This window comes from Drosophila takahashii, chromosome X (assembly GCF_030179915.1).
Source record: "Drosophila takahashii strain IR98-3 E-12201 chromosome X, DtakHiC1v2, whole genome shotgun sequence".
NCBI classification, from domain to species: Eukaryota; Metazoa; Arthropoda; class Insecta; order Diptera; family Drosophilidae; genus Drosophila; species Drosophila takahashii.
The window spans coordinates 8446071-8515228 of record NC_091683.1 but is presented as its reverse complement, the minus strand read 5'-3'; the positions used below and the strand labels follow the sequence as shown (position 1 = coordinate 8515228).

Here is a 69158-nt window from a genome sequence, read left to right as displayed (position 1 = left end):
TTTTTTATTTAGCCCATTTAAATTAATAAAATATAGAAAAATTATATAATTACACAGGATAGTAACCCATATATGAAATCAATCATTCAATATCCAAATATTTTAAATTATAAATATTCTTAATTATATAGTCTATTCATGAATCACAGAAAATCAACTTTAATTTCAGTCTGAGAAGGGAATTAAATAAAAATCAATTAGCTTTTGCAGCTGCTAATTATTTCTAGGTACTTTTCATATATCATTTAGGTAATATAATATCAGCTCTTTTTAAATATAACACGATACCCTTTTCCGCCAACTCAACGGCTTCAGTTTCAGCCACCGCAAACTGTCGCGCTTTGTTTTGTTGGTCAGCAAAGCCGCTTAGGCGGCATTTAAGACCAGGGAACAGGGCCAATTTCCCAGCCCCCCGCCCACTGATTTCCCACCCACTCCCACTGATTTTCCACAGCTCTGTTAGTTAGTTAATTTTGCTTTAAGCTCATGTACGGTCAATGTTTGGCCAACACCTTGTAATATCCGTTTAAGCTGCCCGCCGCCGTCTGACTGACAGTTGGACATTTTCAGCAGGACAGGGCCAATTTAGCTACAGTTCATTTGAGTTTGGGATGGGTGGAAAATGGGGGGGATGGAAAAGCAGAAGGGGGAGCAGCAGCAGTCAGTGCTCTAAACATGACTTATGACCAGTACGTGATGCAACATAAAAATGCCATTACATTGTGCGTGTTTCGTTGCTGCTCCGTTGAGTTGCCCCCCGTTTTTCCCCGCCGTTTTCCATCTCTATCTATACTATCCCCCTCTCGCTTTCACTCACTCTCGTCTCAGTCTCGTCCAACATGACGTATGAGTGTTGCACGTTTGCCTCGCCATTTCAGGCGACTGCCACTGACAGAAGAAGAAGAGGAGACTCCTCCTAACAATTTCTCATCTGCCGTTCACCTAAGGCCCCCGCCCCCCTTCTCACTGCCCCTCGACTACGCCCCTGAATGCCACGCATTGTTTGCTTTATTAGTGAAATTTAATGTGAAGTCTATTGGCAAAAGGAAAACAGTGGCAGCAATCGAAGCAGCAGAAGGAAAATGAATGAAAGAACGCACTTGAAAAATTGGAAATTATTTAAATCTATTTATAAAATTATTTAATAAAATATATTTAATTTTTAATTCGTATAATTAAAAAAAAAATTATTTCTTAACATTAACAGACAAATGATTGAAATGGTTTATACAATTTTACTGGATTTTTAAAAATTATTTTAAATTATCTACAAAATAAATAAATTATTAAATTACATTTAAAGCTTATATTAAGCAAAAATATAAATAGTATTTAATACTATATTTTATCCCAGTGCAACGACAGACAATGCTGGGCAATCCAATCGGCTGCCTGAGAAGAGTGAAGTGGAAAGAAGCCCCCATATCATTCGGCATTTCATTAAAAAAGTTCGTTTTTCTAGCGTTTTCGATTCGGCAAACTTCGAAGCATCGATAGGTGCAAATTACACAACAATCGGAGGAAAAAGACCATGGGGTTGTGGCGAAATAGGGAAAAAAGAGGGATGGCTCCACTGGAAGAGCAGTAAAGTTTGTTTTGTTTTTCCAAACGGGGCGAAAAACGGGTGAAGAGTAAGGAAAGGGAAAAAAATCCAGGGGGAAGAAAAAATGGGAAGAGCTTGGGAACTTGTTGTTATTGCTATTGTTGTTGATTTGGTTCGGCAAAACGTTAGTTTTTGTTGTCTACACCTTTAAGAGGGGTGCTAGAATATTTACCCATTTTATTGGATTTAAAAGCCAAAAAAAAGTCAAATAAAATAAATAAAATTGCTTTTAAAACGTTTCTTAATTTAATAAAAAATAGTACAAAATCGAATGATTTTATTTAAATATTTAGAAACCTTTGAAACTGCCCTCGGCGTGTTGGTTACCTGCTGAAAACTTTGACGTTGCGGCAGAGTCAACGCTTAATGAGTTGCAATTGCTTGTTTAGAGTGGCCCGCCCCCTTTTCCCCTCCCATTTTCCTTCCCCTTTTCCCGCATTTGGGTAAACTTTGCCTACGCAAAAGTTTGTTAAGTGCCTAAAGACACACACACAAGCACATGGACACGGACATGGACACACACACACACACACAAACAAGCGATGAGAGGGGGTTACGCAGCATTTAGAATTTGGTTTATGCAGCTAATTTGTTGCTGCCGCAACTAAATAGCCAATAAATCATGCAGTCAATCAATCAATCAGTGCCGCAGCAATGTCTGCCATTCAAATGCAGATTCAGTTACAGATACGTAGATACGCAGATACAGATGCGAAGATACACAGATACATTTGCAAATACGTAGACTCAGATGCACACAAAGAATTTTATTCTGATTATTTGTTAAAAAATATAGAATATATTTTGTTTTTCATATTTTATATAGAAATATTTTTTATTACTTTTAATATTATTATTTTAATATTCTTAAAGTTAAAATTCGTTTTCTAAATTTGGGACAATATAGATTTTCTGTATTTTTAAAAAAACCTTTTTAGCTTCATATTTGATATTAAAATATTATTTATTTATCTTAAATTATTATTTTGATATGAGGAAAGGTAAAATTCCTATCATAAATACATTTTTCAGGTATTTTATCATTTTTTCTAAGTGCCCAAAAACCGAGAACAGGATACAGGATTTCAGGAATCCACAGAGTCCTTTTTTAAATGCCTGTCAATGGCGTTTGACGATATAATGGAAGACGGGGTGCCGGTGGCCAATGGCAAATGGCAAATAGCGTTGGCAAGTGGGTGGAAAATTGTGGGTGGCGGCGGGAAACAGGCCTGCATTGTTGGCCCTGCGACTTGCGTTTCGGTATGCCAATGTCGCCCCAAAGCGTCAATTGCAGAGTGACAAGAAAGGGTCAATTGGTCAATTGAGTGGTGAGGGTCGGGGGTCTCTGCTCGATTGTCGCTGAATGGCAGCCAAGGACTCCGGGACTAAATGGCAGCTAATTGCTCGCTTGTCGACGCGACAATAACATAAACAACAACAACAGCGGCCAAAACTGAAAAAGAAAGGGACAGCAAATGGGCAGAAAAAGAGAGCTAAATAAAACTAGTCCTAAAAGAAGGCTACACTTTGTCTTTATTTGTGTTGAAAAATATGTAGAAAAATTTAATACATCATATATTGAATTTTAATCATGCTAGAAACGTGTGAAATAAATTTCTTATAATTTTCATATTTCAGCTAAATTAGTTAAGCATATTCGTATTTAGTTAATTGATTTATTTACTTTGCTAACAATTTTAATACGAATTTAGGAAATTATTATTAAGTTATTTTATTTAAAAAAGACCCAATAAAAATACCAAAAAATAAACATAAATAGCCCAAATAAATAAAAGTTCACATTTAAGTTTCCCCCTTTCACGTTCACACATAAAAGGGGCAAAAAGAAAGCAGTTTCCATGACAGTTTACCGGATGAAAGGAAACCCGATGCCACCTTAAAGACCTGCGAACTGCGCCTTTGTAGGTGCAAAACTAGGGAAATTATCAGATGTGGAGACAAAGTGACCATACTCACTCTTGGGAAAACTCGAATAGATACAGAATATAGAATACAGAATACTGCAGCCCACACATCAGACGGCTCGTTAGACTTTTGGCCTGCGGTGTGGCTTTGGGCTTTGGGCCATCAATGCGTCCGTAAAATTACACCCAATTAAAATAATTCCGCAACTAAGCAATGCAAATTGTATCAAATTACCAATTAATGTGCCACCCCGTTCGTTCGTTCGGTCCATGCCAATCCAATCTTCTGGCCTCCTCGTCCAGGCGCCAAAATGTGACAAATTAAATGCCAAAACATCAAAAGGCAAACAGAACAGAGAGGCATGTGTGTGCTATGTGCTTTTGTCTGCCTGATTTATAAGCCTTATTATTAGGGACAACACGAGGAGCAGAGAAGTCGGCAGTCTGAAGGCTAATTTAAGTGATTTCGAGTGCCATTATGTATTGATAGAAACACAGAAACAGAAGCAGAAACACTGAAACCTGCCTACATAAATCGGTATTCACAGGCGTGTTTGCCTAATGCGTTCGCACATCTGTTTGTTTGCATTCGAGTGACTTTCGAATGAAATGGGTGGCAAAACAGGCCAAATGAGACAACAAAAGGCCAGGGGAAATTCCTAAATCGAAATCTACTTAAGAAAATTCCACAATTACCCATTAAAACGTGATTATAAACGTATTAAATCGGATAATTAAGCAAAAAAAGTCACTTAATCTGCCGCCTTTATTTACTTTTGTTAGTGATTTTAGCTCTCTGTTGGCTTTTATATTTTAATATTATTATTTATTAGGAATAAATATTTTGGTTGACTACCAAAAATGGTTGCACTTCTTTTTTGGTTGCCCCTTTTTATGGTCGGTTTGTTTGCCTGTTTTTCTGTTGATTTTTCAAATTTCCTAAAATTTACCAAAGGTTGCTTTTGCTTTGGCAGGTATTAAAATTTACTAACATGCTAAATATTTTGTTAAGAGCTGTCCAACATTGTCCGCCTGCATTAGTGTGTGTGTGTGCTTTGTATGCGTGTGTGTGTGTTTGCGTTTGTTTGGGTGTTTTGCGTGTGTCGCGTGTGAAATGCTTGGCAAACAACTACTAAACTAACAATAAGGACCTGCAGTAATTTCTGGCGACGCCTTTTTCACATACCCTGTAAATTGTTGAGCTCGAAAGAGTAGGTAAAGTCGACTCTATGGTTGGCTATGTTATTTTTTTTAATCTAAAAATTTACAGAATACATTTTAAATATTATTATAATAAATAAATGATAAGGTTTGCTACTTTTAAATACTTATAACAACTTAAAATTATATTTAAAAATATTTTCTAAATTTTCTATTATTATTTTAGGAATGAAAAGTTCCGGGAATATTTTAAATGTTTTTCTTTTTTAATAAGATACTTTAGCTGTGACAAAAGTATTTGAAATATTTTAAACATATTCCATGAAAATTATAAGGTCTTTTATATATATTGTAAATAATCTAAAAACTTCTTACTTGTAAAATAATAAAAATATCTGATGATATTTTATAAACTTTGTTAGTTGAAGATCTTTAATGTTTCGATTGATCAAAGGGTATATCCTTTCTCCTTTTCTTCTTGGCAGTCGTCTGCAAATTGCTTTGTTGCCTCCGATGCTGTCCTTTAACTGCACTTGTGTGCGTGTGTTAGTGCTGGTGCGCTTGTGTGTGTGAGGAAAATCCTTGCGTTAGCAGTAATCAGCACGTAGCGTTTAGTTCATTGTATGTGCGTGCTCATTCGCGTGCCGCTGTATGAGTGATTGTGCTTGTGTGTGTGTGTGTATAGGTGTTGGCTGCTTTTTGTGCATATGTAGGTGTGTGTGGGTGTGTAGGTGTGAGTTTGTTTAAACCAAACCCCAAAGCAGAAGTTGCCTTCTACTTCGGTTTGGGTTTTCTGCTTTTTTTTTGTGTTTTTCCCAACCGCTGATACTCACTCCTCCCTTCTTTTTCAGCTTGTAATTTTCAGCCACCCCCTCCCCTGCTTTATTCCCCTTCCCATTTTCCCACCGCATTTTCCCTCGCTTTTTGCCCAGGATTTTTTGGCCTCGGGCAGGTCGAGAGAGCTACTTTTACATAAACACCAACTAGCGTCCAAATAACTTTTAAATGACGTTTGTTTGGGCGTGTATGTGTGTGTGGGTGTCTGTGTGTGGGGGGCGGGGGGCGTGGCTCACGCCTTTGCGTGTGAACTTTGCGGTTGTTCGCCGGCTCCTTGCTGCTTCTTCTTCTTCATTCGCACTTTATTTTAAACTTTATTTATGCGATAGAAAGCTGCAAATTTTTGTTTGCGTTTTTAGCGCTTTTGCCACTGCGACCCGCGAGTGAATTTATTTGGCCAAAAGCCCCCCTCCCCCCTTTTGGCTTACATAAGGGTGGGAAAGAGGCGGGTGGCAGGGGGCGGGGCATTGTTAACTTTATACCATTGTAATCTATTTTTAAGCATGTTATGTGTGTGCTTGTGCGCCGGAGTTTGTTTGTTATTTTGTGCAAATTATGCGAGCTTAGCGCGTGAGCTGCTTACTCGTTGTTGTTAATTTTTATTTGTACATTTGTGCATGTAGTTGTTATTTGTATTTGTATTTGTATTTGTGTTCGCCCCGACAAGCGGATTTGTCGCTAAGCTGCCACCAATCCCCGAAATCCCCTTTTCGAATTCGCCCATTCCTACGTGCAAAATACTCTTTATGATGTAAGCGATCATAATTTTTGGCCACTTGGGCGAAAAGAAAGTATTTCAATATTTTTGCTAGCTTTAAAAATGAAATGTAAAAAAATATATAGAGGGGGCATGCTGAGACAAACTTCAATCAAGCACATAACGGGCAACGTGAAACGTGCGCATAAAAACAAATGCCAGCCGAAAAGTATGCAACACTCTCCTGCGTCAGCGTAAAAAGGAAAAAAGGAGCGGGGAGGATAAAGGACCTCTGGCAATTCAGACAATTCAGCGAAGGGAGCCGTCGTGGCAATAACACCCAGCTCACAAAATGGCCAGCCATTGTATACCCTTTGAATAAATAAATACATTTATTCCTAGGCAATTCAATTAAACTTGAGGGGATTTTAGGTATTGTAAATAAGATAAGGTGGGGATAAAATATAAAGGGGTTATGTAAATGTCTGTATTGGGATTTAACTGGAAGAAGTTCTGTACTTTGCATGAGATAATGACACAGTATTATTATATATAATATTAAAAATAATATTCTGACATTTAATATGTATTATATTTAAATATACCGAAATTAAAAATATTCAAACTTGAATAATGCCCCCTTTTAGAGTACAAAAACTGATTTAACGTAATTCGTTGTTTTAGTTTTGTCTCCGAGTGCATGCCAGTCTGCATGTGTGTGTGAGGTGAATGGGCGAACATGGCGGAACTGAACAGAATGAACTGTGGGGAGGGGAGGGCGATAAAGGAGGGAAGCAGGGGAACTAGAGCCGAGTCAAGTATCAAGGCATCAGGCGTGGAAAATCGCAACACAGCAGCGGAATTTGACAACAGGCGAATAAAATGGTGGAAAAGTATTTGACATTTAATGGAAAATATTTAAAGAAAAATTTAAAAATTAAATATAAATATGTAAAACTTTAAAATTACAAAAAAAAAACTTATTTTCATATATCAACAAAATATGGTATACTTTTTAAGGACTTTTGCCCTATAAACAGACTAGTTTTGTCGCCTGAACTTTAACGAATTGTGATTACCGTACCGCTACGTTGTCTCTCATGTGTGTGTGTGTTTATGTGTGTGACAGTGTCGTTGGTGCCAACGGTAAAAATGGGAAGGTGGGAAGGGGAACTGCTGCGACTGGTGACTGTTGAATTGGTGACCCCGACACTACTTGTCCTCCAAGCCGCCGCCACTCCAGCAATTCAACAAACGCCAGCGACATGGCAACACAGCGACAACAACAATTACACTGAGGAAAAATGAGAAAATGTGGGTTTCCAGTAAAGATTTAAGTGTCCACATTTATATTCCAATCGATTGTGTTTGATTGCGATTTCAGAAAGTTTCATATATGGATCAATATTTCAATTTTCTCCTTCAAAAAACGAATTACTTTTTTGTGAAAAATTGGGATCTCATTTTTTGGTAAAAATTTGATTTTTTTCTGTTTGTTTTTTTGCTATAACTTGGCCAAAAATGGTCCTACACCAAAAATGAATACTGTTTTGAACAGATAACTAAATGATAAAAAAATCCATAACACTTACCGGGTGATCCTGCAAAAATAAAATTTTCGCCAATTTTCAATTTTTTTGATTTTTTACGAAAAATGGCAAAAAGATAAAATATCCAGATTTAAATGCCAACCGATAGAAAATTTAATAACGAGTTCAGAAAGGTATGACAATCCATATTTGGATCAATATTTCTTTTGTTACGGTCAAAAAAGTAATTATTTTTTTGAGAAAAATTGGAATCTGGGTTTTTGGTAAAAATTTGAATTTTTGTCTGTTTGTTTTTTTGCTATAACTTGGCCAAAAATGGTCCTACACTAAAAATGAATACTGTTTTGAACAGATAACTAAATAATAAAAAAATTCATAACACTTCCCGGGTGATCCTGCAAAAATAAAATTTTCGCCAATTTTCAATTTTTTTGTAAGGGGGTACCTCATGATTTTTTACGAAAAATGGCAAAAAAATAAAATGCCCAGGTTTAAATGCCAATCGATAGGAAATTTAATAACGAGTTCAGAAAGGTATGACAATCCATATTTGGATCAATATTTCCTTAGTTACGGCAAAAAAACTAATAAATTTTTTGTGAAAAATCGAGAAAAATTTTGTAAAATTCGTTAAATTTGTGAAAAACTAGGAAAAATCGAAAAAAAAAATTAGTACTGTTTTGTTGGTCCAAAATTGTTCTTTTAAATAGTAATAATTAAAGTGACTTATAATCTAAAAGAATCCTTTTTTTTCTTGTTGTGTTTATAACGACAACTGTAAAAAAACGAGAGGAGATGGGGAACAAGAACTACAGCAACATGCTCACGTCGCTGACGACGTGTCTCAAGTGTGTCCCATTCCCTCCTCCCCTTCCCTCTCTTTCCCACCCACTAGTCCCGTCTCTCTTACGCCTTATACACCCCTCTCTTTCGCTCGGCCGTAGTGTTTGTCTGTTGTAATTCACGAAATTGCCAGCAATCGATATAAACATCAACTCTCGATGCGTTTCGTATCGCCCCCTCTCTTTCTCTCTGCCGCCTGCCGTCTCTTTCTTTCGGGGCTTCATTGTTGTTGCTGTCGGCTTCTGCCAATGATCCTGTTGACGTTCTTGTTGTTGCCTTTGCCGCTGCCAGCTAGTCAAGTATCGAGTATCGAGTACTTGGGAGGAAAACAAAAATTGTTTGCCTGGCTTGTTTTTATTTTCATTTTAGTGCTGGCGAAACTGACATTGATGATGATTATTGGGAGTAAATAGAATTGAAAATGCCACCAGTATCCTTTGGCTCCTCCTCGTCCTCGATTTCCTCCTCCCCCTCTTCGTTTTCAAGGCCCGGGACACGTGTGAGTATCAACATCCATCCAGTCGGAGTTTATATATAGTAGACCGTGGCACCATCCCCATTCCAACCTCCTTCGCATAATGCGCGCAAATAAATTGCAAAATCAATTGAGCGGTAAAATAGTTTCCCTTCGCTGGGAGATAACAACAACAAATCGAAAGTCAATGCTGCTGCCACGCCCACCGCCCCCCGCCCCGAACGGACTGAAAATTGAAGCCGGGAAAATAGGAGTCAAACTCCTTTTCTGCACTCGCTTTATTTTAAGCCAGAAAAGGCGGAAAAGGGGGCGTGGCACTACGAAAGTGGAACAGCGAACTCTTGGTAGTTATAAAGAAGACTTTAGGATCTCTTTAAAAACTTTAAATATATTTCAATTTCAATTTCTGAAGTTCTAAATACGAAATAGCAATATCAAATGAATTATAATTACAAATTCTGTTGATATACATTTTCTAATACTTTTTTAATATCCTTTACACCTTTCCAAACTCATTTATTTTTAATAACTTAATTTCGATATTATTATTTTTGTAAAATCATAACTCTTAAATAAAATACAACGTATTAAATTCTTAAATATTAAACGGTAACTTTCAACCCAGTCTGCTGTGCCTTACATTTTGTAATCTAATTAAAATCCCGGTAAATACCCCTTAATTATCCCCACTCGTCGGCGACTTGTTGCATACTTTAAGGAGCCTTTAAGCTGTCGCCTCGCTGTGAGTTGGTCGCATTACGCATACGCCGCATTGTGCGGCTGTGGATTCATTAAATGTTATAAACTCATTACGCGTTTTGTCTGCCCGAATGAGTATTGGATGTGTGTTTGTATGGGTGTGTGTGATATAGAGGGGGTTTTCTGGGGTGTTGTTGGTTTGCTGTAATAACCACAAAACATCTGCGAGGGCCGCACACACAAATACAGTTGCAAATGAAAATCTTTGTGCAGAATTAATTAAGTAAACAATACGAAAATTGTGGAAATTGCTTTGAATGCGTCCCCAAACACTCACACACTCTCACACTCACACTCACGAACAAGTAAATACACATATATGCATGCAAAAGTTATTGCCAACAGCTGTTGTTGTTGCTCTTGTTGTTACACATTATTATTATGATGCTGCTTAATAGGCAACGCCACTGTGGACCAAGGGGGGCTATTGGGGGGCAGCCCAGCCCCCTCATCCCCTCTCCCCACCCCTTGAACAATCCAGCCATTGTCTGCGGCAACAATTAAGCCGCACTCTGCCTTAATGATAGAGACACATGAAGAAAATGGCCAACACAAAGGGGAGAGCCAAACTCCGGAGTGCAAGAAAGGAAATTCGAAGAAAATGGCTGGGAAAACTCGGCGAGGGGGGGTGGAAAAAACTTTTGATCATTCATGAATATTAAATCGGAATAAGCGATTGTCCCACTTTGCCAAGAATCAAATTAAATTCAAGGGTCTTAATATAATCGAAAAAAATGGGGATTTTATAAATTAAGATATTTTAAATATATTCTGTTTAATCATTTATTTTTATACAGTAAATTTGGGTAAATTTAATTAGTTTTTTTCTGATTTTTAAAATATATGTTAATCTAAATAGTATTATAAATAATAAATAATATTTAAATACTTGATAAATAATACAAATCTTAGAATTATTTATTAAATATTTGTGGCCCTAGAAAAATTATCATTCGTATCAAACAAATCTTTTCAACATTTTTAACCAGTGTTCTCTATTTCTTGAATACATTCTACCATCGAGCTTCCATTCCAAGCATTTATCATCCCATCCAGTTTCAACAACAAACTCCGAGATACATTCCGATCTGCACGTCTGTGAATCTTCTTCTTTCCACCGGATTGATAGTGTCGAACATAAAGTTGACATTGAGGCCAGATAAACAGAAGTGGACAGTGGACAGCCGCAGAAAGAAGCTACAGATGGATATGTAAATTGATCGACCGAATGGCAGAAGCAGAAATCGCCAAAAACAAAGCCAGAAGAAAGACGGGAAATGGAATTTGAGACAGAAACAGAAGTAGAAACAGAAATAGAAGACGATCCGAAGACGAAGCTTTGTTTCTCTCCCAAATAAATGTAAACTATATGTGGAAAACAATGGGGCGAAGACAACGAAATTCGTTTGGCACTTTACTTGCGCATCATTAGCGTTCTTCTCTCTTTGCTTTCGTTTAACACATATTGGTTAGAAAGCTCGGCCAAAAAAAGAATAATATGCGGGAAGCACATGGGCGAGGGGCGACGGGGGGCGGGGGATTATTTTATGGTTTATCTCTTGTAAGCCGAACATATTTTATGAGCGCGACATAAAAAGAAGCAGCGTTTTGGGTCAAAGTTTGTAAGTTCTGCGCCATTTGGGCGGCCCCAAAAAGCACTGGCAAAAACTGTAGGGCTATTTTTTGGAATTTATATTTAATAAAATTAAAATGTATTTAAAAGTTTTAAATTATTAAATTCTTATGTTTTTTTAAATACTGTCTTTAAATTAATCCAAAAGAATGGATTTAAAAAAGCTTAGAGAAGAACTGAACTTGAATAATATTCTTTTAACTTTATAAATAAAGTATTGTCATTAATTACTGCACAAAAAGAAACCAATTTATTAAAATTTACTATGTTCTAAAAATTGTTTGTCTTTTTGGAACTTATAAAAGAACTTAATATGAATAAATATATATTTTAATACATAAAAAAAATACTGTCAATTGATACTCCAAAAACATTTAATTTTTAGATTTTACAAAACAATTTCATGTGAAAATTTACGTTTTTGTAGACTCTATTTGCAGTTCACCTCTGGCCTTGGTTATTGAACCTCAACCCTTTCGCTCAGTGCATCGAGAAAGCGTGTCCCCAGATCGTCTCCCTCCGAAGTTTATGGCTGCACTAAAACTAACCTATTCGATCCGTGATGAGGCCTGAATGCTCCGCCTTGTCTTTCGGTTTTATTATCGATTTCCGTTCGCTGCGGCGGTTTACTCAGCTGCCAAAGTAAACTATAAGCCATGAGCTATGAGCCATGACAAGTCAGAAATTCGTGGCTACCGTTTGCCTCTGTGGCTTCTATGTCAAGATCAGTGGAGTGCCTAGTGCAGAGTACCGAATACCAAATACCGAAATACCGAAAACCCAAAAACCGAATTCCCCGGCCGACAGAAATCGAAATCGAAGTCAAAAAGTCGTTACAAGCGCTTTTTGTACTTTCACTTGTGCAAACACGCGGCCAAGAACGCCGGAGATGTTGAGAGCTAACGGAGAGCAGGGTCATCAGCAGCCCATGCACAGTGAGAAAATCTTGGACAAAGTATACTATATTTTTGTAGGATTTTTTACATAATTATGTTACAAATTACTAAGAGTTTAGCGATAAAAATTTTAGTCTATATACATTTTTTGGTTATTTAAATATTATTTATCATGCCATTTATGATACCTCATATTTTAGTTGATCTTAGGACATTAGAATATAATTAAGTATTGTGAATTATTTATTCCTGTAAGTTTTATATAGATTTTTAATAAATTCTAATACATAATTTCTCCACAGAATTCTAAAATTTCCCTCCGATTCTCCCCAGTGTACTTCTTCATCAGCGGCGTGATGATCATCGTCTTCACGGGTCTGCTGGAGTTACAAGCGAGTCGGGTTCTTCAGTAGCCAGCCACGGGGCAAGCCAAGCGGTCCAGAAAAGCGAGTCATCAGTCTTCAGATCTCGGATCTCTCACATCACTCCCCCACTTCTTCCCCTGCTCGCGATTTCGCGGGGTCTTCGAGACTATACTTTTTTTCTGGTGGTGTTTTTTTGATCAGTGCTTATCCGCTTTCGGTGGTAGATGACCCATTGACCGCATGCCCGGTCACGTGACCCACCGCCTGCTCCTTGGCTGCCTGCTCTGCCTGCTCGGCGATGTCCCGAGAATCGAGGCCCTCCACCGCTGGAGTCCCATGATGAAGGCCTTCCGCTATCTGCAGGAGACGATGCTCCGGAACAGCCTGGAGCGGGCCCATCTGAATCATGGGATTGTCTTTGAGTGTCGCACCATGTGAGTGGGTAATTTCTAAGATACAAAACAAAACTGCTTAGTCAGTGGGATATTTCAAAAAATTCTGGGATTTAAAATATAATACAAAATATAATATAGTAATTATAGAATAATATAATATAAATATAAAATATAATATAGTATTTATAGAATAGGAAAATATTATTTATATTATTATTAGAATTTATATATATTACTTTTCAGTTCAGCCAAGGACTTTGGCAATGAAGTGCATTTCAATCTGCAACTGGGCGACCTTCGAGGCTTTCGTCGGCTGGATCCCAACAAGAAGTTGGCCCTATTTTTGCACGGATGGAATGATCAGGGCAGCAAGGACTGGGTGCAGGAACTATTGCTGAGTGAGTAAATAAATAATATACAATTTATTTGTATTTTTATTTATATTTCAAATGAATAAAATAAATTTAATTAATATTCTTTACCCCCAGCATGGACTCTTTTCGACGCAAACTACAATGTGTGCGTGGTGGACTGGGGAAATCTGTCCCAGAACGACTACAAGTCTGCCTCCATGTCCATTTTCGATGTGGGCCTAACGGTGGCGGGGATTATAATGGCGCTGGAGGAGCTGCGCCCCGCCCACTTTAATCGCAGCAACGTGACCTTGGCGGGCTACAGCCTGGGCGCCCATGCCGCCGGCTACGCGGGGGCGGTGCTGGAGGGTCGTGTGGAGCAGATCATCGGGCTGGACCCCGCCGGACCCCTCTTCTCGCTGCCCGCCGAGGTGGCCCCCAAGTACCGCCTGGATCCCGGCGACGCCCAGTTCGTCCAGGTGCTCCACACCTCCGGCGGATCCCTGGGCACGAGCCTCAAGTGCGGACACGCCGACTTCTATCCCAACGGAGGCAGGGCGCCGCAAACGAACTGCAAGATGTTCGCCAATCTGAGGGATATGCAAAATACCAGTGAGTATTGAGGAATTTAATTATAAATTAAATAAATATAATTATAAATTGTTAAATTATTTGTATTCCCAACTATACTATTTTAAGAGCATTTATTGATCTGTCTTGAACACCTTTAAAGAATTTTTTAGAGCTGAAATTAGTTTAGTTTTTCTTAAGGTTAAAATACGCCATTACTTACAAAGTTAAGATCAGAATTATAGGTATATAATAAAACCTTTTATAAGTATTATCTTTTTGTAGATCGCATCCCAAAACTTTAATGATTTTGTAAATCTATTATTGTTGGAGTTGTTTTAAAAGTTAGGAGTAAAAAATATTATATATAGACATTTTTAAAGTTAATATCACAAAATCTTAACAAAATCCATAAATATCATAGTTATTTTCAAATTCAAGATTAGAATATTTTTAAAAAAATCCATAAATATCTTAGTTATATTTAAAATTAAGATTGGAATATCTTTAAAATATTCATAAATATCATAGTTATTTTCAAAGTTAGGATTAAAATATCTTTAAAAATCCATAAATGTCATAGTTATTATGCTTTAAAAGTCAAGATCATAATAATGGCTCTATCTTTCCGTAGATCCCATCGCCTGCAGTCACTCGGCGGCGGCGATTTTCTTCCGCCAGTCGATGGACCCCGAGTACCCGTTCGTGGGCTACGAGTGCGGCAGCTACCGGGAGTTCGCCGGGGGCTATTGCGACGGGAACCGGAAGGCCCGCTTCGGGATCCATTCGCAGAGGCGTGCGCAGGGGAGCTTCTACTTCCGCACGGCCCCCCAGCAGCCGTACGTGCAGAGGCGTCCCACGAACTGGCTGAGCGGGGTGGGTCGCATGGCGGCGGATGGCGGCGGAGGGGGTGTCGCTCGGAACCCCCTTGTGCTGCGCCTCTGGACCAACAGCTGGCGGCGGCGGGAGAGAGCGAGAGAGCGGCAGCGGAGGGAGAGGGAGAGAGATCGCTGTGCGTGAATTAGTTCCTAGTGCTTTTTTTGTTAGTGTTATGTGGGCCGTCAAATAAATGCAGCCTAAATGTATGCCCTCTGTTTTTCACTGCCCACCTAAGGGTTAACAAACGGTAAAGTAGCCCAACTAACTAATAAATTAACAATAGAATAATTTAAATTATTTTATAAAAAATATTAAAAATAGTTTTTCAAAAACTATCGGGTCTCCTTTAAAACTCCAATGCCTTTATCAAAATCCCATTATCCTTGAAAGGGGATTATTATTTTTTGTATTTTAACCACCAACGTAGTAGTAAATATTTCCGTTCAATTTAATAGCCAGCCAGTTTGCCCCATGTTCTAGAAAATTGCATAAAAAATACAAGAAGAAAAGCGGGCACACATGGAAAAGTCGTTGACTTGCAGCCACAAAACGGCGAAAAGTCGGCTGCATTTAACAGTTAATCGTAAAGCAAAAATTGCGAAAAAAAAAGAACAAATGGCGAACAAGAACAAGCAGCAGAAAACAATAAACTGAAATTCAATTTTCGCATTGTAAAACATAATTTTCTACAAAACTTGACGTCAGCTTGGCCCGCTTTTTGCTAAAAGGTAGTTAATATTTTTGCAGTTCATTGCGGCCGAGCCCCACCCACTCCCTTTCGCCTCCTCTAACGCTACACATGAACAAAAACATCTATTAGATTTTACAAAAATAATTTTCTCTCAAAATTAAAATACTTCGATAGGTAAATAAAAAATATTCTAGAGAATTTAAAAATACTATTTTAAAAAATTATATCAATATTAAAAATAAATAGTTCTAAAAAAAAAATATATATATATATATATATATATATATATATATATATATATAAACAATATAGCCGTTAAGACATTTATATTTCGATTCTATGGGTCATTTTCTAGTTTATGGAAACCTAAAAAATGTTTGAAAATATTTATAAACTTTGGGAAATATTTTCCAAAGTTAAGAAGTTCTAATTTCTAGACTTCAAAATGTTTTCCTTACTTCTGAGTGCAGCTATCCCGTTGAACATTCCACTCGAGTTGGTCTTGCTTTCTCCCATTGCTCCTTGCCACTGTTGTTGTTGTTCTGGCCATTGTTGTTGTTGCTCCGCCTGCTGCTTCCTGTTTTGTAGCTGTTTTTGAAATTTATGGCGCCGTCGTCGCCTCTGCCGGCGCTCTGCCGACGTCGACTTCTTCGCATGAGTTATGCGCTTTTTATTTCCAGCTCCTGGCCACGTTAAGTGTTAAATTGTTTTATGCATGCACGTGTGTGTGAGGTGAGGCCAGGGAGCGAGCGAGAGGAGCCGACGGGGTGGGAGCGAGAGGGCGAATAGGAAGTTCGGACTTGCCATTTAATTATGAAAGTTGATTTCAAGGAAAAGCGAGGGAGATTGTGAGGGTGTGAGAAAGAGAGGGCGATTGGAATGTGAAGGGCTTTCGGTAGAATAAAACACTGTTATCTATCTAGATTCCCTGTATTGAATCATTATTTCCGGTGCCTTGGATAAAATTTTCAGAATCTGGGTTTTTCAGAAAAAAATATAATATTTCCGAGTGATTTTTTTTGCTATAACTTGGCCAAAAATGGTCCTACACCAAAAATAAATACTGTTTTGAACAGATAACTAAATAATAAAAGAATCCATAACACTTCCCGGGTGATCCTGCAAAAATAAAATTTTGGCCAATTATCAATTTTTTAAGGGTGTACCTCATGATTTTTTACGAAAAATTGCAAAAAAATAAAATGTCCAGGTTTAAATGTCAATCGATAGGAAATTTAATATCGAGTTCAGAAAGGTATGACAATCCATATTTGAGTCAGTATTTCCATTGTTACGGTCAAAAAAGTAATTATTTTTTGCTTAAAATTGGGATCTGCGTTTTTAATAAAAATATAATTCTTCTTTCTGTTTATCCAGTTGGCATTAAGTTAGAAACTTTAAAAATATTTTTTTAAAAAGGTTTCATATTTAATAGTGTTTTTCTGTTAAGCTTAATGGGTTTGAATAAAAATAAAAGTCCTAAAAGTGCTGTGTGTTTTTTGTTTAGGGCCTCGCCCGCTTTCATTAAATGTGAGTAGTCTTATTGGTTTTTATTGTGCTTCATTTCTGGCCAAGCAAACAAAGGTGAAAAAATGAGAAGGAAAAAGGAGTTGTTTTTTGTGCTCCGTTGACTCGAACCGCCAAAGTGGCAAGCGTTAATGCGAAAATCACTTACACACACACACACTCACTCACACTTACAGGAATGGAAATCCTGTAAAATCTAAAGCAAATTAACGTTTTAAACACCTCAAAAGTTTCGTGTATTCGCGTGGTCCTTAACTCTACGGCCCTCTCTTTTTTATCCAGCTCCACCTCTCTCCTTCTCTCTCTCCTCTCTATAGCTCTCTCTTTCTTCTTTTATCCTGCCCTCTCTATTCATTGCACCTGACGTCCTTGCTGATCCTGGCGCAAAGTTAAGTGTTTCTTTAGCTTAATAACGGAAACATTTTAGTTGCTGTTATGGAAAGGAGAGCCGGCGAAGGGATAATAGAAAGAGAGGGCCAGAGGGCAGGAGAAGGCGAGCGAAAGAGACGGCCGGAGGGCGGAGAGAAAGAGAGGGCAGCAGAGCAGCAGAGCAGAGCAACTTGAGCGATAGACGCTTACACATAAACACATTCAAATGCTTCCGGCAATGTGTAATAGCTGTACAAGGACGAGCTGCTCCTGCTCCTGCTCCTGCAGGGAATAAAAATACAAAAAGAAGTGGAAAACTCAGAGGAGGAAAGGAATGCCCTCCAGTGGCTGTAAATAACTCGCAGCAGGTGCCGTCCTCATCCAACGGTAAACGTCCAATGTCCAAAGTCCGACGTCCAACCTGCAAGGCAACGTAGCGTCCAACTCCCCGATTCCTGAAGACATCGTCAATGGGAAAAACCTGCGAAATACCAGGCAGAGGCGGGCGTAAAGGGGGCGGGAAGACAGAAACAAGCAGCCTTAAACACAGCTCAAAAAATAACATCAGATAAATGTGAGCTTAACTTTAAGAATTCGTCGGTTATTAATTTATACAATAATCGTATTATTTTCTCTTAATTCTTAAAGTTGAATTAAATTATTATAGCTATAAAAACTAATGTGTGTTAGTTTTCCTTCAGCTCTGCAAATAATATTTTATTTCAGTTAACACCACTAGAATTGCTTTTAAGATTTAGTTTTTTTATCTTTACTATTTTTATATTGACTTATATTTTAAGATCTTAAAATATTTAAAATTTATTTTAAGTGTGCCCAAAGAACATCGGCTAGCGGCAACATTTTCTTTTGATTACACGCCGTGTGGCCTTACCATTGTTCTACCGCCACCCCCTAGACTCCACCCCCCCTTTTCCCACCCCACCATTTCCCACAGAAAGTCCCCGCATAAGTGCAAATGAGCATGAAAGATGAAATATTATGAGTCGTCTTGGACTTTGGTTTTTTTCGGTTCCTGACTCCTTGGGGCTTCCATCCCCCCCTCCACCCCATCCTTCTCCTGCTTTTTTCTCTTTGGTCGCTCCACTCATTTGGCCAAATGCAATTTTCGCTAAGAGCGCATATCCGCCAAAACAGACAGGGACTGCTAAAAAAGGCGGCCAGCAGAAGCCAGAAAAAACTTGGTCAAGTCAGCAAGTCGGCCAGCTGAAAAGGCACTGCAATAAAAAAGGGGTACTTCTGATAAAATAATTAATAACAAATTAAAAAATGCAAAATATATAAAACATTGAGTTATATATTATTTTTTTAAGAAAATAAAAAGGCATACTATTTTTTACTTTTATTTTATGTCATTTATTATATATATTTTCATATATATTTTCAGGCGATATCTCTTAAGATTCTGTAGATAAGGGTAATGATATATCTACATAGATAAATAAATGAATTTAATGAATGAATTTAATTCAGCCCACCTAAAAGCATGCTACAATTCGGTTCGATTAAATCGATTTGCCAATTTTCCCTGTGTAGATTTTCCCCCAGTTTCCCCCACTACCCACACCCCCCTCCCCTCGGCGACAAGTATCGCTGCTGCTTCTTGCTCGCTTTGTGCATTCCCCAGCTGACCATCAGCAACATTTCTGAGTGCAACCCTCGCTGTGCGGCATGCTGCAACATGGCCGCGATGCTTGACAAAAGTTATGGGCCACCCCTCGAGGGGGGAACCCAGAGTTTTGCGGGAAGGGGGGAAGTAGGGGAACCCAGTGCCAGAGACCGTAATTGCAGAAGGGGGCCGGGCCATCGTGTGTCTTGTTTGTAGCTGCCTCAAAAACTAGGCGCTGCAAAAGGATGCCGGGATGCCTCAAGTGGCGAAGGAATGCCACTTGACACTGCCATCAGAGGATCGATTGGGCGATAAGAAGGACTGGACTAGGAATACATATTCCGGTTCTAGTGGAATTTAGAATTTATTTCTTGATGGAGGAAAATAAATAGAGAATTATAATGGTGGTGCTAATTTTTAATTAATCTGTTTTTTTTTTTACAAAAAATTAAGAACTAATCGATATAACAAATAACATTTTACTATTTACCAAAATGTATTTATTTTATTTTTTTAAATTCTTAAATGTATAAGCCAAACTTAAAAACAATAAAATTACTTATAAGTATTTCTAAATATTTTTATTTATTTAGGATTTTTATATTTATAATTACTTTTAATATTTAAATTAAAATCAAAGTAAACTAAGCACGCAACATTATTTTCCTCTGCCACTTTTAAAAAACTTTTAATAGATCTTAAGTATAATCTGGTATCCTCTTTCTCTCCCTAAATCTTTGCCTTTCTCATTAGGGACTCCTTTGTTGTGACACTAAAATATTGTGTTGCAACCTTAGCTGGATTATCATTTGCCTTTGCAGTTGCACTTTTGCGCTGACCATTTGCACACCTGACCGCCTCGCCTCCTCGTCGTCCGGTGGAAATGCCTTTTCCCAGGACTTTTCCCCTGCACTTGAGGTGATTAAATTTCCGCGAGCGGCTGGACAAAGGAAAAGTCCACTGCCCAGTCCCCTGACCCCTGACCCTCCGCCTTCTCCGCCGGCATTCAATTTCAAGCGCACACAATTTAGTTAATAACTTTTAAGCGGAGCGCATCATAACCCCTATTTTCCCCTCGTTTCCCAGCATTTTCAGTTCTCCTTGTTTTTGTTCTAACAAATGGCTAGCAATAAACTAAACGCAGCGGATTACGACTGGGAATGATTCTGGTAGAATGGCAGAGTGAGAGGTCATATCGGGCTCAACGCCTCTAAAAGGAGGCGTGACCTCGTCCCAGAGTTGTGAGTGCAACTGGGTTTTGCGTTGACGAGACAGTGATTAAATATATAAAATTAGAAATTAAATATAAAAGTGCTATAGATAATAGTGAAATATTTAAATGAATATTTTCTAACCAAAATACCAATAAAACCATATTTCGAAAAATATACTATAAATCTATAAAATACTAGAATACTGGAAAATAATTAAACTACCAGAATTCTTGTTGATTTTCTAAAATTCCCCATCCATCACGAAGCCATCTCCAATACTTGCGATTCCCGCATCCTGGCGCCCTTTGCATTGTCCTGCCAGAGGATGTGGACATGGTTTTTCTGGCTGAAGGGCCGAGGATGCTTTTAGCCAAACAGCAACAAGGCCAACACAAGCCCAACTGCTACAACTTAAGCTTAGCAATGACAGTGGCGTGAAAGTGGCCAAGAAAATGTGGAAATGGAGAGGGGATGGGAAAGGGAAAGGGGAAAACCAGGAGGAGCAGGAGGAAATGGATAAGCACAAAAACGGAGACAATGCGGAAAATTGTAAGACACTAAAATTGGCTAAAAGGACTCAACAGCCAACAGGCGAGTATGTTGATGCTGCCCCATCACCGCTTCAACCCACCCACCCCTTTCTCCGCCCACTTTCTCTGGTGTTTGAGGAAAGGAACTCATAAAAGTGAGCAACAAATTTCATTGTTTATGGCCAAGCTCCGGCTACACGTGTGTGTGTCTCCCTTAGTTTTCCTCTTTGTGTTTGCAATTTGCTTTGGCATAATGCTGGGCAATTTTGTGTAAGGCCTCCCACCATCAATCCTCCTCCCACCGAAACACTTATCCCCCCCTTCGTCCTTCGTCCTTGTGCCGCGCATAAATAAAAATTAGTTTCACTTTCAGCCGAAACTTTCACCGAATTTCAGAATATTCAAGGGCGAAAAACTATTGCAACTTTTATGGTACTTCATATTTTTGGATATAAAAAATAAAAGATCAGGAAATTCATGCAAAAGCCAATTTAATTGTAACTAAATACTAAAACAAAATTCGTTTTGTTAAGAAAGAGAGTAAAATTCAATTTTGTAATCCCTTTTTTGTAAGCTGCAGTTTGAAAATAAAGAAAAACCATAAAAAAAATCGCATACTCCATAAAAATGGGAAAACAAATCGGAATTTGCCTCTCCTTTTTTTTAACCACCCAACATTTCCCTAACATGGTTTATTAGAATTTCGTTTTTATTAATATTTTCGAGAGGGTTAGAGCGAACTAGCAAAGCGTGAAATTAAATTTGACTTGCCCCGATATCATTCTCAGCTAAATTTTCATAGTTTTCCCCGCGCGTTTTTTCGTTTTTTTTTTGCAGTAATCTTTTTTGATTTTTTATGTCCCCTTTTTTTGGCTGCCTGCTAAGGAAGAACGGGAAAACTGGGAAAGGGAAATGAAAAAGTAAAAGTAAAGCAAAGGCGAAGCGTAACGAACGGTTTTATACATGGCCATGGATTTTTACTAGGCAGTAAAATTATATTTTCATTGTTATGTAGTGGGGTTTCGGGACTCGGAATTTCCCAGTGGTTTTTCGCATTTTCCCAACGAAAAGGAAATCGATTGAGAGGCAAATCATGAATGTTGCCGGCTTGAAGGGCCCAAAACAACTGAAGACGAATGCCCAAGGATCCCACTTCGTGTGTCCTGTGGCCTATGGTGGAGTTGAGCTCGTCTGTGGTGAGTTTTGCCAAGGAGAGAGAGAGAGAGAGAGAGGGAATCAACAGGTGGAAACTGGAAGTCCTGGAAGGAAAAGCGGCTTCAATATTCAATTCATATGTAAATAAACCTTTTGATAATTTTTCAAAATTTATAATTAGAAAAACCTTTTGATAACTCTTCAAAATGTATAATTAGAACCTACAAAATACTTCAAAATTTAAAGATAGATAAATAAATCTAGGCTTAAATGTGATTGAAAATATAAACAATTAAATAAATTAAGGAAAAACATTGCTAAAACTTACAATTAAAATTGAGAAATTACTTAGAAACTTTAAGATAATTTTTAAAGAGCTGTAAGTAAATACAGGAAATTTCCATTATATTTGTACAAATAAACAAGTTAAATAAGAAATACCAAAGTCAAGAACAACTTGCGTAATTATTATTGATGGCTAGTGTCAAGGGTTGGCATTTACTTGAAATAAACACATTTGTGCAGTCTGTGAAACCGAATCACCTTATAATTCACCCAATTAAGAGCAATTGGTCAAATATGAAATTGAGGAATTTTCCCAGCTCTGGCAATTTCGAATTTATCAAAAATGTGGCAAATGGATGAAAAGCGAGACTTAGGAATGGGAAATTGTTGTTCGACAATCAGACTAAAATCTAACGAAAAGAGGCCAACAAAAAGTAGTTGCAATTCAACTTGTCCAGTATTTGTTTTCCTGCAATTGTTGTTGCTTGGCACACACACATATTTTTGCTGTTGTTGGAAAATTAATATATTTTAAAAATGCAGGAACATTGAGGAATAAACAACAGAGGGGAAAGGTGGAACGGATGCAAAAACAATAATATGAAAAGGCCGACAAAATACTTTAACAAATACCGAAAACCGACATTTTACCAACTGCATATTACGATATGCATATTTCATTTATGGCAAAAACAAATGCAAAATGCGAGGCCCACGGGGATCGGAAACAAATCCGAAACGATGGGCGGCGACTCTCTCCGAAATGGATAAAGGATACTCTCAAATTGCTAAATTTAAATCGCATAAATATTTAATTACCCAAAATGTTTGCCAAAATATTCTTTAAATTTTTCTGATCTTAATAAATATTTTTATATGATAAAAATCATTAGTAGGTACGGTATTTATAAAGCAGGCTTACACACATTTTCTTATTTTGAATATTTAAATATATATTTTGTATGCCTGCTGGAAAATTCCTAAAACTGTCCCTGGTTTTTCAGTAACAACTGTCGGCATTTTTGCATTTAATGCCATAAAAGTTGATCTGAAAATGTTTCGCTGGGTGTGCGAATTGTTACTTTTATTTTCAGTACTTTAATTAAATACAAATTTATTTGTTTGCACACGGGCAGCCGGCCTTAATTGAGACCATTTTGTGCAATTTGGCTCTCTCGTTTACAATTATCCAACTCAAGTTGAGTCTGTGTTTTTTACTTAATTAATCACACAAAAAAGTGAAATGAATGGGAAACTCGTGCAGGATTTCATTCAAAGTTTATGGAAGAATGGAAAATGTATAAGCAAATTTACATTTCTTTGTTGCTATCTCGATTATCTGTAGATTGAAGGGATATTTGTTTATCATTGAAATATCCTAGAATTTCTTGCTTTATAGCTATTTAAATATTTCATTTAATTCAATGGGTATTCCTCGGTCAAGACACCCTCGGTTCACCTTTTCGGCCAACTTTATGCGAATGAATTTCGGTGAATTTGTAGCATTTCGGTTCCGGTTTTTAAATGTCGGTGCCCAAACTTACATTGCGAACGCATCCGGAGCGAAAATGTTTTTATTTTATTTTATTTTATTTAATTTTTGGTCTCTTTTCTCAGCATGGCAGCTATTGTGATAAACATATCAACCCAAAAAAAAAGAAAATGTTTAGTTTTATCCGAAAAAGTAAAGTGCAAAAAATGTGTCGCTTTTTTCCTCTCTTTTATTTTCTTTTTGTTTTTTGCACTATCATAAAAATGAAGGCAATTAAACAATTGTCTCTGTGTTTGATGTTTGATGGTGTTATCGCCATTGTTGCCATTGCCGCGGCTCCTGACAAAACGTTTCAATTAGTGCGATTATTGCATAAACAACAGAAGCAACAAAGGCGACAAAAAATACAAACTACAAAAAATATTGCTGGTTGGCTGGCTTCTTTCTTTACAAAATTGCGGGGACGTTTTGTAAGTGCTTTGTTGGGTATTATTTTTACATGGGTTTTTTACCCATTTGTCGCCCAGTTAAATCTGACTTTTTAGGTCTTTAAAATTGGTTCTTGGCTCTGGAAAGCCAGGGTTTTCGATCTCTGGCTCTCGATCTCAAGGCCCGCGGTGCGATTGTCCATTACCCAGATATTATACCAGATATTATGCAATGCCAGCAGCATTTAGCCGCGTCAGCTGAGCTCTTAACGTGGCTCTCTGTTGTTGTCTTGGCCGCATTGTTGTTGTCTGCAGCATTTGCAGCCTGTGCCGTTTACTTTACAGCTTCGTGCGGGCAGCGCAGTCTCAGCCGCTGCTTTGGATTCTGCCGGCGTCGACGTCCAAGTCCACTTGACTGCACTTCTCAAGCCTGGCTTGCCACAGTGGTTGCCGTGGGCCAAAAAAGTGGTCAAAAATAAATATTTAGAAAATCCTATCAAATTTAGCTATCACTTTCTAAGTATTTTTAATAGAAAATATTTTATGTTATTTCTGGAGCCAAACAACAATTATACAAAAAATAATGTTGAAATATCATATTATATTTTTACAAAATGAGCTTCAACATTCTTAAAATTTCCTCATTAAGATCTACTTTTCAAACGCTTTAATAACGGAAAATATATAAGGTTCTGTTTGAAACGTATCGATGTTATTTATTTTACTATATTTATAAATTATTTAATATATTTATTGTATTGCGTTATCCTAATTTGTGTATTTAAGTGAAATTATTTATTAATTATTATTTTTTTTTTCAATGAAAACTCACTAGAAATTTCCTAAGCTCCTCAGTTTTCAATTAACCAGCTCTTCTGGCCTGGGTTCACTGTGCCGGCGCCTCGGTTCGTTTCAGGTTTTGGGCTCTGTACCGCTGTACGTTTGGCTCTTTGAAGTGCCCTCTGCCGCCGTCGACGGCGACGTCAGTTATGTGTGTTTTTTCTGTAGTTTTTTAGTTTTGGTTTTTGAGGCTGCATAAAGTTTAAACAATTTGGCCGCCGCTCGCGTTTAGTTCTCTTTCGCGTGCGCCAAAACCAAGTTAACAAGTTGCCGGCCGAAATAGATTTCATTTTCAGTTTTGGTCTCGGCTTCGGTTTCTGTTTCAGTTTCGATTTTTTTGTGCTCAAACGCACTTTAGTTTCGGTTTCCGTTTCGTTTTCGATTTCGATTGCTCTGCACTCGAGTGTTATAGATATATATTTTTTGGAGTGTCCGATTGATTGGCCGATTGATTAGCGGGCCACGTGAAAGTGAGTTTCATTGTTTGTTTTTCCCATTTTTTCGATTTATTTTGTTGTTACATTTATTTTTCCCCGCTGTGCTGCATTCCAAGTTACAAATAATTTTTTTGGAAATATTTTTGGCTGCGTAAGTTTGGCAAGCGGCGCAAACATTAACCCACGGCTGACCTCTGCCTTTTAACGCGTGTGTTGGGCAAGGATTTTAACGAGTGTGTGATGAAAAAGTATGCGAAAATGTGTAAAATGTGCAATGGAAATTGGTAAATTGGAAAACAAAGTGCGGGATACATTGGCATTTAAAAAGTGGAATATTAAAATATCTGTTTTTATACCCGTTACTCGTAGAGTAAAAGGGTATATTGTATTCGTGCAAAAGTATGTAACAGGTAGAAGGAAGCGTTTCCGACCCCATAAAGTATATATATTCTTGATCAGGATCACTAGCCGAGTCGATCTAGCCATGTCCGTCTGTCCGTCTGTCCGTCTGTCTGTCTGTCCGTCTGTCCGTATGAACGCTGAGATCTCGGAAACTATAAAAGCTAGAAGATTGGCATTTTGCATGCAGATTCTGGGAGTTCCTACGCAGCGCAAGTTTATTTCAAAAAGGTGGCACGCCCCCTCTAACGCCCACTAGCCCTCTCTATCGCCCACAGTTTTGAAGCTATTATGAAAATAGTAACTGATATGTATTTGTTTCGTCAATACATATCGATTGGCCAAGTAAAAGTTTGCCACGCCCACTCTAACGCCCGCAAAACCCATTTAACGCTTAAACCTGTCTAGCGCCTACATTTCCGCCTTTCATGGCCAGTAGTACCAATATCTTGGGGTAGATGGCTCAATTCAATATACAATAGCGCCATCTATTCAGATGGTTAATTTGAACTTTTTGTCCTTTTTTTCTGTGGTCACACTAATTCACAATATGTTATTGCAAATTTTAAATTATTTGAAAAGGGCGCGCATTTTGTCTCTTTTTGCTCGTATTCGTTTTTCACAAGTGCATTCACCTGCGCTAGAGAGAGACGGAAGATGTGCTAGGCAGAATTGAAAGTTTTAGAAGGCCTCCACGTGGAGTTCCCTGGGTAAAAAACGGGAGCTAATTCCAGCTTCGAAAAACAAAAAAGGAGGCATATTTCTATTAAGTTGTTTAGCTGAGTAACGGGTATCTAATAGTCGAGGCACTCGATTATAGCGTTCTCTCTTGTTTTTTTTTGATGTGTGACGAATTTAATAAATACTTTGGGAATATTTTAGACAGAAATTCTATTGCGTTAAATTAAAAAAATTACTTCGACATGTGTTAATATTTCCTGCACATTTATTTACATTATAGAAATTATCTAAGAATTTAGAAAAATGTTTAAAATTAAAATACTGTGAAAAACACCTTGAAAAATCTTTATGATTGAATTTATGAGCATTTTTTCAATAAAAGCAGCTCAATCATACTGCAACTACACTCAGAAAATGAATCGCCCTGAATTTTAGAAAATCGCCTATGGATTTGCTTCACTGGCGATTTTTTTCTTTAAAATAAAAAAATTTTCTACTGGTAAAGAAAATTTTCTTCCAATTAATCAAAATTCATTAAATTCAAGAAATATTCCAGAAATATAGAAAAAAATCGCCAGTAAAGCAAATCCATAGGCGATTTTCTAAAATTTTTTTTTGAGTGTATTAACCACTTGAAGCCGGTTTCCCTTGCTCCAGTTTCTGGGGTCTCGCCGAGTTCGACAGGTGAACATCGCACATCGCGCAGATAACAAGATAAAGTCAACAAATCCCACGAAATCTTCGACGGCCTTGAATCCAAAGCTCAAAAGCCGAAAGATCAACAGAAACAAAAAACAAAATTCCATACGCAAAAGGCGAATAAATAAAAAATGGGTTGGGGTTGAATTTTCGGTGAATTTTAAATCGCTTTTGAAGCCACTCGAAGTCGAAAGAGGCAGCGACGCATGCGCAGCGGCGTGTAAACAATAGTGACCCAGTTGCCTCATCTTTCAGCAATTCGCTGGCTGCATCGGCTGCAAAACTGCAGTTGATTATGCAATCTGCGAGGGAGATTAACATGTCGTGGCAAATGTGTGCAATTTGTGCAAATTAATAGGCCTCACAAAAACAGGGGGCTTTTGCAGTTACGCAGCTAGAGGAAATGTTGCGGAAAATGTGGGGGAAATTTGTCTGCTGAATGAGTCGGGAAATTTCCCGAGACTCGAAGAAAATCAATTGAAATTGTTTGACAAATTTAAATATATATTAAAAATATTAAAAAATAATTAAATAAAATATAGAAAATATATTAAAATATTATAAAACTATTGCAAAACTAAGGCAATTATTTTGTAACAATTATATGAGTCAGCACAAACAATTACCCAACAAATCCTCAAATATCGCCGAAATTCCATCACCTTTAACGTGCGAATTAATCATACTTTCGAGAAACCAACAGGCCAACAAGCCCCCAAAAACGCAACAAAAGTTTCAATTGCCTCGGTGGTCAATTGAATGTTAATCAAAAGGCCAAAAAAAAAGAAAAAAGAAGCGAAGAAATAACTCGGCCCTCGCCCATCAATTACCACTTGTCAATGTCGCATCGCTGGCTTCTTTTCTTACCGGTTTCCAATTGTGGCCAAAACAGCGACATGGCAATTGGCCGAAAGAATCCGAGTTCGAATCCAAAACCAAAACCAAAACACACAGCGAAGTGATGGGAGAAAACCAGCGGAGTTTGGCAAGAGACGCGAATGACCTTGAGGGGCGGGGGAATCGCTGGGTTTTTGGTATGAAAGTCAAGGTTGGCCTTTTGCTTGATAGTTGTTTCTTGATTAGCATTTGCCATTGTGGTTTTTTGTTTTGTTTTTTCAATTCCACTTTGAGGGCTTATTTTTATTGTTTATAGTTTTTTTGTTTTTTGTCAAGCGCATTTTATGAGTGTCATCGGCGTGGCGGCAGATACAAATTGATTAGCCAAGGAAAAATATTCAAGCTGGTCAATTAAATCGTTTAGCAAATGTTGAACATCTGAGAAGCTATAAATAAATATAATTAACTGAATATTGTAAGACCTTTGATATGAATCATTAATTTGTATTCAAATTTGCTATCCCGATTGTTTTATTTTATTTTGTATTTTTATTTATTTATATTAGCTTAGTTAGAATTTGTAATTCATTTAATTTAATTAAATATACTATTTCATTTTCTCAATAAAGTATATTAATATTATATAAATAAATATTTTGATTTAATTTGATTATCTTAAATATACTATTATATTTTATTTAGTATTTATTATATTTCTTATTTGCCCCACAAAAAAGTAAAGGAGAAACCCCTAATCCAAGGCAAACAAATCGAGATGTTGCCAATCTTTATTGAGTGCATAACTTGGCTGGGAATCTCAACTAATTTCGGTTTTCATTTGCCCTCCCTTTTGGCCTCGTTTATCGCCCATTTAGGGGGTGTGGGAATCCGGCAGCTGCAGGGGCGAAAATTGTGGAGCGATATGAAATCAAATGTGTTTATGCAGCTGCATTGGAAAATTAAGAGTAGGAATCGGGGTTGGATTAAAAATTGCACGCCAAAGTTTGTATATTTCTGCGGAGGAGGATAACTTTAAGTGCTGCTGCTACTGCCCTTTTTCCCTCCCCCCCTGGAAAAACATGGCCATATCAATATGTATGCTTTATTTATTGACTCTTTCGGGGAAAAGGAAAAGCGAAGGGAAAACGGAAAAGGAATGCCTCGCTGCAGGATGCCGCTTTTTGACAGTTGGCACGTAGCGGGGCCAAGACGATGGGGCGTATACGTATTATGAGTTATGAGCTCGCCTCGACGATCACGTATACGCCCCCTATGGCTGGCTGGGCGCCCCGCAGCTCCTCTTCTTTCGCCCTCCCACTTAAAATAATGTTGATGCCGAACAATTAAATAGAAGGCCCCCTCGATTGCGAATTTAATTACAACTGTAAACAGTTTTCCTCTAAATTCCCTTTTCCCTTTTTTTGCGAGGAAAACAAAACATTTTTGAATGCCATATTTTGTTGTTTTACTTACTTTTTTTCGCCAGCCAGCCATTAGCGGCGGAAAAACTAAAGGGAAAACTGGCGGAAAAAAGGGTTTTCGTTGGGGGGTGGGAGGTAAAAGAGGAGCTGAAACACTACGCGCTGAGAAAAGCAATTTTCCGGTTGAGTTTACAAATGGCGGGCGCGGCCAGCGCTGAAAATAAATGACATATCACAGAGTCTGGTCACCTTTATGCGATGTCCAAAGTAAACACAGGAAAGCAATGCGCCAGGGGCGTGCGAAAGGGGGGTGGCTGGTGTATCCCTGTTTGTTTATTTGTTTGCCTCCGTGGACTCCTTAGTTATGCATGTGTGTGTGCTGTGTGGATGCGGTCCTGTTTTAGTGGTGGACTGCGGTTTGCTCACTCGGTCTTCTCGGAATTCAGACGAAGCCCTGTTTAGCTTTGATTGTATTAAATGGAATCAAGATTCCTATCTGCGTGGGATTCCAGAGGGGAGCTCAGAATTCGGCACAGGCATTCATTATCATTCAATTTTGGGTCAATAAACAATAGACTCTTTTGAAATTCTGGTAATTTAGTTGGATTTCTTTTGAAGTTTTAATAATATTAGATATTAAAGCATAAATAATAAATAAACAGTATTATTTAAATAAGAAGTCATTTTTTGTGGGTAAATTAAAGTTTTTTTTTTAAATTCTCCCAATTTATTTAGATAAATATAAAAAAGAAAATAATTCTTATAAAATATATTTACTAATAAATCTTAGTTATATATTAAAATATATTTTTTGTTAATACTTTCCATCATTTTTCCTGACTTTTCATAACTTTAAGAAATTTCCTTACCTATTTCAAAGCACACCACCCTTCCCCTTTGTTTTTATTTCACCCCCTTACTTGCTATCAATAAATGGTTGCCATTCATTTTCGGGCCAACTTTTGTAGCCCTGGTAGTTGGTGTTGTTTACACGAATACACCCACACACTCACACCAACACAGACCCACAGACAGACACACATTCCCAAGGACAGTTATGAATGGCAATCCATTCGCTTAATGGAATTTCGTGTTGTTTAACTTTTACGTGGCGCCCAACGGAAGGGAAGAGCGGTGGCATATGTGTGTCCTTGGGTCAAACTACCCACCTATCCACCCAGCCACCCACCCATCCCCCAACCAAGCAGCCAACCCATCATCGTAAAGCTTTATTAGCATTTATTATGCAAGACTTTGCCTCGGTCAAGTTTGTGTCTCTGTTTTAGTTTTATGATCGCTTCCGACTCGACACCTAACCCCTGAAGCCCCCTCTTAACCCCCTTCTCACCCCCTCCCCTGCGTTGGCCAGGTTTTAATTTCAATAAACGCACATTTTATGACTGCTCAGGTTTATGACCACGTAGGATTTATTTATTTTTCATTACATTACGCCAAGTGCGGGGGCCAAACTTCAAAACTCAACGGGTTGAATCAATCGGATGGGGGCGTAATGGGTTAAGGGTGTGCGTGCGGTTCGTATGTGTAATCAACAAAAATTGCCAAAATGTAACTCGATAATTTCGCTAGCACACAGAGCAATGCACACGAAACCAAAACAGAAACAGAAATCGAAACTCTGAAACCGAAACTGAAATTGCCAAAATGGAAATCGAATTGCAGCACGGAAAATTCTGGATTCTGGATGTTTTCGGTGGGTCGAGGGAGGGGAGGGGGTTTCGGGACGGGGGAGGAAATTGGGAAAACGGGGGCCAAATGCATTTTCAGGTGGACAAATGTGTGCGTACTCGGGCGCCAGTGTGCAGCAGTGACAAATGTTGATAAGATGCCATCGATTCGCATAATTTATGCTGCCACCATTGAGGCCACAGTGGGCTGCAAAAATATGCCGATAGCGAAGGGAAAAGTAGATGGTCTATGGGATCACATAAGCCTTTGTTTTGCACTCTAAAGTCTGCAATAAAATCTACAATATTATTTTAACTTTTTCGAAGGTTATTGAAGCACCAAGATACGAGGATTTTTAAAAAATTTTAATTTTCTTAGTGATTTTTTGGTGTAACTTTGTTAAAAATGGTTGTAAACCAAAAATGAATACTGTTTTGAACAGATAACTAAAAAATACAAAAATCCATAACGCTTCCCGGGTGATCCTGCAAAAATAAAATTTTCGAAAATTTTCAATTTTTTTGTAAGGGGGTACCTCATGATTTTTTACGAAAAATGGCAAAAAAATAAAATGTCCAGGTTTAAATGCCAATCGATAGTAAATTTAATAACGAGTTCAGAAAGGTATGACAATCCATATTTGGATCAATATTTCCTTTTTTACGGTCAAAAAACCAATTATTTTTTTGTGAAAAATCGGAATCTGGGTTTTTGATAAAAATTTTAATTTTTTTGTGTTTGTTTTTTTGCTATAACTTGGCCAAAAATGGTCCTACACCAAAAATGAATACAGTTTTGAACAGATATCTAAATAATAAAAAAATCCATAACACTTCCCGGGTGATTCTGCAAAAATAAATTTTTCGAAAATTTTCATGATTTCTTGCGAAAAATTGTCAAAAAAAAATGTTCATTTTTTTTTAATGTTGCGAAATCTGGAAGGAAATCGAACTAAAATTATCGTTTTTTACGTTCGGCAAATTGGAAGTGCGATTAAACTTTTGAGGTCTACTGTAGCCCCTTAGGGAATATTTCCTGGGACACCCACAGGCCCACGCACATACACAGACACCTTGGCACCCACACAACGGTAATTCTCTGCTGGCGTCGCTGCCGGCGTCGGCAACATATCGAGGACATTTAAATCGCTCTTAAGTCTCGTTTAATTGGTACTTAGCATGCAAATGCAAAATGAGGCGAGATCCAAGGCAGCAATTGTCGCACTGTCCCTCTCGCTCTGTCCTGGTATGGCCGTCTCTTTCTTTGGGTCCTTGTGCGTTGGCTTCGTCCTTGCATGTGTGTGTTTGGGTGTGGGTGTGTGTATCATTAGTTACATGGACAATATGCCAGGCACATCGTCAGTTTGAGTTGCTTTCGTTGTCTCAGGCGGAGAAACCCTTTCTCCTACATCCTTAGTCCTTCGTCCTTTCTCTCCTCTTCCCCTTTTCATCTGCTTTGTTCAAGTGTGTTTACCAACACAAGCACACAAAGAGAGTTTTTGGCCACACAGAGAAAATCAAACAAGCTCTAATTTTAAATCGTTATTGAGTCAAAATCTGCCAAGTGGGCCACCCCTGTTCCGAAGGTCCGATTTTCATCGAACTTTTTTACTTTTCCGGTTCACAACGAAAATATAAGAACTTCATTTGAACGGTTTTGCGAAATTTTGAGTTTTACCGGAGTTATAGGGGTCAAAACATGGCATTTTTGACACTTTTTCGAAAAAGTTGCACTCAGTCATTAATTTATAACTTCGGAACGGTTAGAGATATCTTTAAGATGTTTTCACTAATCGCTCAAGAATTATTATGGCTTTCCATAAAAAAATGTAAAAAAAAATTAAAAATGTTTGTTCTTAAAAATAAATCAACATTTTTTTTTAGTTTTTATTTTTTTCAGTGTTCTTCACCAGCTACAGAGTTTAAAACCATTTGAAAATAAAGTTTGATTCATTACGAAAAAGATCCAAAAAAAAAAAAGAGTGGCCCGGCCAAAGGTTTTTCGCAATATCGATTTGAAGAAGGGCGCACAGCGGTTTCCCATACAAAAACGGCTTGCTCGTGAAAACTGGCTGGTCAACACATGCCGTAGCGAGCGTAGCGTCAGCTGTCAATGGGGGACTTTTTGCCGTTTTGTATGGGAAACCGCTGTGCGCCCTTCTTCAAATCGATATTGCGAAAAACCTTTGGCCGGGCCACTCTTTTTTTTTTTTGGATCTTTTTCGTAATGAATCAAACTTTATTTTCAAATGGTTTTAAACTCTGTAGCTGGTGAAGAACACTGAAAAAAATAAAAACTAAAAAAAAATGTTGATTTATTTTTAAGAACAAAAATTTTTAATTTTTTTTTACATTTTTTTATGGAAAGCCATATTAATTCTTGAGCGATTAGTGAAAACATCTTAAAGATATCTCTAACCGTTCCGAAGTTATGAATTAATGACTGAGTGCAACTTTTTCGAAAAAGTGTCAAAAATGCCATGTTTTGACCCCTATAACTCCGGTAAAACTCAAAATTTCGCAAAACCGTTCAAATGAAGTTCTTATATTTTCGTTGTGAACCGGAAAAGTAAAAAAGTTCGATGAAAATCGGACCTTCGGAACAGGGGTGGCCCACTTGGCAGATTTTGACTCTATTAAAATCTGCTTTTGTGCCTATTAAGTGGGATTTTCATCAGAAAGAGATTTTAAATATCAGTTCATTGTTCCCAGCTTTTTTATTTTTGTTTTTAAACATTTTCAAAGATTTTTTTAATTTATAAAAATATCCGTTTTATTTTACATATTTAATTATTTTAATAAACATTATTTAAATATCTAAATTCTTCGAGTTTTCGCTCAGTGCACTCCAACCAAAGCTTGAGAGAGCGCTGAGAATCGAAACGAATCGAATCACATTGCATTGCATCAAATCAAATCAAATTTAATTGAAATGCCATGCAAAAATATTTTGAGAGCAGAGACGAAAATTGATTGATTTTTGGCTAGCCATCGAAAAGTCCGATTTAAATGCCACGCCCCCTTGGCCGCCCTTCCCTTGGCCCCAATTTTCCCTGCGGCCAGCACTCATTGATATAATTACAAAGTTTTGTTGGCCAGTTGATGAGCCAGTTGGAAAACATAATCAAGAATGCGATTTTGCCGTTCGTCGTTCGCCGTCTCGCTTCCACAGCCGAAAAAGTTTCAATTTCAAATGAAGTTTGAACAGGGGCGTGGGCCAAGGGGGTGAAGGGGGTAAAAGGGGTTACAAGGGACGACGGGCAATAAAATAATCAAAGCGTGCACAAAAGTGCAACGAGAATTGCCGAAAAACTGGTAACAAAAGTAAGCGAAATGAAGAAGAAAGGCAGAAAGAAAACGGGGTGGCGATGCCATCATCCGAATAGTGGAAAAAGCCAAAAGGCATGGGACAAAAATGAAAGGGTATTTTAATTATGGAATCGAAGTTAAGAAATGCCACTAGATTTAAAAAAAAGGTGTCTAAAAGTATGTAGCAAAATAAATTAATAGTCTACTTTCTATTGCATTCTTTTACGCACCATTTAAAGTGATTTCTGTGATATCGCCTATTTTTATTATTTTATATTTGAATTTTTAATATTTTTTTAAGGTATATACCAAACTTACAGAGTGTCTGGGCACTGAAAAAAGGGTTTGCCCGGCTGCGGGCCAGTGCAAATTTACCTGAAGACAGGGGGCAAAATGGGGGCGGAAGAAACCAGTAGTGAGTGGGAGGGGCGGACAAACTAACCGGAAATCTAGTCGAAAAATGGGCAAAGTTGCCAAACGGAAGCGGGGCGCCCGAAAATGCCAATGCCGTTAGTCCAGGCGTAATGAAAGTCAGCCAGAAAGGGACAGCGGATGGGCGGTGCGAAAGAGACAGGGACAGCTATTATGCGCCATTAGGGCATAATTAAAATGCTCCAAGCAGCAACAACAACAAGTGCGTCCAAGACGCTGATAATGACAACACGCTGGAGCAGAAGTATCAGGTGGAAAATGGAAAAGGTGCAGGTGAGCGGAAGAAAGCGGAAGAAAGCGAAAGAAAGAGCGGTAGAGCGGCGACAAAGTTGCCAAGGCAAACAGAAGTGGTCAAAGAAAGGAAAGGCACCAAAAAGGGGTTTGTTTTTGGGACTAAGAAACGATTCAGTAAACAATTATATATTTTAAATCCCTTGTAAAAACATTTAGGTGTTTTTGAGCTACAATATCTGTGAAATGGACAAGTTCATTCATTTTCAAAATATAAATTTTTTTAAATACCAAAATTAGTAAAACAAATTTTACTTAATTAATATAAAATTCTAAAGTAATTTTCTAGAACCCCTTCTCTTTACCAAATCCAAACACCACTGCTTAAAAGCAGTTGAGATAAAGCAAAGAAAAACAGTTACAGATATCCCACTTAAGATGTTATGTGTGTCTTTTTTTAGAGCTCACTGTATTTGCAATGTCTAAAACGAAGCTAGGAAAAAATAAAATCACTTGAGCTTTTGCTCGGAAATTTGTTTAAGGTTTTGTTAAATAATAATTAAAAGAAATTTTAAGAGCAATAAAAAATAAATATTTTGTATTTAACTTAAATAATTTATAAAGAAATGAGGAATATTTTGCTGAACTATTTTCCTATAAATCCTGATGATATATATCGATGCTATCACTTTGGTGGCCACTGTATGCAGCCCGCTGACCATTTGGTTTGGAATTGGCAATAAGGACTTCGAAAAAGGACTTCACAGCTTCCCTTTTGGCTCTTTATTTTTCTTTTCCTTCCACCTCCTTTTTTTTCCACACATCCCCTTTATCAATCTGTGCAATGAATTTTGGCAATTAAGCAATCACTTCGCTCATATGCAAAGAAATTTCGGGGGTTTGGTTGGGTTTTTCAGGGGATGAAGATGTGGATGCAGGGGAACTTGGGCTCCAAAGACGCTGGCAGAGCTCAAGTGCACTACCCAGCCGAAAAACTAGTCTCAACTCGACTCAATGAAATGTTTGTCTGTTATATGTACCGTTTCGTTTCGTTTCGAATTCGTCCTTCTTTTTTTGGGGGGCCAAGAGGGGAGATCCTTCTGCTTTTTCTGCTGATTGCCTTACGCTACAACAGGCAATCTATGGGAATAAAGATATGCATATGTGTGCCGTGTGTGTGTAAGCCATGCATTTTTATGGCAGTGCTTTTTTCGGGGCTAAGGGATGGGGGTTGGTATGAGGGCTCTATGGAGAGAGGGGAACGGGTTAGAGCATAGAACGCTCTCGAAAAAGCAAAAGTTTTCACTTCAAGTACTTTTTTCGCTCTGCTTCTTGGCTTTACTATTTTTTTCTTCTCCTCTTTTTTTTTGGCAATTTGCTGTTGTTGCTGTTGTTGTTGCATCATCATTCGCCTGGCAAAAGAGTTTGAGCACTTGAGTAGCATTAAAGCATCAAACGATTGTCTACGGAGCCAAAGGCAATTGACTTCTCCGCTCAGCGATACCGGAGAATATGTGCAATGGGATGGGATGCACGGGGGATAGGTTCCAAAATTGGTTGCCCAGGTAGCGAGAAAATGACTGGAAAATATCAATAGAACAAAGTTAATAATACCCTTTGAAAATATATATTAATATTAATATTAAAAAATATATATTATTATAATTATGATCTTAAAAAATGGATTATCTGTATAACTTAATAATATAATAATTTTTGTTTCCTTACATTACTCAGTTAATATTTAATAATAATTTTCCCAAACCCCTGAAACTAAAAATCTAAATGATATGAAAATAAACTTTTTTTACTGAGATATTACCCTTCAATAAACTCAAGTTTTGCCAATTCCCCCAAAAGGGTATCTAAATTGGCTCATTTTCCATTTAATACGTGTGTGTTTTTGGTGTAATTTTAGTGCTACAGATTTTGATTGGGAATTTCGTTTGGCTTCTCAGCCGACTTGACCTCATCCTCATCACCGTCGAGGGAAAACTGATAGCAATACCGACGATACCCCTCGACCATCAATCAGATTTTCCTGCGTGATGGGGAAAATGAAGTGCCAACGTTTTCGGCAAATGGCCAACAATCCAATCAAATGCGCCAATTCAGCCGTCAGCTGTGCAATTAGTCGCACTGAAAGAAAAATGGAAGTGATTGGGAAAAGATAATTAATTTAAATTTTGTTAACCCTTTGTAGGGTATTTAAAATAGTTACCTTCCCCCAATTCTATTTAATTTTCCAAATAATAGTTCACAAGGGGAAGGGGTCGAGGCACACAAATGATTTCAATAACATTTTTACATATTTTGTGCAATTTATTCTGGCTATAATTTCATCAAAGCTGCTTTTGCCCCCTCTTTCTGGCCAAAAGGGGTCATTGCATTTTCAATTGCGGCATAATCGGACACAAAATGTTGCGAATGTATAATATAATCATTGTGTTTTTTCGGCTTTTTGTTCGTTTTGCTTAGCCGGGGTGGCATTGAAATAATTTAAATTATTTTCACATTGCATTGGAAATTATGGGCAAACAATTAAGCGGACAGTTTTTGGCCTTTGCCTGCGGCCAATTGCTGTTTTCTATTAACTCTTTCGGCCCAAAGGGGCTTAAATAACGCAAAAACACAGTCGCATTTTGTGACATTAAATGGCATTTGAATATTTTTGCGTACTGCGTTCGGAGGGCAGAAATGCAATTAAAATGTAAAAATTTATTAAGCTACTTTGGCAATTTTCCTAATTACGCGCATTAAAAGCAAACAGTGAAAAAATGTGCATTTTACCGAGCGAAAGCGGAAAAGTTGACTAAATATTGCAAATTTGATTGTCACACAATTTCGGCTGCATACTTTTGGGGGGCGGTAGAAATTCTTTCGCCTTTTCTGATGCAATTATGCTAAGCGGAAAACAGTTTTCCCATTTTCCACCGGACGAGTTGGACAATTACCATTTCTTTAAGTTGTCGAGATATATTTTAATTAGTCGGCAAATTTGTCTCAGTGATTGGAAGTATAATTTCGTTTAGAACTTATGTTTTAAAATTGTGTTAATAAAAATATTATAAAATATAAATTCGTTATTTGTAAGCAAATTGATTGATTGATTGTGATTTCTATGACATTTACTTACTTTGCAAAATATTTGATATATCCAAGTTAATTTAATAATATTTATTTGTCGTTTTATTTAAAGCCTTGAATAATTCAGCATAAATGGCCTTCGGCCATTTAAAGTATTTCAAAAGTTATGGAAAATAATTGCATAACACTCATTCGCAGCATTTTTTGGTGTTTATTTCGAGCCATTTCGCTGACACTCGACGCCTTTTTTTCCGCTGACCTCTGTTTTCGCGTATTCCCCATTCCCATTCCCAATTCCATTTCCCCCACCAATTTCCATTTCCATTTCAATTTCGCTTTCTGCCGCCGCTGTTTTCCTTTTTGAGAGCTGTCGCCGAACATGATTTATGCACCGCCTCCGCAGGGGGCGTGTCACTTCTATTGCTGTCGTTATTTCTCTGGCCGCTGACAGAATCTGCCATTGATCGATGCAATTTGCAATGGATTAATCACGCAAAGAGCACTACAATAATGAAATATATCTTTTCAGCATGCAATTCGGTGAGAAGAGGAAGTTAATAATTGCTGGATGCATCCTGCTGATGGCGATGCTTCTGGTCCAGGCGGAGGATCTCGGCTCCAAGGATGCACCCCACATAAGGCACAAGCGCGGAATCTTCTGGGATTTTTTCCAGAAAATGGTCATCACCAAGAACCTCATTGTGGATGTAAGTTATTATATTTATAAATAATATTTTATTAGATTTTTAATTCTTTTATTTCAGCAATACACGGACACCCGCAACACTCTTAACGATATTTATAATACTGTGAATGAACAATTCAGCGATCCTGGTCCCGAGAAACCCACAAGTCGTCCTCGGGTGACGACCGAGAAAACTGTGAGTTTCTTATGATTTTTGTATTAGTAAAAATCTATATGGTATATTTTTATATTTATTACAAGTCCATAAGCGGAGAGGAGAGCGGCAGCAATAGCGAGGAGCCCACCACAACGGAGGCCTTCCAGATCTCCCGTTACGAACTGGGTCGCATTCTGGGCAGAAACTTCCGGGGTCTTCAGAAGTTGGCCATGACCGAGTTCAACACGGCCCTAAATGTAAGTATTAATAAATCATCAATTAGAAAATTATTTAATACATATACATTTAACTTGAATACATACACTACATATTTAAATTTAATAAAACAAGTAATATTTAAAACAAAATATATTTAACTGCCTGATTAAATTTGAAAATATTTGAATCAAGGTAGAAAATATAAAACGCAATGTTGGTTATATTTACTTTACATTTTGCAAGTCACTAAAAAAATAATATCATACAAAAATTAAAGCTTAACATTTTCAAATGTATTATTTTCAAATTTAAAATAATAAAAATAAGTAAATTTGGTTTAATAGTAAATAAATTCGAAAATAAATGCATAGTTACATTTAAGGTTATTAATTACTTTATTTTCTCACAAATTTCTTCTTCAGGCCACCAAATACAACCTGGCCGAGTACAAATCGGAGGCGGATAAACAGTTTGCCAACAGTTTGGCGGTGGAGAAGAAGAACAAGCTGAAGAGTCTCAAGGGCTGAGGAGCCACGCCCACTCGCCTTCCCATTTTCCATTTCCCAGTGCCTGAAGGTGATAGTTGTCTCTGTGATAGGTTGATGACTGCATCCCCCCACCCCCCTTTTTTTTGCCTATTTATTTTTGTTCAAACAAAAAGCGGATGTGGGTCCCCAACGCATGCGGATTCGTGTCTACGACTATTGTGTGTCAAATTAAAAAGTTTTCTGTCATAATTTTATTGATAAACTTTTAAGTTAAAAAAGGAGCACCGAAAAAAAGTGGAAAACAAACACCGAAACGGAAGAGAGCAACCGAAAAGGACAAGGACGAAAAAATAAAAACATTGTAAGACGGAAAAGCTGGGAAAACTGTACAGAAATTGAAGGTCTGTGTTCGGTGTTCTGGACGTTTTGTTTTTAGGGTTTCTATGGGTATATTTATTATTTTTCTACTGTTAGTTTATAAAGTAAAAATAATTAAATAAAATCAATATTGTATTTATAAATATAAATAGGACCCAAATTCGATAAAGTTTTGTTATTCCTAAGTGTTGAACTAAACTTTGTTAACTTGAATAAAATACAAGAAAAATAAATGTATTATTTTTAGGGATATTTTGTATTATTTAGTTTTTTTTTGGTATATTACTTAGACTTTATTTTCCGTTGAATGTAAAACCTAAAGAGTCCCTGTAAACTTCCTCCTCCCCCTTTTCTCCACCCACAAATGCTGCAAGTTTGTGTTGGCTGAAATCGAAGTAAAGTTGCAAACAAATCCGAAAGGCAAAACTTGGCAAAATACAAAGACAGTTTTGGGTCTCTGTCTGCCCTGACCTGCAGGATATGCTTTCTCCTTGCTCCTCGTCCTGTTTTTTGGTCCTTTGGCCGCCGCATAGTTAGCAGAAACCACTAAAAGTGTCATAATTCGATGCCCATGAGATGGCTGTCTCGAAAGTACGTTGGCCGACAAAACTTTGGCGGTAATGACTGTCGTTCCCGCCTGGAAAACCCCCCCTGGAAAGCCCCCTGAAAACAGCAGTGCAACTGTGCGTATGAGCAACCTGCCTTGTCTGCAAAGTTCTGCCGGGGGAAAACAACGGAAAAGCCAAAAAATACCAGGCGAATGTTTGCCAGCCGGAAACTTATCGAAAGTGGAGTGGCTGCAGTTGACGGGGGCCGGGAAGTATCTCTCAGATAAACAGATTCCTCCACACTTTAATATTCATTTCACAGTTTGATTATCAAATCCATCGGGGGTGTCACACGTTTAGTTAAAGTTCCAAAAAATTACTATTAGCTATTAAATTTACTAAAAATTATTTACATTTTCGATTGTGAATATTTCATGTGCCAGATGGTTATTAAAAATAAATATCTTCAACTAACTGCCGGCGAAAATAAATACAGCGCTCGAATAAAACACATTCCAAGTGAATAATTTATTGCTAGAAAAATATTGTTCTGGTCATTTTGCCTTAAACAACTCGCACTCCATTCCCATTCCATGGAAATAAATCCCCTCCCCCCACAAAACACACACACATTCTGCTCTGCTTTTTGAAAAAAACCCAAAGTGATAATCTGATTTATGTGAAGTGTTTATTTTCGTTGGCAGTTTTTATTTGTTGATTGTGACATGTGAGTCAGTTGTTGGCTGTGTATGCTGATTGCCTTAATTGTTTCGGGTTTTGGCACTGCGACGCATGTGCAATTATGAGTAATTTGCACAATAGAACAATTAGTCTAACAGCCCAACAACCAGTTTAAAAAATAGAGCCAGTCCGGAAGTTTCGCATAAAAAAGCAGGCAGGCTCATCGCAAACTACGTGCTAAAGTTCAGGCACTATGACTAAATCACTTACGTAAGATCCATTACGATCTCATTCAATTAGCGGCCAAAACGATCTGTAATTCGATCAATCGATCGGGAAATCCTAGTTGGCATGCTGCAAATGTCATGACATTCAGTAAAAATCTACAGCTTGACATTGGGACATCCGCACTCACAAGCGACTAAATAAATTACCTCGATCGCATACAAGCTGACCGAAATGTAAACAAGCTGAGAATGACAAATGACAATAATAAATATAGGCACAGGGAAATACCCTGGAAATATCACAGATAACACGGGGCTAAAGGGTACAGACTTTGGACCTATTAAATTATTTTCTGACGCACTAAAAAGTATATATAAGAAATTAAATTGTTTACCGGTATTTATTTAAGATTTTTAAAATGGTATTTTTATACTATTATAATTACTTAATATATTTTAAAAAGAAGATATTTATAAATATCTTATATTTTTTAATAGTTTTTTATAATTTGTTAAATCAGAGATAAATATTTGATCTAGCCTAAAACGTATTTATTATCTTTGCCTGTCGAAAGTTGCTCTCTTTTCCAGAGATTATTGTATTTAACCAGATTTTAGGCCATTGTATTTATTTGCCTTTCACAAAGGAATAAACTAGATCACATTTAAAATACATGTATTAATGTCGTGATATCCATGGTTAGCCCCATGCAAACCCAAACCCTAACAAATCGCTCATAAATTATAGGCCAGCGAAATAAACGAACTGCTCGTCACGGTGACTGATCGGCAGCATCTCGGCTATATAATTTTATAATTCCGATCTGGAGTGACCGAAGGTTGATGGTTGATGGCTTATCGAGGGAGAGACGATGTTTGTCTTTGTGATCTCTCGAATGTTTCTGTTTCTGCGCATGATTCGAGTTCTCGGAAATAATTGTTTACAATGCGGTTTTAATTTGAATAATTACGATTCAAATGTAAATCACAGGCGGTTTGCCTTTCTCTCCACTTGTTTATTGCTTTAATGTCTGGGCTATTGTTCCCAATAATTCTACTGCTGATTCTGAGTAAATAGTAAATGAAACATGATTTTATTTGAAATTTCCTAATCTTTATTTACTTAAATATATTTATTGTATTTATTTGATTAGATTATATTATCCCCCTGAATTGAACGTAATTTTTGATCGGTTCAAAGATCCCTCAACAATTTTTCCGTTGTCTCTCCGAGTTAATTAGCTCTAAAATGATAATCCAGCTAATTCCCGCTTATCAGCAGGCCCATAAGTCGCAAAAGCACAGCTCACGATTCCAACATCACTTGATTTAGCTTTTATTTTTTATAGATCACAAGAAAAAAAGGCAAAAAAAACAAAGAAATAGATTTTATATAACGAAGAGAAGGGGGGCCTCCAATTGGGTGGTAAAGCCCTGAAATCACAAGAGTCAAAGGTTAATCTTCTGGGATTTTAGATGGCCGATCAGAGGACTCACTTTAGGGGGCCGGCGAGCTGGGTCCTCCGATGGGCGCCAACAGGACCTTCTCGGTGGGGGCGTCGTAGGCCACCGGGACCTTCGGGGTGGTGGAGGCCTCGTCGGTGAGCTTGTGCTTCAGCTCGTCGTACTTTTGGGCCACCGAGCTGCCGAACTCCTTGGCGCCCTCGCCGATCTTGTCGGTGTAGGGCTTGGCGGCCTCGGCCACCTCCTTGGCCCCCTGGTTGACCTTGCAGCCGAGGTTCTTGAAGAAATGCTTGAAGTCGCTGTCCTCGGGCCGCTGGGCCTCGTCGCACTCGCCGCGAACCTGGCCGGCGGCCACCAGGAGCACCAATCCTATTAAAGAGCACACCACGATCGATTTCATTGCGACTTTCGGCTTTCGGGCTGACAACGCGACTGATCGCTGATCGCTGGGCTTTCGAGACGCTGGTCTACGATCTAAAATCTCGGGTCTCTCGGGCAACCGGTTGCGAGCCCCCTGCCCCCTCAGCCAACCCCCCTTAGCCGCCACTGTCTGAATATAAACCCCAATCAAGTTGCGTTCGTGCGCTCGCTGCTTCGGCGTCCACTCAATGCGAACTGCTCTAGCTTTGTTGTAATAGCAGCTTAAATGCACTGCGAAAAATTCTAATCAAATTTACAAAATCTAATTTTAACTTAAAATGTAATTGGTTAATTTAAGATGTTGTTTAATAAAATCTGGCAGAGTATTCCATAGGTACTCCAATAATTTAAAACCAACAAATTTCTTAAATTATTTGTTTCTTTATAATTTTTTTTTTCAATGTATTAGAATACTTAATTTCTACGATTATAAAATAATTGTCTTCATTACTCTTATAAAAAAGGCTAAAACCGTAATTATTTAAAGGTTACTATCTAAACCAGTTCCGAAAAATAAACTATTTAGAAAAGCGTATATTGAAAATAATATTTTTGTAAAAGATTAAATTTGTTGTAAATATAAAAAAGCGGGTTTAAATAAAAACTGTAAGTTGTGCCCGATTAAATATTTACGTATTGTCTAAACAAATTCTAAACAAAATTGGCGGATAATCAACTAAAATTGGCCAAGTCACGAGGGCTCTATTATTTACCATCAAACACTCAATTTTGACACTAAATCAAATATTATTTTCACTCCATTTTTTCACTCTGTCAGTTGATAAGGTTTTAGCACAGAAAAACAAACATTTTGGGATTTATTAAATATTATTAACTTTTAATTTTAAGAACAATTTAATCTTCTTCACTACAAAAAAAAATAAACTTAAAACTTAATTATAGAACTCATTGCACTTGTTGGCTTTCATTGTGAAACTGCAGAGCGTTGTAAATATTTTTTAAAATATATATCCCTTATGGATTTTAGTTCTTCCCGTTTTGGGGGGCACACGGCGGCCTCGGTCGCTTGGGATTCATCCAGTTGAAGCAGCAGCCCCGATGATCCCGCGCCGAGCACCCAAATCCCGACCAGACCATCGCCTGGATGATGGGCAGTGATACGGAGGCCACGAGGATGACTATCAGCAGTCCGCAGGTGCTCAGAAGCTGCATCTTCGCTGACGACTGGCAATTAATTGAAATTGAGATCCAGAATTGCCGAGAGTCTCCTGTTGCGCCTGTGACTCACTCAGCGATTCACCTGAAACCGGCTCACAAAGATATAAGTTACAGAAGGCCGGAGTTGCAGGGCTTCTTTACAGAAGCAGGCTGTTTGTTTATTTTTGGCCAAGAAAAACCCAGAAGAGAAAGTCGGGAAAGAATCGCCGGGTCCATCGACTGACTCACCTCACTCACAAAAGAACTTTAACCCAATTGCCGGGGAATCGGTGAACAAGTTTCGGGGCTTCCAGTTATGCTAAATTAAATGCTTAATAAGTAAACAAGAAAAAATGATCTGGAACTAAAAAATAAACAAGAGAATTGAAGGAGGGATTTGTAAGAATTTTTTAAAGATAAATAAATATTATACAAATTTATCATAAATAGGAAACGCTTGCTTCTTTATTAATTAAAATAAAATAAAAATATTTTTTTTAAATATGGCTTAACTAATTCTTCTGTGGAATGTAGTCCACCTCATTGGCATCATCCTCCAGCCAGTCCAAGTGAACTGGGGTCGAGGTGGTGAGTTCCTCCTTTGGATCATTCTTAGCAGAACTTGAGGCCTCCGAGGTGGAGGAAGACTCCTCCGTGGTGCTACTGGTGACCTGCTCCTCTGGCTCCTTCTCCTTATCCTTGTCCTTCTCCTTATCCTTTTCCGAGTTGACTGGCTGGGCCAGGACATTGACCAGCATGTTGATGCGCTGGAAGAGCGACCTGGTCACATCGCGGGCCTTCTCCTCCAGGATCTTGGCCTCCTTCTCGATGTTGGCTATCCAGGGCTTGGCCTTCTCCAGCGTGCACTGCAGGCTGTGGACGAACTTGTTGACCTCGCTGGGACTGGGAGTGGTCGAGTCGGAGTCCGAATCCCCTGCAGACTTCGCCTCCGAACCGCAGACAATCGAGGCCGCCTGCAGTTGGCCCAAACAGAGGAGCAGGCTGGCCAGGAGAAGCACTGCGAGGGTCAGGGAATTAGTCATCGCGATTGTGGACCTGGAGTCTCGAATCTCAAATATCGAATATCAAATATCGTGTAGCGCCGCGGAGGCCCCAAAGTCGACTGAAACCCGTTTGCAGCCGCCGTTGACCAAGTTCTTGGGTATCTGGTGGCTTTTGGGCTGGGCCTTTGGGTTTGAGAGGCGAAGCTCGGCGAGAAAGTCGTCGGGCAAGTGAATTGCATTCGAAGCGGGCGAAAAAAGAGAGAGGTTCAGAAAAGGAGAAGGAGAAAGAGAAAGAGCAAGAGAGAAAGGCCCAGAGAGAAGCGGAGAATTCTCCAGAAAATGTCAAAGAGAAGGAAAGATAGAGCTGCGGATAGAGAAAGACTCATGGGTTCCTAAAGGTGACTAATCCATCAAGTTGATCTGTTTACGCGGCGTCTCAATTATCCTATTAGGTTTATCAAATCTTCCGAAGAATCTAGAACAGGTATTTCTCCATTAGTCACACAGCAGTTTAGAAAATAACAAAAAGCGAATGATAAATAGTTTAGAAAGGAAAAAAAACGGCGTTTTAGTGTTTATTTGTTTGATTTTAAATTTAAAGAATAAAATTGGTGTGGATAAAATAACATACCCATTTGATTGGATTTATTTTTAGTTTTTATTTAATATTTTTTTTTTGGTAATATTTTTGCTTATTTTTTTATTACATATTTTAAAGACTATCTATTAAATTCCTGACAGGTTTTTAATATGTCAAGCTAAACAAGTTTTTTTATATATTATTTATAAAAAAATTAGTAAATTAGCGTTTTAGATAAAAATATGCTCAAAAACAAATCTAGATAAATAAAATAAACCAAAAAAATGCATTTGTAAAATGAAAATCACATTTTCCCCGCCTAGCATCGTAAAAAAACCAACCACCTGTGTATTTTACTTTCCATTTTTATTTACACAAAAAAAAAATCATAAAAAAAACTTAAACACTTAAGGGGCGAAGGCTACTCTCTCAGAATCCAGGACTACTTCCTCAACTTGCTGCAGTTGCCCAAGGCGTCCAGGATGTGGCCGTGGCCGCACTGCTGCTCGCCCTTGAGGATGTCCGGATTGATGATCTCGACGTTGGCCAGGAAGCCGCGATCCTTGCTCATCTCCTCGGCGGAGTCCTTGGCCAGCTTGTCGCGCAGATCGTCGAATCGGTCCTTGATATCGCTCCCCAGGACCTTGGCCTTCTCGCCCAGCTTCTGGGCGCCCTCCTTGAGCTCGGTGCCGAGGTCCTTGGCCTTCTCGCCCAGCTTCTTGGCGCCCTCCTTGATGTGGCAGCCCACGTTCTTGAAGAAGTCGCGCACCTCGTGCTCGGAACTGCTGCTGCTGCCGGTGATCTCGGAGATCTTGTCGGTCACATCCCCCAGTCCGGGCACCTTGTCCTCGCAGTCGAAGAGACCCGCCTGGCTGGGCAGGAATGCGCCCACCAGCAGCAGGACAACCAGCGATCCTTGCAGGCTATTCATCTCTATGGTATAGTATAGTATTCTGTTCCTTTGGCTCCTTATCCACGAAAACCAGACTGAACGTCGACTTGACTGCAGTGAGACTGACCTGGGGCGCCTCGATTTCCACCCATTTTATTCGATTCGCAGCGCCGTCGCCTTTGTGTGTCACTTGGCTCGCATTTTCCTTAATTCAATTGGCGAACGGCCACAATCATCGCAATTGTGCGCTGATTTAAGCTCGGCACTCGACAAAGATACAAATACAAAAGTAATGGAGAGATAAAGATAGAGATAAAGATACAGGGCGTTGAAATTCCCGGCGATAAGGTTATATCCCTATTCCAAAACTTTGTTTTTCACATTCACATAAGTAATACAAATAAATACGCTTTTTTTTTGATTTTGCTGAGCCGGAAGCTGTGACAAATACGGCATATAAATAGATTATAGACTTCGTACACTGTGCGACATGCGTTCAATTGCTTTTTATTTACAATCTCGAATTGACCCACAATAAGCACGAGCTATGATTGCATAACAATTGGCGAGGCCATAAGATTCTCGAAAAACTGCGAATAGCCGAGGGATAGGATGGGTCTCATAGCCGAAGTTCCTGGTTGTTTATAAAGGAAAACAGGGGAGGGGAAATCTAGAAGTCTCGGAATAACTCACAAATATTTTTCCACTTTGTGATACGATTTAATTTTTGGTCTAGTATTTAAATAATTAATATGACATAATATAGTGTATCCTAAATAATATAATAGTGGCCCGAAAAAAGGGAAGTAGCTTTCTGCAGCCAAATTGGCTTGTCATAAATATCTAAAAATAAAACAGAAGATTAGCTTTTGTTGGCTAAAAACTTTATCTATATTACAGATATCAAATATATTGCCATTTAATGTTCTACACCACATTCTATACAATCTCGATCAACCCTCTTTGTAGACAGGAAAAACACTAATAGTTCCGTAATTGCCATTTTATTGACACCCAATTAAGGCTACTTAATTCTGGCTGTAGTTCCAGGTGCCGCCATCGTGAGCACCAATTGAGTGGGTTTCCCCAGGATTGGGATTCGCATCGTACATATCCTCCAAGTCCGCTTCGTCCTCTTGGTCCTCCGGATCCTCGGTCTCATCATCGTCGTCGCCCTCGCCATCGTCTTCTGCCAAAGCGATGTCATCATCGGGATTCGGTTCCTCGACGATTTCCTCGGTAACTTCCTCGGGACTTTCTTCCGGGAATTTTTCGGTGGTTTCTTCGGTGACTTCTTCGGGGATTTCCTCGGTGACTTCTTCCTTGCCGCTTTCTGAATCGATTTCGGGATCTACATAGTCTTGTGGTTCCTCTTCGGTTTCCACTTCCGGTTCTTTAAGTTCAGGGAGGGGAGGTAACTCCGTTGTGGTGGTGGTTGTTGTTGTTGTAGTAGTAGAAGTGGTTGAAGGTGTACCTGAAAAATAAATACATTATATATAAATATTATATAACTTATTTAAGTTTTATATAATAGTATTAACTCACATTCCTCTGCCGTGGGATCAAATTCACAGCGAATGCTGCGCTCCATGGACTCATCCCTCAGTGGTTCCTGAGTGGTGGTGGTGGTGGTTCTGCGAGTGGTGGTTGTAGAGGTCGTAGGGGCCTCAGTGGTTGTAGTAGTGGTTGTCGTGGTGGGTAGCCTTTTTGGGGCCACAGGTTTCTTAGTTAAATCCCTGCCTAAAAAATTCATAAATCATTTATTTATATATTTTTATATATTATATTATTCTTCTAACACTCCGCTAGACTTGGCTCGAAGTCGCAGCGAATCCGCCGGTCCAGTTCGTCTTCGTCCAGTGGAACGACCACCTTCTTGGGCCGCCGCACATAGTAGACCTCCTTGACCTCGATGATCTCGAGATCGGGATCATGGGGCGAGATGCGCCGACGCACGAACCGGTGGCTCTGGCCCTCCGGCAAAGAGCGGGCCTGGAGAATTCCGGGCCCGAAGAACGCCAGGACGAGAAGAATTAGAAACAGGGATCTGCTCATCGCGTAGTCTGCAGCTAAACTAGTTCGCAGCAGCCTCTTCTCTCGCGAGCTTCTCGAGCTTGGAAGTGCGGAAGCTTATCAAATGCGATAACCTTCTGACCTTGGTCTCTCTTCGGGGTGTGAGAGAGAGAGGGGAGGCGGAAGAATTCGGGAAGAACCCCTCCGTGTGTTGCATACTTTCGGACTTCAACGCTTAATTGCGGCTCACGCCTCGTGACGATGCATCAATGTCTGCATAAATTAGATTTCCTCCACGGACGCGTTACAAATTAGCCGCAAACATAATTGCCACGAGCTTGGCTAAATGCCCCGCCCCCTCTGCCTTTACCACCCCCACCCCTTGAGGGGGAGGGAAGGGTAGAAGGCGCGACAGATGGCGAAAATTGGCAGGGCATTCGGCTGCCCGGTTTTATGGGGCATATCGGCAACGCCGAGCGCAAAACAAATAAATAAATACACCGATTTTGAAAACTCTATATAAATATTTTGATTTAAATCCTGAACTTTTATTTAGAAGCTAGCATGCGTAAAAAAACAGAACAAATAAATAAATAAAACCCATTTTGGAAGCTTACCAAATATTCCAAATAAATATTTTGATTTAAAAGCTTTACGTCTGTTTATACAAATTATTTTAGCAAATCGAAATTTCTGCTTAAATATGTTTTAAAAATAACAGTATAAATTATCTCCAATACTCAAAATAAGTTAGAAACAATTAGAAAATGAAAAAAAAATATATAAAAATATATATAAGTATAAATAAACTTTTTGTTTGCCTTTAAATGTAAACATCCATTTCTTCTGGCGAATTTAGATGGAATATTTAATCAAATAAGTAATAAGTATCATGGGTTATCATATTTTTAAATGTAATCGATATGCTCTCGATCGGTTCCCTGGGATAACAAATTGCCGCGCAGCTGACTCATCCGCCAGTTTAAGGACCTCGCCCCTCATCGATATGCGATGAAAAATATGTAAAAAGTCATTTTCCCCATACATATTTCGCCTCACTTTCTCTGCGCTTCGTTCTTCCACATTCTTTTATTCTTTTTTCTCTCTGCCCCTGTTTGTTTGTCATTTTTCAATGGCAAAATCATGTTGTGTGGGGCATTTGGGGGATGAACCGAAGGGGGGTGCAAATTAGCCGAGCGACGGCGGCCACATATGTTTCAGTCATTTCCCAATAACATAACAGAAAACTGTGTATTTTCCTCGGTTTTTCTTTTTTATTTTGTCGAAAAGTGGGCGGCCGCGGGGCGTGGCACGGGATAGATAAACAAAAGTGTTGTGAAGAAAGAAACACACTGAAAATATGCATACGCTTCGAGTGCGGGCATCATCACTTTGATCAGTGGAAAAATATTTGCGAAATATTAATTAGTGCCATGTTTAGGGGGATTACGCGGATCTGTGGTGTCACTGTGATTAAATACATTTTTTTTTGGGTAAAACATATTTCTTTGAAGTGATTTTTTGCATGATTCCTCATGGTAAATATAAGTATTTAAATTGTTAGATTAATTGGTAATATAAAAACGGCTTATTTGAATTTATTGTATTAAATACAGAAATTTTAAAAATTTATTTGCATAAATTACAATTATCTGTTAATACTATAAAGCTCGCCTATTTTAAATGGAAAGTTGAAGCAGTAGGAAAAACTGTTTGACATAAAAACTTAAAACAAAAACCCGAAATTCTGAAATAAATCGAAGAGCTTATTAGTTCAACAGTCGAGTGTAAAATGGTAAGTTTTTCAATTCCTTGTGAATAAAATGAATATGCTAGGGTATTCAAATTGAGTTTTCGGTGGCTGATCTGATCTACGAAAAGTGCTCGCTGTGAGAGCGTGAAATATGCAAATCTTCTGCCCACCGAAGAGAGGGGGAGGGGGTTTCTTTTGGGGGAGAGTGGGTGTCGCAGGGGGCGCCTTCCTTTTTTTTGGGCCGCGAGATTCGGCCAAGACGAACAGTTGGCTACGAGGCACGTTGGCGGGCGGAACTCAAAGCGATCGCAGCTGATCGCCGATCACGGAAAAGAGCGAGACGGCAGACGCGATTCAGAGCGAGAGGGAGAGCGGGAAAAGCCCCCGGTGCGAGCGAGACAGCGCCACAATATATAGAAAATAATTATCTGCGGAAAATAGCGCTTTGTTTCCCCCTTTTTTTCGGTGTTTTTGTTTGCCAGCCCATAAAACTGAGTTTTTATTTGGTTTTTCTTTGTTTTTTGCCCTAAAAAGTGGCACAGTGTGTCCGAAACCTCAAGAGTGTCACCAAGAAGTCGGGAAAATTGGGAAATTGGGAAACTGGGAAACTGCCTCTGGGAGCGGATCAACTAAAAATAGCGAAACATAAAAGAGAGAGAATACTGACAAAAAAGAAGCCAAAAATAATTGAAGCGTGGGCAGCATTGAAAGGACAGTGAAGTCAGGCTAACAGGGAAATAAGTTATAAAAAAAAATAAAAAATAATTATTCCATAGCTTAAATTCTAAAAAAAACAAGGAAAAAATCACAAATAAATTAAAAAGACTTTACAAGATATGAAACCTTATAAACAAGTGCCGCCCGTACAGACATAGTTGAGATAAACAATAAATTGGCCTTTGGCCAAGAAAACGGCAAGAAGCAGCAGAAGATCAGCCGTGAATGAAGAAGAGGAAGCAGCAGCACCAGCAGCGGATAAAGGCAGATCAAACAAGAGAGCAACGGACAGCCAACAGGTGGATAAATCAGGGAAATAAATGAGCTGCAATGTCCCAGGAGGCGCAGGAAGAAGAAGATGAGGCTCTGCAGGAGGAGCAAGAGGAGGAGGATCCCCTGGCCAACCTGCTGAGTCTTAAGCTCAAGAAGCCCAACCACTGGAACTGGGAGCTGAGCACCTCGCGCAGCTGCAGCAACATCGCCCTGCCCCGGATCCTCCTCTACGATCACTCGGGCAATCTCCTCGTGGATGCCGACGGCCAGAAGGAGCAGACCTACACATCCCGGGAGATCCAGAGGCGCCGCAAACGCTCGGCCACCGCCAATTTGGAGCGCAATTTCCATGGCCTCCGGATAGCCGAGGCCACGCCCACACTCACCTCGATTTCGAGTGGCCGGGAAAGTGGCGAAGGCCGCCGGAAAACGCATGGCAGCTGCATTGACTTCAGCACCCACGAGCTGCCCAACTGGGAGCCCAGTTCCCGGCGCTCCAGCTCCCTGCGCGGCGTTCGCTTCCAGGAGGCGGAGTATCCAGAGGAGGAGCCGGCGGAGGTCCTGCCCGTCTATCCCACGCCACCCTCCACCTCCACCCTGAACTCCTCCAGCTCGGGTCCGCGGGAGAAGCGACGCTACCGCCGCTCCCAGAGCTCCATCCTCGAGCGGTTCAGCCTGTCGAAGGGCCGGCACTCGTCCCCGGAATTCGCCCAGGAGGAGGAGGTGGCCAAGGCGCCGCGCTACTACCTGCGAACCAGCAAGGCGGGCACTTTGGTCATCCGCGAGGAGAGCTTCAGCTCCCAGCGGCTGAGGCATCGTCGCCGTCGTCCGCCGAAGCACTCGTCCAGCGAGAACATCCTGCAGGAGAGGGAGGGGGAAAGGGAGCGGGATCAGGAGCAGCAGGTTCCAGCCAGCGTCGTGCAGGCCACGACTCGCAGGAGAGCGCTGGAGAGAACCCTGTCCTCCTCGGAGGACGAACAGAGGGACCGGGAGCCCAGGGAACCCAGGAGATCCAGGGGCAGGCCCAGGAACACCAGCCAACGCAGCTGCGGCAAGGATGCGGCTCAAGGTGAATTAAATAGCTAGGATAATAACACTAGTAAATATTATTTATTTTCATAATATTACAAAAACAAAGAAACCATAAAATAAACTAATATTATTAAAATAAAGTAAAACAAAAGGAGCAAATTCATCAGTACTCACAAAACCATATTAGGATAATACAAATTTGAAATACATATGGTACTGATTAATCTTAATATTCATAATAATATTACAAGGAAAACGAAAAGATAGTTAAATTAATAAAATTAAAGTATTAGGATAACACTTTTAAATTATGGACTTTATTAATACAGCTTGCTATTCAAATAAAAAAATACAAAATTATTAGATAAACTAATAGGATAAAAACAGTAGTATAATAATGCTCAATATTATGTTCCATTTATTATTTATTAATCTATATTTGTAAATTTATTTAAGATAAACGTAGCTTAACAGTATTTAAAGTTAAAAATATTATAATAATCTAATAATCTTTTCTAAATTCCATCAATTTTAAAACAAATTTCCCGTACATTCCCCAGAACTCATCACCGTGGATCCGGATAATTGTGTATATCGAGCAGCGCCGGGCGCCACCGCAAGGTAGAAGAAAAGAGGAAAATCTACCAGAAACCAAGAGAGAAAGAAGATAGAAAAGAAAGAAAGCCACCCAAGACGATGAGAAGTGAACTAGAGAAATACCTACACAGAAAGCCAGAGAACAGACAAAACTAGAGTTCCTCATTGTGATGTAAGACGATAAAACCTATGAAAATAAAAGAAAAACAAGAAACTTACGATCCAGTGGTAATTTTCATTTCAAGCTAAAGTGCCAGCTGTTTAAATCAAATTAATTGAGGTAAAACCACAAATTACATTATTAAATGGGTTCGGTTGTGCCAAAAGATATTCTCATCAAACCCATTACGAGGAAACTCTTACATTGTCACAGTTTGACATTTGTCCCATTAAAATATAGAACATTTTCAGACTATGCCCACTTAGGACCAATCAAAAACATTTGCCAAAAAGGTCTGTCAGCCTTTTCATTAGTAAAATATTTATATTTAAATTACCATAGAGCTGTGAATATTTTAAGTGAAAGAGATCATAAATTAAATTGATATTTTTAAGGAATATATTTAATTTATTTATTTTATATCCCATATTTTATTTAGGAATATATAGTAACCATTTTTTTATTTATATTGTTATTATTTTGTAGTTCAGTATAGCATTTAATATATTTTTGTATATGTCGTACTTTAAAATACTTTAAATATTTTAAGAACCAACAATAATTCTCTGAGACAGCCTGAAAGTATGCAGTGCTATCCCCCACTCGGATTTGGATAGATGGGATCTGAGATTCTGGAGTGTCCGGCGCAGCTCGTGGCTCTGGGTAAACAACGTAATCAGCTAGTGATAAGCTGGATCGTCGGGCCAGCGGCGAATGGGAGCCAAAACCAAAGTAACAGCTCAGTGCGATTGGAACCCTCGGAACGAGATGCGATCCGCACTGCTGTCCTGCTCCTGCTTCCTTCTGCTCCTGCTGCTGCTCCTCGGCTGCAGCTCCTCGTGCTGCGGATCGGGCAAGGTGATCTACTTCAACCAGCTGAACTCCAGCCAGTCCCTGGAGGCCTCCAAAAACACCACGGATGCCCTGGGCAAGGGCATGCTCTTCGATACGCGCGGCAATCGCTGTCGCCACGGCTTCGTTCGCGATCACCATGGGCGCTGCAGAAGGGTGAGTAAATCATTTGTATCATATCATATATCATATCTATTTACCCCTCTCTCAGCTGGTCTAAAAATACGGAATCTCCCCGCTTGGCTGGGTTAATTTTAAATGCGTGTTTATTTTAAGTCTGTGCGTTCTAGGAGATTAAGGTGAAAGCCTAAGCAAACTGTCTACAGAACCTGTAAAAACCATATGACAGATAGCGAAAATTAAGGCAAATATTATTCCAGTTTGCCTGGCAATACAATCTTTAAATATAAAATATTTAGGATTTAATTTTATTTTATTTTGTAACAAATAAATAATAATTTTAGATATGAAATAAAAATATTTTATATGCCAGTTTAAATTTTCCCCAAATCGTATTCCATATAACTATATTTTTAAGGCCCCCATTAACCGTAGAAAACCCCAGAGAATGGACGTTAACCCTTGCGCCTCGTCATGAAATCGAAACTACGTCACATCACGTGTCGCCGGTCACGAAAAGTATGATGAAATACCGGGCTCCGAGGGCTCTACTTCTGCAGATACCGCAGATACTCGTAGCAGATACAAGATACCAGATATAGAGTACAAGAGCCGACAACTCCGGGAGATAGCGATGAGTCGAGGAACGCTCTTCTGACTCAGCGCGATATTAATAATGAATCGCAGAGGAGCCTGGCATTCGGTCACATTTTCGGGAAATTTCAGCGGGTGTGCGGCGAGCGATAAGGAGGGTAAATATGCTGGATCTGTGACGTCCCCCGTTCCGTAATTGCCGTTAAATACTCAATGGGCTGTCGCGTGGTCACCACCCACTCCACCACCCAACCACCCGCTTTTCCAGAAAGCCCCGATGATTGGCCAAAACCAAAAGTTTTACACGGAATTTCGCATGGCTCACTCGGCGATCGTTACGCAGCGAAAATATTATTTAGCCTGGATTTTTTTGTCAAAGTTCATAGCGCTCTGGGAATTATTGGGACGCTATCTACTAGCCACTACTCTTCATCAGATATTGCGGCTAACTCACCGAAAATACGGGGAGCACAGGCCAATTAACCCACGTTCTTACTCAGGTCTAAAAATAAGGGTTATCTATTTGAGTGCGGTGGCTGGTTTTTTAGCAAACTTAGTTGCTCAATTGATTTCATTTCGGTGATGGGTTTTGCTCTGCGTTAATCTCGCTGGAAGGCGGGGCTCTTATTTTGTTTATTTAGATAAGATAGACGGCGCTTTAAATATATTATTCACCTATCAATATTATTCATGATTCTTAAAATTTTCAAAAACATTATTTTTCCAAAAAAATTATAATTTTAGACAATTTATATTTAAATTTCAAGCCTGTTTTTTTGTTTTTTAGTTTTCAACAGGCTACTATTTTTACTACTATTTTCTTGTACAAACATAACAACTTCTGAGTGTTAAAATAACTGGCTATTATTTGTATCTTCTTTATGAAATATTTTAATTAATATAATCTATAATTTCTAGAAAGTAACAGATATGTTTACCAAAGGAATAAATATTTTTAAAAATCTATAATGGTTAAAATTCTGAAGTTATAGTTCCCAGTACCCTAGGTGGGTATTAAAGTTCTGGTAAAATCATAAAAACTTCTGAGAAGAGCGGCGAAAAATCCCCTGTTCTATCTCTCGCAGAGAACCCCTTCAAATCCCCGTAAGTTCTCAAGATTTTGGGGGTTGCGTTGGGCCACGTCCTATGAAAATGCAATAGGCTCAACGATGGTGATATTATCGGGTCCGGGTCCCCTTTGGATACCTAGACACCTACAACCCGCTCGCTCGGCAACCGCGGGAATCGAAATCAGTGCTGAGCCAGAACTCAATTACACAGATTGCAAATGGCATGGGGGACAAGATAAGATTTCCCCCGTTTGCCCCTGGTACACGAAAAACACAGGGTGGTGTTTTCAAGACCCGAGGAACCCATAGCTCTACGAATCCAAAAAGAGGGCGGAGCACCCTGTTTGCGGTTTATCAACTCAATGAAAAGACAAGCGGGCAGAACACTTAAGAAGTGCTACCCCAAACTCGTATAAAATCAGTTAACTGCCGGCACTGGAGCAAGCCACTTCTTGGATAGCCCACCTTTTTTTTTCTTGTTTATCGCGCCCTTCGGAGATAAATAACAAATATATATATAACCAATCCACTTTTAAGCGAGAGAAACACAAAAAGATGTCGATGCACCAGCTGCTGCTGTACTCCCTCTGCCTCTGGGCGGTGTTCGTGTTCTGTGCCCCGCAGCCCAGTGAATCGCGTCGCGTGATCTTCCTGAAACCCAACGGCATCCATCGCGGCCAGATCCTGGCCACCCACGGCATGGCCAAGTCCTGCCCCCAGTGCCACATGATCGACCATCGCGGCAACTGCCGGCGCATCATAGCCTACAATGCAGGTGGGTCTATCTGGGATATTTCGGATATTTCTGCTACATCACGTATACGCATTACGTATACGCCTTAGTCACCCAGTCGAAGCCCGTGCTAATCTATCTCCGTGTCTCTTGCAGATGGCGTGCGCTGCTGATCCGAGTGATCCGAAGTGAATCCAATCATCGAACGAATCTCGCACTCTCTCAACCCAACAAAACCCTATTTATTTATCCTATTTATCTGCCTCGCACGCTATACATTTGAATAATATCATGATAATATATGAAAAATCCACCATTCAATTAAAGTGTTTAATTACTAAAAGTTGCATTCCATTTAAGGGCTTAATTCTTATCATTTAAATATTGCTAAGTACAAATGGGGATTTCTATAGCAGCGCATTTCTGATATCTGCCCCTCGAGTGGAATCGGAAATATTTGATTTAACAATTATAATGCCGACTTGACGCAAACGCCTGCGGCAGCTATCGGTGGCTAATTATTAATCGGGGGGCATTAATCGGTGCTCACCTGCAACAGGTGGGCCGCCTGTGACTCTCTTCGCCATAATTTATACCGCTGTTATCGTGGCCGAGTATTTACTGTATCAGCTAGCGCCTGCCTAATTGCTTCCCCAGATTGTTGGAGCTTGTAAATTGCGCTTACCACTAATGACAGTTCTAGCTAATTAATGTTAATCTGATTAAAGATTTATTTCGTAAATTTATATGTCAAATAAATAAATGGTTTGAAAATAGGATAGCATTTATTTTTGCATCTTGTTATCAATGTATGACTATAAAACTGTTTTTATAATAACTACCAAAAATCAATATTATTTATAATTAATTTCTATTTAATATGTTTTAATAAAAAATCAACCAAAATGTATACATATTTTTTAATTTTATTAGATGTGTTCAAGGTTAGTATAATAATTAGATACATTTTTAATTCTAAATTATTATATTTAGACATATCGACATATATTAAATCGATACTTCCATCTTAAGGATTTTGCAAATTTTCCTGTTTAACTTTCGTTCTCAACTACCGTCTATAATCAAAAAGAGCCCCATCAAGTCTTCTAATCCCCTGAAATAATACAAATTGGAGTAATTTTGCATGCGTCAGAGCTGTCGGCCATCTATCGATCACTTGAATGTGCCAAAAGGCTCGCAGAGATCGCGAAGTATATTCATATACACATATATAGCGCTGTATCGGGCGGATCGGGAGGCAAGGGCATTAAGGCCGTTGGTCAGACGTCCGCCAAACTTTGTACCGCTACGTCAGCTGGGGGAGGGGCCGGCACCCAATCAGCCATCCGTCCGCAGGTGATTCGGCTTCGATTCAGATTCATCAACCGCCTTATCGACATGTCAGCTGAGTCGGAGTTAATTACTGAATGAAATTCCGATTTCACAATTGGCCAAGAGGTGTCGGATTAGGGTGTGATAAATATTTAGGACTTGACCAGCACTACACAATTCGTATTTACATTTAAGTTGAACTAAGTAAACTCCAGAAAATAAGAATTACCGAAAAAGAATTTGTTAATACTTAAAATTACAATTTATTTAAAAATTAGATATTTGAAAAGATTGTTGCAGGATTATTTTCCCAAAAACTTATTTTTTTTACAGAAACAATGGAAATATTGATCCAAATATGGATTGTCATACCTTTCTGAACTCGTTATTAAATTTCCTATCGATTGGCATTTAAACCTGGACATTTTATTTTTTTGCCATTTTTCGTAAAAAATCATGAGGTACCCCCTTACAAAAAAATTGAAAATTTTCGAAAATTTTATTTTTGCAGGATCACCCGGGAAGTGTTATGGATTTTTTTATTGTTTAGTTATCTGTTCAAAACAGTATTCATTTTTGGTGTAGGACCATTTTTGGCCAAGTTATAGCAAAAAAACCAACACAAAAAATTCAAATTTTTGCCAAAAAATCAGATTCCAATTTTTTACAAAAAAAATAATTCGTTTTTTGAACGTAACAAAGGAAATATTGATCCACATATGGAGTGTCATACCTTTCTGAACTCGTTATTAAATTTCCTATCGATTGGCATTTAAACCTGGACATTTTATTTTTTTGCCATTTTTCGTAAAAAATCATGAGGTACCCCCTTACAAAAAAATTGAAAATTTTCGAAAATTTTATTTTTGCAGGATCACCCGGGAAGTGTTATGGATTTTTTTATTATTTAGTTATCTGTTCAAAGCAGTATTCATTTTTGGTGTACGACCATTTTTGGCCAAGTTATAGCAAAAAAACACACACAAAAAATATTCATATTTTTATCAAAAACCCAGATTTTAATTTTTTACAAAAAAATAATTGGTTTTTTAGCCGTAACAAAGGAAATATTAATCCAAATATGAATTGTCATACCTTTCTGAACTCGTTATTAAATTTCCTATCGATTGGCATTTAAACCTGGACATTTTATTTTTTTGCCATTTTTCGTAAAAAATCATGAGGTACCCCCTTACAAAAAAATTGAAAATTTTCGAAAATTTTATTTTTGCAGGATCACCCGGGAAGTGTTATGGATTTTTTTATTGTTTAGTTATCTGTTCAAAACAGTATTCATTTTTGGTGTAGGACCATTTTTGGCCAAGTTATAGCAAAAAAACCAACACAAAAAATTCAAATTTTTGCCAAAAAATCAGATTCCAATTTTTCACAAAAAAAATAATTCGTTTTTTGAACGTAACAAAGGAAATATTGATCCAAATATGGATTGTCATACCTTTCTGAACTCGTTATTAAATTTACTATCGATTGGCATTTAAACCTGGACATTTTATTTTTTTGCCATTTTTCGTAAAAAATCATGAGGTACCCCCTTACAAAAAAATTGAAAATTTTCGAAAATTTTATTTTTGCAGGATCACCCGGGAAGTGTTATGGATTTTTTTATTATTTAGTTATCTGTTCAAAGCAGTATTCATTTTTGGTGTACGACCATTTTTGGCCAAGTTATAGCAAAAAAACACACACAAAAAAATTCAAATTTTTACCAAAAACCCAGATTCCAATTTTTTACAAAAAAATAATTCGTTTTTTGACCGTAACATTGCAAATATTGATCCACATATGGAGTGTCATACCTTTCTGAACTCGTTATTAAATTTCCTATCGATTGGCATTTAAACCTGGACATTTTATTTTTTTGCCATTTTTCGTAAAAAATCATGAGGTACCCCCTTACAAAAAAATTGGAAATTTTCGAAAATTTTATTTTTGCAGGATCACCCGGGAAGTGTTATGGATTTTTTTATTGTTTAGTTATCTGTTCAAAACAGTATTCATTTTTGGTGTAGGACCATTTTTGGCCAAGTTATAGCAAAAAAACCAACACAAAAAATTCAAATTTTTGCCAAAAAATCAGATTCCAATTTTTCACAAAAAAAATAATTCGTTTTTTGAACGTAACAAAGGAAATATTGATCCAAATATGGATTGTCATACCTTTCTGAACTCGTTATTAAATTTCCTATCGATTGGCATTTAAACCTGGACATTTTATTTTTTTGCCATTTTTCGTAAAAAATCATGAGGTACCCCCTTACAAAAAAATTGAAAATTTTCGAAAATTTTATTTTTGCAGGATCACCCGGGAAGTGGTTTGGATTTTTTTATTGTTTAGTTATCTGTTCAAAACAGTATTCATTTTTGGTGTAGGACCATTTTTGGCCAAGTTATAGCAAAAAAACAAACACAAAAATATTCATATTTTTATCAAAAACCCAGATTTTAATTTTTCACAAAAAAAAAATTGGTTTTTTAACCGTAACAAAGGAAATATTGATCCAAATATGGATTGTCATACCTTTCTGAACTTGTTATTAAATTTCCTATCGATTGGCATTTAAACCTGGACATTTTATTTTTTTGACATTTTTCGTAAAAAATCATGAGGTACCTTACAAAAAAATTGAAAATTTTCGAAAATTTTATTTTTGCAGGATCACCCGGAAAGTGTTATGGATTTTTTTATTGTTTAGTTATCTGTTCAAAACAGTATTCATTTTTGGTGTAGGACCATTTTTGGCCAAGTTATAGCAAAAAAACCAACACAAAAAATTCAAATTTTTGCCAAAAAATCAGATTCCAATTTTTCACAAAAAAATAATTCGTTTTTGAACGTAACAAAGGAAATATTGATCCAAATATGGATTGTCATACCTTTCTAAACTCGTTATTAAATTTACTATCGATTGGCATTTAAACCTGGACATTTTATTTTTTTGCCATTTTTCGTAAAAAATCATGAGGTACCCCCTTACAAAAAAATTGAAAATTTTCGAAAATTTTATTTTTGCAGGATCACCCGGGAAGTGTTATGGATTTTTTTATTGTTTAGTTATCTGTTCAAAACAGTATTCATTTTTGGTGTAGGACCATTTTTGGCAAAGTTATAGCAAAAAAACCAACACAAAAAAATTCAAATTTTTACCAAAAACCCACATTCCAATTTTTAACAAAAAAATAATTGGTTTTTTGGCCGTAACAAAGGAAATATTGATCCAAATATGGATTGTCATACCTTTCTGAACTTGTTATGTTTCCAAGCATTTAAACCTTGACATTTTATTTGTTTGACATTTTTCGAAATAGTCCTTATTCCTGTTCTTATAAAGTTTATTTTTACATCTTGGTGAACTCGGATCTCTGGTGGTCGAGTGATTTATGCTTTCCACTGCCTGAAAAAGCCTGTAAATAAAATTCGACAAGTCGAAAGGCCTCGAACTGCGAGTTTTACTCCGTTTCCGCAGCATAACTTCGGGCTGAAGTCAGATCACACCGGATGGGCGATGGGGCGTCATTAGATAAGAGGGCTGGTCAGTGATCCACCCAGTGACGAAGACCGAAGACCCTAACTCCCGACTTCCCGACGCTTCTGGGGCGCCGACGCATGACGGTGGAATTTTACTACACCGCTCGTAAATTCCCCCGCGCTTTCGTCATAGCGAGGATCGAAAATAGCACAGCCAATGGCATTGGAGTGCCGTAGTATCGTAGTATCGGCGTGCCCAGGGTACCATATGGCAACCCACACGAACCAAGACCGCCGACAATGGGTATATCTGTATATATATTCATATTATATGCCCGATTTGCTGTATATATCTTATCGCGTGCCAACGGAATGCCTTTGGGGGGCTTATCTTATCGATATTGCGGGCCGGCGGTCGCCGTCTTTGGGCTATCGACGTTGAATATCGGCGGGCACAACACCGGAGAGCAGGCGCAGTCATAAAAGCGACTCCCAAGCGGATCGAACAAGCACGAAAACGAATAAAATCGCGGAGGAAAACCAAAGAAAATCGGAATCAAAATAAAAATCTATCTTTATAAATTATAAATTATATTGCAAAATGCAAGTCCATCGCCTGCTGATCCTGACCTTTGTGGTTCTGGCCCTGATCTTGGCCCAGAGTCCCCGGACGACGGAGGCCCGCCGCCTGATCTTCTACAATCCGCACACGAAGCCCCTGACCAGCCAGCTCCTCGTCTCCCGGAGGATCGCGAAACCCTGTCCCGCCGGCAAGATGCGGGACCACCGGGATCGGTGTCGTCGGGCCGTCATCTTCGGGCGCAGCAACTGAAAAGCAAATCTCCCCATTTAATGTATACATTTCTGCATACATTCCCCTACTTTTTTTTTGACCTAGCTTGTAAGCTAACTTATTTTAGACGTAGTTGCGTCACAATGTGACCGCCAAAAGTATTTATTACATTATTTATTTTGTAGCCGCTAATAATGATAAGTAATAAAGTGATGTCGATAAAGATAAAAACCACGCTCAATGTTTACTTAAACCTATTGTTAACTGAAAGTTTGCCAATAGATTGTTGGCTTGTCTTTGGAATATTTACAAATATTTATTGGGTGAGAAAAATATAAAATATAACTCTGAATAAATGTGTAATATTAAAATGCAAATCAGTATTACGTTTTAAATAAAAATCTTGTAATTACAGCAATAACTTTTTTTAACTTAACTTATTTTAATTCAGTTTGATTATATCAAAGTTGTAGTTTCAAGAATTCAGGTGACACTCATAATTGAAAGAAAACTCCACAGATGACTGGTTTATTTCCTGTAAAATTTCGCTGTATCCCATGATTCACTGAGAAACGCAGAAATCACCTTCTGTTTTGCTTGGTAACAAGATCCTTAGATTGGAAAGGAAATTCAATAAATTGAGCAACATATATCATATATAAAATAAGATCTTTGAATTATATTTTTAATATCCAAAAATAAATCAAATATTTAATACCCAATTCAGCTGAATTATATTTTAATTTCTGGGACTCTAGAAAAAGGGAAAGGGGTTGCTGGCCCACCATCATCATCATTTTAAGCCTTTCGGTGTCATGAGCTAACAGTTTAATCTGGAAACAGAAACAGAAATCGAGATTGCAGGCGATAGGCTGTGTGGGACATGTTTTAGTAAATTGCACGCCGGAAATCAGTGACGTCAGTGATATGACGACTTGGCTTGACAGGCTAGACAAATAAAAAGAGAGGGAAAACCTCTGTGTGGGGGAAATCCCTCAGGTAGCTCATACGCACTGTTGTACATTGACTTTTATACTAGGGAACCATGTGGAATTTTTCTGAGGTATATAAAGCAAGCAATACAATGCCAAAAAAAATATAATAAATATTAAATGTATAATTTATATTTCAAAAAATGATCTTAATTATTTGCCAAGGGTTTTTAAAGGTTTAGAATATTTTTCAGAGCTATTATAAGGCTTTTATCATTTATTGTTTAATTAGGCTAAGCAATGCAATGCAAAAAAAAATATAATAAATATTATATATACAGTTTATGTATTTCAAAAATCGCTTTAATCGCTTTTCAAGGGTTTTCGGTCTGAGTTACAGGCTGAAACGAAACGTCTTCAAACGCGATTCGCCCGAATGGTGCTCTCGATCCAGTCCATGTAGCCGCTGACCCTGGTGTAGATGCCCGAGATTTGCTTCTGGCCGCAGTGCTCCCTGCCAATGGAGACGATCCCGGCGAGGTAGACATGCCGACTGCCCTCCGGCGTGTTGGCCTCCACGGTCAGCGGTCCGCCGGAGTCGCCGGCGCAGGAATCGACCCCGATCTCGCCGCCGGCGCACATCTGGCCCTCGGTGAGCACGATGCTCGAGTCCTGGGCGAAGGCCTCCTGGCACTGCTCCTGCGCCTGGATGGTCAGCATGGCCTTCCGCTTCACCCGGCTGCTGGCACTCGACTCGGTCTTGCCCCAGCCGGAGACGTCGGCCGCCGAGCCGGCCAGCTGGTTGGCGTTCCTGCCCCTCGCCGGCGGCAGGCAGACGGGCTCCAGATTCTTCACCTGCAGCCAGTTCACCGGGCGGGAAAGTCTCAACAAGGCTATGTCATTCACGTAGGTGCGGTTCGAGTAGCGCTCGTGGGACAGGACGCGATCGAAGGTCACTCTGGTGTGCGGCGGGGCACAGTCCCGCTCCCCCTCGTAGGTCACGCAGTCGGGATCCGTGTCCCTGTCCCACTCCCCCAGAATGGCGGCCGTCAGCCGCCTGCCATGCGTCTCGATGCAGTGGGCCGCGGTGACGAGCCATCGCTGGGCGATGAAGGAGGCTCCGCAGGCGTAGTCCTTGGTGCGATCCGCCAGGATCTCGTACTCCAGCAGCACCGTCCAGGGGAACTCGTAGAGGCCCGTTTCGTGGCCCCCGAACACGCGGAAGGCGAAGGCCGATCCGCAGTACGGGTGCTGGGGCAGCTCATCGATCCCCGTGGGCGGCGACGGGCGGCGGCTGGATAGCAGCTTCAGCAGGGTGGTGCTCCTGTTCGACGGCGAGGGACTGGTGGTCACATTGCCTATTCGGGGGGCAAAGGGCGGTATGATGTTCGTCTCGCGGGGACAACACACCTGTAATAAAATATAATACAAAATATTTTAGAAAGCTATATTGCAAGTAATATGTACCTTTAAACAAAAACAAACATTTCCTTACAAATTTGGCACTTGGCATTTTGCCAGCTTTTTAAGTGCTTAAATGTGGTTTATCAAAAAATACAAAATAATATGAAAAAAAACTTAGAGCTAAAAACAGCCTTTTTTATAAAAATATCATAATATTCTTCCAAATGACTTTTTATTTAATATAATAGTATCTTTAAGCTTTAGGGTAAAAAGTAAATAAAATAATTAAACTAAAGCAAATAAAAGTTTAAAATAGCATATTTTTTTAAGCAAATATAAATTAAAGCATTTAATAAATATCTAATAAATTATGAATATTTTCTTTGTGTTAAATATAAAAAAAAAAGCCGCAAAATAATATTAATTGGTTAAGAAAACCCCCTTGGAAAATGTTTGTTTCCCCTAAGACGCAAATGAGCGTGAGGCCCATAAATTACCAGCCAGCTGTAATGCTAATAAACAACTTTGGGCAGGCGAAGAAGATCTCCACTGAGTGCGGCTAATAGAAACTGGTTAATAATGGGAAACGTGTTTGTTGGGGGGAAATAGTATAGCTACCACATAGTATATATATACTATATTCTTACCAGATCGGGTCGCTGGCGGGAGAAGCACTGCTGTTTGCTGGCCAAATCCGATAGCTTATCGACGGCGTAAAAGTCGCAGTCCTTCTTCTCGATGCAGGTTCCCCTGCCGAATTCCGCCGAGTTGCAGTTGCCGAAATGCATGATGGCTTCTGAAAACGAAACAAGTATATGAATACCAGAAAATACTAGCAATAATTACTAGAAATAGAATTACTGCCAAGTTGCTGGGCCCCTGAGGCTCCCAAAAGGGCCAAGAGCAGGCTGGCGATTAGCAGGCTCATTTTCCTCCAGATTTTCCCACTCTTCTCTATTTCTATTCGTATTTTCCGCTTCGATTGATTCTCGAGTCGTTGGCGAAGCTGCGTCCCCAGTGGCTGGCAATCAACTACTGATCTCTGGCGATCGGCAATGGGCAACCTCGCAAACGCGACCCTCGCAATCTTGGCTTTTCCATCCCCGCGGTTGCATTGATTAGCCGATCGATCGACTCGATTCGGAATCGGTTCGAATAGAATAGCATCTCATTGATTGCGGCCAGGCGGGAAAACCCGTTGCCGCTGCCACTGCCACTGCCTTCCAGTCGCTCTTCCAGCCGCCGCTCAATAGAAATATCAAATACTCGTAATTATTCGCCTACGTGTGTCATTTAATTCGCAAAACACTTCCATTTCCACCGCTCGCCGCTAAAATCCACTTGTTTTCATTGCGGTTTTTGCAGCTATCAGTCGTAAAGCTGGGAAAGTGCGAGCGAACGTTTGGTTTTTGGGAGAGTCGGCGACCGCTTCTCGTTGGAAATATTTTAAAAATAATGCAACACAATCGGGTGATAAGAAGGTTAAATATGATAAAGCCCAATAAAAATATTTCAAGAACGGCATGCAAAGGAGATTGCACTTTTTTAAAAATATCACCTAATCAATAAATAATAAATTTGATAGGGGAGTGTAGGGTAAGGTGACGAACGATTCGTTTTTTGAATGTAACTTTTGTAAAAATCAATATTTTTCAAAAGTGTAAACGCAGAAAGTTGCTTACATCTACTGAGCATATCCCTGTAAAATTCGAAATTCGAAATTCCAATGCAGCTAAATCCCACAGCGTTTGGGGTGAACCCTACTTTTTTTGCACTTTCAAAAGTTGTAGGGTAATGTGACGAACGATTTGTTCTTTAATGTAACTTCTCCAAAAATCAATATTTTTTAAAAGTGTAAAAGCAGAAAGTTGCTTACATTTACTGAGCATATTTCTAAAAAAATTTGGATTCGAAATTTCAACGTAGCCAAAACCCACAGCGTTTGGTGTAAACCATCCTTTTTACAAACAAAAAAATACATTTTTTTATATATTATTTACGGAAAGGTTATTTTCGACACGTAAAAGAAAAAAGTAATAAGATAATACCCAAACTTACAAAAAAAATGGTCAAAGTGCAATTTTTTTTTTAAATTAAATTAAACTGACGTCACTATTAAAAACAACAATAAAACTGCAGCAATAAATGTTATCTGGTATTATTATATTTTTTTTACAAATAATCAACGATAACAATTAAAATTCTTGAATTAAAAAAGTTCGTCACAATACCCTACAAAAAGTTCGTCACGATACCCTACAAGGTAGACTTGTAGCAAAAACGGTGTCACTCTCAAACGGCGCAAAAGAAAAAAACGCGAGGTACCAAAAACTGTTGATAAATATCTCATGTATACGTGCATATATTTGCCTGATTTTATTTTCCACTCAGCTTTGCTCTGGCACTGCTGAAACACAAGTAAATTGAATGGGTTTGCTAGTTTGCGCACCACATTTTTAGCGAAAATTACCTCACGAACAAATTACGGGACTTCTTATTAATATTACTGTAAATACATTTTCAACACGATAAGGGGAGACGACTACATTTATTTGGAATTTTTGTCGTGACGTCATATATGAGATTCGACGAGTTCGTCACATTACCCTACTCGTCAAATTACCCTACACTCCCCTACTGATTTTGATTATTTTATTTTATTATAATATTTTAATATTTATTATTTTTCTATCAGTATTTATAGTCATTTTAATTAAAATTATTTTAATTGAATATAGTTGACATATATTAATATATTTTCATATATTTTATTTCAATTTAATTCTACTTTCTTTTCTTGCTAACAAAAATTTAAAATGTAAATAAATACAGTAGAATTTTAATCCATTGTTATAAAACCAGGAAAAACATCTTAAATTATATAATGATTTATTATAAACAATTTGAATAAACATAAAGGCCGATTAATCAGGTTTGTTATATTATATATATTAACCATTCATGACTTAGTGATAACTAACTGAGAATCTCTTATTCAGGTTTTCCCAACCTCAGACACCGAAGATTTCTGGAGAAACCCCCGATCGGTTGCAAAACCCAGATGCGAATCAATGCATTAATTATACCTCATATCATATCATCTATTGAAGTGCGTATCAAAATGGGTAATTAATTTCGCCAGGGAAAATATAAAATATATATGGGTAATATAGATACTCTCGCTTTTGGCCTACAAAGAATATTCATGTGTCCAGCGATTTGTGTGCCAAAAAATAAATTCAACACAAATGTATTTTTGTATATACACTCATAAAAAAAATCGCCATTGATTCAAGAAATTCGCCATTGATTCAAGAAAATCGCCTATGATTTTCAGCCAACGGCGATTCGCCATTAATAATGGGAAATAATTTTCTTGAATTTACGGTTTTGCCTTTCTAAAAATCATTACCAATTTTTCTGAATTTTACGGCAAAAAACCCTAAAATTAAGAAAAATTTTCTTAAAAATAGAAAAATAAAAGTATATTTGTTTATAAACTTTTTTTTTAATTTTTGTCCGACTGATTTTTTTATCACTTTTTAATTTGTTAACTAAGAGGAAGGAAACCTTTTCATGTTTTAATGACAATCATATCGTGACAATAGGGTACATTTTTATTTATTTATTTAATTTAAATTCAAATTTATTATAAATGTTTATTAATTACAATGCATTTTAAGTACAGAAAAAACTTTTTGTAAACATATAAAAGACTTAAGGAAAAATTCTTACCTCGACCTGAACTCGAACTCGCGACCGCTCACACCATAGACAGACATCTTAACCACTCGGCCACGCGTGCTTCTTGCAATGCAATGGCTTAAGATGCCTAAAGTGTTAACGGTCGTATTATTGGTAAATTGGTAAATCTTGTTAACAACAGTTTTAACAATTTAGTGAATGGAAAACCAAAACAAAAGATTTTTTATACCAAAAATAAAAACAATAACTATTAAAAAAAAAATCAGACTCGTCCCTGCGTGAAGTCGAACCGCGGTTTCCGCGGCGACTTTTGTACACATGTTTAGTGTCCGAACGCCTCTAACAGCTAGGCCACCATACTAGAACTTTAAAA

At 38.5% G+C, this 69158-nt stretch overlaps 11 protein-coding genes across 11 annotated transcripts; 6 read left to right on the top strand and 5 right to left on the bottom strand.

Moving 5' to 3' along the window:
- The first annotated feature begins 12803 nt into the window (after positions 1-12803).
- LOC108068022 (endothelial lipase) lies at positions 12804-15147 on the top strand. Its single transcript, XM_017157363.3, has 4 exons — positions 12804-13178; positions 13383-13537; positions 13628-14104; positions 14697-15147. The coding sequence occupies exons 1-4, from the start codon at positions 12985-12987 to the stop codon at positions 15080-15082; spliced, it is 1212 nt and encodes a 403-aa protein (XP_017012852.2). The 5' UTR covers positions 12804-12984; the 3' UTR covers positions 15083-15147.
- Positions 15148-25357: 10210 nt separating this feature from the next.
- LOC108068013 (uncharacterized) lies at positions 25358-40486 on the top strand. Its single transcript, XM_070218912.1, has 5 exons — positions 25358-25569; positions 38847-39024; positions 39082-39198; positions 39264-39416; positions 39801-40486. Exons 2-5 carry the CDS (start codon positions 38848-38850, stop codon positions 39903-39905), a joined length of 552 nt encoding a protein of 183 aa, XP_070075013.1. The 5' UTR covers positions 25358-25569; position 38847; the 3' UTR covers positions 39906-40486.
- A 2520-nt stretch (positions 40487-43006) lies between these two features.
- LOC108068016 (uncharacterized) lies at positions 43007-43610 on the bottom strand. The gene is made up of 2 exons (XM_017157357.3): positions 43198-43610; positions 43007-43134 (listed from the first exon to the last, which is right to left on the bottom strand). Exon 1 carries the CDS (start codon positions 43562-43564, stop codon positions 43199-43201), a length of 366 nt encoding a protein of 121 aa, XP_017012846.1. The 5' UTR covers positions 43565-43610; the 3' UTR covers positions 43007-43134; position 43198.
- Positions 43611-45178: 1568 nt separating this feature from the next.
- LOC108068025 (uncharacterized) lies at positions 45179-45889 on the bottom strand. Its single transcript, XM_017157366.3, has one exon. The coding sequence runs from the start codon at positions 45783-45785 to the stop codon at positions 45255-45257; it is 531 nt and encodes a 176-aa protein (XP_017012855.2). The 5' UTR covers positions 45786-45889; the 3' UTR covers positions 45179-45254.
- Positions 45890-46673: 784 nt separating this feature from the next.
- On the bottom strand, positions 46674-47353 carry LOC108068024 (uncharacterized). Its single transcript, XM_017157365.3, has one exon. It carries the CDS (start codon positions 47255-47257, stop codon positions 46769-46771), a length of 489 nt encoding a protein of 162 aa, XP_017012854.2. The 5' UTR covers positions 47258-47353; the 3' UTR covers positions 46674-46768.
- Positions 47354-48206: 853 nt separating this feature from the next.
- Positions 48207-49291, bottom strand: LOC108068021 (PH domain-containing protein DDB_G0287875). Its single transcript, XM_017157362.2, has 3 exons — positions 49018-49291; positions 48764-48958; positions 48207-48692 (listed from the first exon to the last, which is right to left on the bottom strand). Exons 1-3 carry the CDS (start codon positions 49271-49273, stop codon positions 48247-48249), a joined length of 897 nt encoding a protein of 298 aa, XP_017012851.2. The 5' UTR covers positions 49274-49291; the 3' UTR covers positions 48207-48246.
- A 1972-nt stretch (positions 49292-51263) lies between these two features.
- Positions 51264-53821, top strand: LOC108068104 (zinc finger CCCH domain-containing protein 13). The gene is made up of 3 exons (XM_017157507.2): positions 51264-51371; positions 51761-53043; positions 53567-53821. Exons 2-3 carry the CDS (start codon positions 52032-52034, stop codon positions 53629-53631), a joined length of 1077 nt encoding a protein of 358 aa, XP_017012996.2. The 5' UTR covers positions 51264-51371; positions 51761-52031; the 3' UTR covers positions 53632-53821.
- Positions 53822-54469: 648 nt separating this feature from the next.
- Positions 54470-54967, top strand: LOC108068083 (uncharacterized). Its single transcript, XM_017157484.3, has 2 exons — positions 54470-54771; positions 54827-54967. Exons 1-2 carry the CDS (start codon positions 54478-54480, stop codon positions 54833-54835), a joined length of 303 nt encoding a protein of 100 aa, XP_017012973.3. The 5' UTR covers positions 54470-54477; the 3' UTR covers positions 54836-54967.
- A 1848-nt stretch (positions 54968-56815) lies between these two features.
- On the top strand, positions 56816-57458 carry LOC108068084 (uncharacterized). Its single transcript, XM_017157485.3, has 2 exons — positions 56816-57174; positions 57289-57458. Exons 1-2 carry the CDS (start codon positions 56955-56957, stop codon positions 57303-57305), a joined length of 237 nt encoding a protein of 78 aa, XP_017012974.2. The 5' UTR covers positions 56816-56954; the 3' UTR covers positions 57306-57458.
- Positions 57459-62429: 4971 nt separating this feature from the next.
- On the top strand, positions 62430-63456 carry LOC138913900 (uncharacterized). Its single transcript, XM_070219069.1, has one exon. It carries the CDS (start codon positions 62553-62555, stop codon positions 62781-62783), a length of 231 nt encoding a protein of 76 aa, XP_070075170.1. The 5' UTR covers positions 62430-62552; the 3' UTR covers positions 62784-63456.
- Positions 63457-64017: 561 nt separating this feature from the next.
- Positions 64018-66128, bottom strand: Ser7 (serine protease Ser7). Its single transcript, XM_017157482.3, has 3 exons — positions 65942-66128; positions 65728-65876; positions 64018-65086 (listed from the first exon to the last, which is right to left on the bottom strand). The coding sequence occupies exons 1-3, from the start codon at positions 66006-66008 to the stop codon at positions 64094-64096; spliced, it is 1209 nt and encodes a 402-aa protein (XP_017012971.2). The 5' UTR covers positions 66009-66128; the 3' UTR covers positions 64018-64093.
- Positions 66129-69158: the final 3030 nt, after the last annotated feature.

Bases quoted from the DNA above. Each gene is read 5' to 3' on its own strand.
- LOC108068022 (XM_017157363.3), top strand. From the start codon at position 12,985: ATGCCCGGTCACGTGACCCACCGCCTGCTCCTTGGCTGCCTGCTCTGC. The intron at 13,538-13,627 runs GTGAGTAAATAA...CTTTACCCCCAG, and splicing joins GGTGCAGGAACTATTGCTGA to CATGGACTCTTTTCGACGCA. The intron at 14,105-14,696 runs GTGAGTATTGAG...ATCTTTCCGTAG, and splicing joins GAGGGATATGCAAAATACCA to ATCCCATCGCCTGCAGTCAC.
- LOC108068013 (XM_070218912.1), top strand. From the start codon at position 38,848: ATGCAATTCGGTGAGAAGAGGAAGTTAATAATTGCTGGATGCATCCTG. The intron at 39,199-39,263 runs GTGAGTTTCTTA...ATTTATTACAAG, and splicing joins GGGTGACGACCGAGAAAACT to TCCATAAGCGGAGAGGAGAG. The intron at 39,417-39,800 runs GTAAGTATTAAT...TTTCTTCTTCAG, and splicing joins AGTTCAACACGGCCCTAAAT to GCCACCAAATACAACCTGGC.
- LOC108068016 (XM_017157357.3), bottom strand. From the start codon at position 43,564: ATGAAATCGATCGTGGTGTGCTCTTTAATAGGATTGGTGCTCCTGGTG.
- LOC108068025 (XM_017157366.3), bottom strand. From the start codon at position 45,785: ATGACTAATTCCCTGACCCTCGCAGTGCTTCTCCTGGCCAGCCTGCTC.
- LOC108068024 (XM_017157365.3), bottom strand. From the start codon at position 47,257: ATGAATAGCCTGCAAGGATCGCTGGTTGTCCTGCTGCTGGTGGGCGCA.
- LOC108068021 (XM_017157362.2), bottom strand. From the start codon at position 49,273: ATGAGCAGATCCCTGTTTCTAATTCTTCTCGTCCTGGCGTTCTTCGGG. The intron at 48,959-49,017 runs GTTAGAAGAATA...TGAATTTTTTAG, and splicing joins CGAGCCAAGTCTAGCGGAGT to GCAGGGATTTAACTAAGAAA. The intron at 48,693-48,763 runs GTGAGTTAATAC...TTTATTTTTCAG, and splicing joins TGATCCCACGGCAGAGGAAT to GTACACCTTCAACCACTTCT.
- LOC108068104 (XM_017157507.2), top strand. From the start codon at position 52,032: ATGTCCCAGGAGGCGCAGGAAGAAGAAGATGAGGCTCTGCAGGAGGAG. The intron at 53,044-53,566 runs GTGAATTAAATA...TACATTCCCCAG, and splicing joins CGGCAAGGATGCGGCTCAAG to AACTCATCACCGTGGATCCG.
- LOC108068083 (XM_017157484.3), top strand. From the start codon at position 54,478: ATGGGAGCCAAAACCAAAGTAACAGCTCAGTGCGATTGGAACCCTCGG.
- LOC108068084 (XM_017157485.3), top strand. From the start codon at position 56,955: ATGTCGATGCACCAGCTGCTGCTGTACTCCCTCTGCCTCTGGGCGGTG.
- LOC138913900 (XM_070219069.1), top strand. From the start codon at position 62,553: ATGCAAGTCCATCGCCTGCTGATCCTGACCTTTGTGGTTCTGGCCCTG.
- Ser7 (XM_017157482.3), bottom strand. From the start codon at position 66,008: ATGAGCCTGCTAATCGCCAGCCTGCTCTTGGCCCTTTTGGGAGCCTCA. The intron at 65,877-65,941 runs GTAATTCTATTT...TTTCGTTTTCAG, and splicing joins AGGGGCCCAGCAACTTGGCA to AAGCCATCATGCATTTCGGC. The intron at 65,087-65,727 runs GTAAGAATATAG...ATTTTATTACAG, and splicing joins CCCGCCAGCGACCCGATCTG to GTGTGTTGTCCCCGCGAGAC.